The 60,948-nt window shown below is 38.5% G+C and overlaps 3 protein-coding genes across 6 annotated transcripts; 1 reads left to right on the top strand and 2 right to left on the bottom strand.

The window, feature by feature from the left end:
- Positions 1-1,230: 1,230 nt before the first annotated feature.
- Positions 1,231-2,292, bottom strand: LOC129778429 (protein PPP1R35 homolog). Its single transcript, XM_055785316.1, has 3 exons — positions 2,200-2,292; positions 1,760-2,118; positions 1,231-1,703 (listed from the first exon to the last, which is right to left on the bottom strand). Exons 2-3 carry the CDS (start codon positions 2,069-2,071, stop codon positions 1,410-1,412), a joined length of 606 nt encoding a protein of 201 aa, XP_055641291.1. The 5' UTR covers positions 2,072-2,118; positions 2,200-2,292; the 3' UTR covers positions 1,231-1,409.
- An 8,320-nt stretch (positions 2,293-10,612) lies between these two features.
- LOC129778960 (transmembrane protein 62-like) lies at positions 10,613-26,874 on the top strand. 4 transcript variants are annotated; one of them, XM_055786158.1, is made up of 5 exons: positions 10,613-10,844; positions 11,129-11,364; positions 20,498-21,722; positions 25,598-25,901; positions 25,967-26,874. In XM_055786158.1, exons 2-5 carry the CDS (start codon positions 11,140-11,142, stop codon positions 26,250-26,252), a joined length of 2,040 nt encoding a protein of 679 aa, XP_055642133.1. In that variant the 5' UTR covers positions 10,613-10,844; positions 11,129-11,139; the 3' UTR covers positions 26,253-26,874. The 4 variants fall into 4 exon arrangements, with proteins under 4 accessions (XP_055642133.1, XP_055642130.1, XP_055642132.1 ...); XM_055786155.1 differs by having other exon boundaries at positions 10,613-10,952; XM_055786157.1 differs by having other exon boundaries at positions 10,613-11,069.
- A 19,683-nt stretch (positions 26,875-46,557) lies between these two features.
- Positions 46,558-50,611, bottom strand: LOC129779661 (uncharacterized). Its single transcript, XM_055787253.1, has 4 exons — positions 50,595-50,611; positions 49,976-50,347; positions 49,152-49,454; positions 46,558-46,838 (listed from the first exon to the last, which is right to left on the bottom strand). The coding sequence occupies exons 2-4, from the start codon at positions 50,031-50,033 to the stop codon at positions 46,624-46,626; spliced, it is 576 nt and encodes a 191-aa protein (XP_055643228.1). The 5' UTR covers positions 50,034-50,347; positions 50,595-50,611; the 3' UTR covers positions 46,558-46,623.
- Positions 50,612-60,948: the final 10,337 nt, after the last annotated feature.

The following is a 60,948-nucleotide window of genomic DNA, read 5'->3' as shown; positions in this document are numbered from 1 at the left end:
ACTGCAGACTGATTTGTCGGCCGATAGTTTGGTCGGCTTCTTAATCCGTACGGAGAGGTATGCATGTGCACACATTACGCCGATTCAGTTGGATCGGTTTTTGCACCAGAAGGCCGACCCGACCAAACTGTTGGTTGACAGAAAGTCTGTAGTATGCGGGGGCTCTAAGAGTAGCCTAGTCAAGTTGTCTTTCCAGATTTGTCCTATCTCTACCCAGAGTTGCCAACCTTCCAGTTTTTCCTGAATATTACCAGTTTTTTTGGCGTGCGAAACAAACCATAGGCAAAAAAATCTCCAGTTTTTTTTTGAATTTTCTCTTCCAGTTATGAGGATCCTGCTTCGTTCTCCACTCACATCGAGGATTTTTCTGGACATTCGTTTGTTCTAGAAGGCGCATTTGACTTTTCTGCAAAGTCCTCCAAATATTCGCGAAAGGATTGATATTCAGGGTATCGATAATGAATTTATGGTGACAAATTAGGCATGGCAATAATTTCGCTTTTCCCAAATTGAGAAAAAATATTACAACAATTCTGCCGCATACCCTCACCTTTCGTTGAACGGTTGTTTTCAGAATACAAGCTAATAGCGAATTCGTTTTTAAAACTGAGTCAGTGCCACACTGACTCTGTAATAAAAAAACGTTTTCAGTTTCACGAATGCGGTGGTTTGTTGGTGTGCGTTATATAGTCTGATTTGTTTATATTTGCGACGACAAATGTACAGTGTCGACGTCTGGTGGCGATATTAGTGCTTGGGAGGTAAATTATTCTCTATCAGATCAGAAGGCCCAAGTGCAGTGTAAAAATATAAAAGTTTGAATGACAACTTTTACTTCATATTGTTTGATTACCTAACACATGTAGTCCTGACACTCACTTAACCATTTGTCGATGCATTTCCTGTTTGTTCCACAAATAATTACTATTATAATATAAAATCATCGTTAGACACAGTTTTCGTTCAATGTTTCTGCGATATCGGAAAAAAACCCTCTTATTTCCTCACATAAAATAAATATTCGATACGTTAAAGTAAATTTTCATTCACAATTTTGATTTTGAGAGCATGTTTATTCCTCCTGAATATCCATAATAGTTTTCACCTCCCAATGAAAGCACACGGAGCTTAATGCCGTCTGCACAAATATACTCTTCAAAATCAGAATCCGAATTGGATTACGATTCCAATAATACAAAAACAAAAGCAGCAGGTTTTCCATTTTCATAGTCTTTATTTTTAGATTTTCCAAAACAATACTCGGAACTTGACAGATCAGTATAGTTGATTTAAAGCTGTTTCGTTTATTTACTTTTGTAGACTCGTTTGCCTTAGCTATAGATTGAAATTTGTTTTACAATTATAATATAAGAATAATTAACATATACTATACAAAACAAACTCTCGATTTAAATCCCTGGATCAATTTTTGTTAGAACGTCCAAAATGTTATCAAGATTGTTGAAGTTAGGCCTCCGAGGTGCTGGTTCTGGGGGCAGATATGGATCGAATTCGATGTCACACGCTGAAATAGGACGTAAGAAATCTGAAAGTTCCGGCTCTGGATCTCGTTTTTCTTTCGACACATATTTGGTACGGATTGGTTTTTTGGTGGCTGGTATAAGTACCGAATCGTTTACATTCATTGGAACTAAGTTCTTGAAGACATTCTCATCGTGTTGGAAGTTCAATTTTCTGGTGATCTATACAAAGCAAATATTTTTAAAAAAATTAGTCGTAATCTATGTGTGCACCTTACCTGATCTCTAACAAATTTCTTGCTCTTGGGTGTCAGTTCACCAATGCTGGTTGGTGCTTTCGTTTGGGTGGTTTTAACTTTTTCTATTTTTTCACGAATATTCAATGCAGTGTGCAGTTCTGGTTGTTGAAACTTTGTCGAGTTGGTAGGTTTAGTTTTTACTGAGGGATTACCGGTTTTAAGACACGGTTTATCTTTTGGAATTGGGTTTGAAACATTTGAACCCGTTGGTTTTAAAACTTTAGCAGTGCTGATCGAAACAGGAATTTCAACGTCCCGTAAGTAGGATTTTTGTATTTTGCATTTCTTCATTGTTTTTGGGGTATGGTGCTACGAAGTTCACTATCAAAACTGAAAAACTAGTAAATACAAATTGTGTGGAATCAATGATATTAAAATGTGTTGTCATTAGTTTACCGGCTCAGTTTTTGAATACTCACCTGTTTCTTGAGATTCAATCAACAAACAAACGAGGGGTAGAAACATGATTGAGAAGAAGTGTAGTAAGCGATGTACACACTAATATGAAACCCTGTAATCGGTGGTATATCTTGATAAAAGCAAAATACATCATGCTTCATAGAATGGTAAAACTATTTCTGATATGCATTGTGTATGGTATTTTTTTTCTATAATTTTTAAGTGTTTATTCGAATCACAAGAGATTCTATACGTAGCATCTGTAATGCAAAATACTATTATTAATTCTATTTTTATTGACATATGGTGTATTTCCTCTTAGCTGATGTCCATCTTTGACGCGTTTTCAATCAAAACGGCAATCGCATAACTATCCGAGAGCTAATTAACAATATCATGGACGATTCTCGATAGCTTCAAATGATTTGCAAAATCGAATGCAGATGGCTCCAATATCATTTCCTGTTAGCTAGGCGTAGCGTTTTTTTTTTTGAATTTATATTTGAAATTGAACTTGACAATTCCACGTTTTATGGAATTAACCGCATCGAAAATAATTTTGTTTCAAATTGGAGCATTTTAGGCATACAAAATATTGTTTTGTTTGTTCTAATTTTCGCTTCATTATCTGAACTTGTATCTCGCTACCAAAGTTCAGTAAAGAAGAATGCCGAAATCCATTGGTTGTTTCTCCATTGGAATGCTTTCGACACATTTTTCTTAATGATTAGCTTCATTAAAAGCAACATTCAATTGTGCTAAATCATTTCAGAAGTCTCCATAAAAACTATGTTCGATAGACACTTTTTTCTCGGAGATTTTCTGCAGGCGAATGATTCTATTGCCAAATAAGTTTCTTTAGATGATATTTCATGCGTCATTTGATTATAGTTTATTGATTCAGCTGTGATTTTACGATTATAAAAAAAGTTTTTGCTAGATTGTGCAGTTCTACTGCCGTACCGTTTTAACCATTAGAAAAGCAGATATGTATTTGTCGTTGGTTTTCTCGAATGTTCTCGAAAAGCGATTTTGAAGGAGTAATATTTTGAACATAATACCAGTTATCATAGTGGAATTATTATATAAATGATTAAATGGATTCCATACGCATTAGAACAAATGAGATGGAAAAGAACGAATTTTCGTTTTAGCAACTTTAACCCACCATTTCATACAGTTGCCATTACCGCACTTTTCCTGCAGCCAACGATTTCACATATTTTCAAACTTTAAGATATATTGGTAGGAAGAGGTGCAATCAATCAAAGAATAGAAAACAACCGCAACTACTAATAAAGCCTATTTCATTTTTTTTCTTTTCAAAAAAGGATTTAGGATTATGATCCGAATAAAACGATTTCAATGTTGCAGGCTCCGGAAGTGAAGCAGTTTGCGTTGCATCGAAAGAAAGATGCGCTGTCTAAGTCAAGAGTTGTCTAGTGTAATTGTGTCTCACGAGAACTCCGAGAGAATCTGGATATTCAATGCAGAATGGTCGCTAGGAATTTGTTATTAAAACAAGTTTTCAATGCGAAAAAAAAAATTTTTTTCTTTGTTTGTTTTTTTTTGTTTTTTTTATCATTATAAAAAAGACGGGTGGGTAATGTCGGGGACATAACCGGAGTGACGTAGGACTATACAAAGGGGACAGCTTATGCTAAATATATATTTTAAATATATTATTTTATTTTCTTCTCCTACGTGAATACCTACCTATCTACCTGAAAAATTGATTAGTTTACTGTTTACTCTTTATGAACATGTTGGGGGTTCTGAAAAGAACCTTTGGTGTTGTGTTTTTGCGTTTTTTTACAAACTTTCTCAATTTTTTCTCACTGTCTTATAGTTGATTCTTGATTTTTTTCCGAAGGCTTTGTACTTATTAAATGTTCAACGCCGGGCATCTTTCGGGGTATGCACATATCGTACAATCAAAATGATAGCTGTGATAGGGGATTTTTTTATTTTTTTTTTTTTATTTCTGTATTATAGTGACTTTCAACACATTTGGCTGGTTCGTCACTTTTACCTTCCATTTCGGAAGAATGTCGGGAGTGAGAATTGAACTCGTGACCTCTAGCGTGAGAGGTATGGATGTTACCGCTACGCCAGATCGCCTCCACTATGTAATAGGGGATGCATAGGTGGTCATCAGCTCATTCACTATCATATATTTCACTATTGAGCACATTACCGTACCTTAAACTGTTTCCGTGTTTCGGAGACGAATGAATTGTAAGATTTGTAGTCTCCGCGAACAAAGTAAATAAAAATAAAAAAGAACTGAGGTTTTGGAGACGAACTCTACGATCTGTCGAGAAATAAACGAGCTATAAGCGTTCTGAAAAACCAACAGTAAATACAGGGACGGATGACCTTCGGATTAAAGTCCTTTAAAATAAGAACAGAGCAGCAGGAAATACATAGCTCATCATGTTGCTCCTTAGTTATTTTTCTATACAATGCAGATGTAAAGTTAGTCAATTTTCAACATCAGTTATCAACCAAAGAAAGCAGCTCTTGCTACCGAGAAAATTCGTTAATGCCATCCTGCATACAATATGTTGTAATTTGAAGCCACTTTTAATTCGGAAACCATGCATGGGTTTGTGAAAACTGAATGATCAATTTAAAAGACCCCAACCACCAATATCTTCAAGAACAAGCATAAACAAAATAAATCAGTTTATAATCTATGTCATATTATGTCACTTTAGAATGCATTGGTATTGTGAAAAACTTTTAATAACTCTTCTTTGAAAGGTTTAATGGCCCTGAAAAGCGCCGTGTTTTACGGTGGCTGGTTTTGCCACCAAAGCAGACTGTATAAACAAACTTTTTCCTTCTTCTACCTGCTTCTGTTTTGCGATTGCGTTTGCCACTCGCTGAAACTAGTTGTTGCCACCGAACCGAATGTGATCTGTTCTGTAGGCGGGTTTTCTTATTGTTGTGAGCAGCTTTGCAAGCCAACTCGAGCACTCCGGCGGCCGAAATTCTTTAACCGCTATTAGGTATACTGGAAACGATGCCATACAACCACCACCAACACTGATTTACGGTTTGAAAGAGAATGAGATATTTTTCAGCGGATTCGCGCATTTTGTACTTTAGCGGTACACGGTCACAGGATAGAGACAAATCGGCAGACTCAGCCAAAGGGGCGAGTCCAACGAGACGAACGAAAGAGCGTTAAAAGGCAGCGATGGCAAAAAATACATTCATTATGATTTGTTCGCTCGTTGGATTCACATGCAGACTAAAAAGGATCCTTTTCAGGATCACAAAATTATCTTCAATCTAAAGAGTTTATTGTTTTGTTATCACTCGATATCCCCATCTTGTTCGGCTAAACCTTCCTGTTTAGCGATTTGTTGCCACTCGCCACAGCTTTCACAGTTGGAAAATTTCTTCCCATCCAGCTTTGTGACATGTTGTACAGTAAATTTTATTCAATGCGACGTGCCGAAGCACCACTCAGTGTCGCATTGGAGGCGATTTTAACTTGTAATTGATCATTTGCAATGCCAGTGGTACAGTGTCGACTTTCAATGTGGGGTCATAATTTGGATCTCTATGTTTACAAAAATGTCCAACTAAATATGTCGCATTACATGTCCGTCCAATTAGATAAATGTCGAACTAATTGTAAATTACTGTACTTTCAATCTGGAAACAATTTTTTGAAACAATTGGTGAAAATTGAATAATGGGAAAGTCCCCAACTATCAATAAGCTCAGAACAACTGTCAAATTCACATACTCATCAGATCCTGGCAAACAAATTATGAAAAAATCAATTTGTGTTTTATTATTATTTTGCATATTATTTTAGAAAGCATTGAACTGTATTCGTAAACTCTTTTTAAAGGTTTAATGGCCCTGAGCGCCGTGTTTTATGGAATGGTTCCAATTTAGAAAACTTAGTACTCGTGGTTTTGAAAAAAACCATTTCGAACGCCCTCGATGCCGCCTTGTTCTGGATTTGCCACCAAAGCAGATTGTATATAGAACAAACTTTTTTCTTCTGCTACCAGCTGCCGTTTTGCGATTGCGTTTGCCACTCGCCACATGCTGCAACTGCCTGTTGTCTTGATGTCCACAGAACCGAATGTGTTCTGTTCCGAATGCGGGTTTTCTTATCATCGCGAGCAGTTTTGCCAGCTAACTCGATCACTTCGGCGGCCGAAACTATATAACGCCAGCTAGGTGGACTGGTGCACTTGTACTAACGCGCTCGGCCTAGCTACCCTTGCGGGGAACTCCAGATCAACACGGTTCGAGCGGGATTTTGCCTTTCCCTTCACTTTTCCTCCTTTGCCATGTCCAGACATGGTTGCTTGGGTTGGTTTGTTGATGTGTTGTGATGCGAACCGATGTGGTGTACGGATCGTTACGGCAGCGGAACGGGGATTTTTAAGCTGACTGGCTGGCTCGAGAATTACGCATGTGTGAGAATGTTTCGTTCATTTTTTTTTCTTTTTCTTTTCCAATCGTGCTTCATTCTATTCCGCTGCTGCTCTGGTTGCCCGTTTTGGTCGGTACGATTTGAGGAGCACAAAATGGACCAATCAAAAATGGGCACATAGTGCATTTGGACAATGCTTGATATTTCACAATTATTCAATTATTTATTTCAAGAAAAATGAAATGTTATTCATTATGATAGATGCGTAGATATATTTCCTATCAATTGATGCAAAAACCTTTGCGATCTATTGAGAAATGCTCGAGTTATAAGCGTTCCAAATCTTGTTTTTTTTCCTACTTGTTCAGTGCCTAGATTTCCATTTCAGCCCCCATATCTTCCGGTTAGACGTAGTCCTACGTCAAAACACAAAAAAATAAGGCTAATTTAAAATCGAATATGGACACAATGCAATTATTTCTTTTTTGCCAAACACGAATGTCCACGTGGACAACAGGGGAGGGGTATAGTCAATGTCCACGCTTGTCTACGGAAAGGGAGGGGGGAGTCTAAAATCGTGCTTTTTCTGTCCACGTGGTATGTGGACAGCCCCTCATAAAACTGACGCAAGTAATGCTACGTTGAGAAGGCAAAAGTTCCACTGGAACGTTAGTGCCTTCCAAGAAGAAGAAGATGATTCTGAGCTCTAAGGCTAGGCGCAAATTGAGAAGCGTATAGCGCTCGTAAGCGAACGCGAGACTACCAACACGACTCATACGTGCCACAAACGTAGCGTGTTGGAGCGCATATTGAGTCGCAGTTTGGTGTAAATAACATGCCACTCGCATACAATGACTGATTAACACAGAGTTGCGCGATATATTTTTTTACTAACACAATCACCCGGCCAGTACAGTCATACAGTGTCAAACCCACGGCGCTATATGATTGTTCACCAACACAACTACCACAACCGGCATAACCAGCATGAGAAACTGTGGTTCAGCCACAGCGTCGCGCGAGTCGTGTCTCACGAGCACTCCACCATCTCGCGTCATCTGGCCAATTTGCGCCGTTCTATCTGTTTTCATTAGCCACAAAAACAGGCGCTATATCGCGCCGAGTTACTCGCGCTATATGCGTCTCAATTTGCGCCTTGCCTAATGTAGGTGTCACACGAGCTTATGCAGTTTAGTGTAAATTCGTCAATAGGTATAGAAGAGGGAGCTCTAACATTTGTTTGATAAGTTGAGAAGTTTGTGATCTATTTGGCGGTTTTACTATTGCAATCCTTCAAATCTATGACAAAATATTTAAAAGGAACAGGGAATATAATCGTTTCGTTGTCACGGTTGGTTCTTGGGAAAAACTGCTATGATTTTGAAAGCGAATTTTTTTTTCTTGTATTGGCGGTATTGGCAATTCAAGAGATCAAGATGGTGCTGAAGAGACCGAGAAAGCTGCACGTGGTGGTGTTTAGATATTGGCTGTTAAAGAAAGTCGCATGTTTGGAAACAGGAAAAACTCTAAAGCGGACCTTACACGGTCAACTTTATTGACAATATGATGACATTTGAGAGCATAATGACAGCTGAACATGGCCGACGACGCAGAAATCCGGATTTTCTGATTTTCGAGCATCAATATCGTGACATTTCATATGGATGCATGATGTTGACGTTTTACCTCACGGACTTCCAGACTGAGTTGCCAGATATGCAAGCGCACATTTAATTTTTGTTAGTCTTTTTTGCGATTGCAATTAAAATTTATAAACTACTGAAACTGTAGGAATCATAAATGGAAGCTTTTGGTTTGGAAAACCGATACTTTGAATAGCAAAATACGGTACTTTTCACGATACAAATCAAAACTTCAAAGTAAACTGACAATGTGATGGTGAGAGAGTGGATGAAACTTAATAACGTTTTAGGATTTTTTTAACGTTGAACTCGGTCATTCTTTGCGCTAGTGAGCGGGTTGTGTGTTTCTTCACACTCCGCTTTAAAATTTGGGGAATGAGAAGATCTGGGAAAATCACAGATGAAAAAACATCATGTGTTAATTCAAGCTACAGTAGAATCCCGATTATCCGCGGAATCGTCGGGCAAACTCACCGCGATTAACGAAAATCGCGGATGACCCATTAAAGGACAAAAAAATGCAAACACGAAAAGAGATGTTTCAACATAAAAACTATGTTCTATCAATACAGAAATCAATCAACTATCCATCTATAAGGTCGTGTACACCAGTGGCTAAATAATGTAAAAGCCATGACCACAACAAAAGAGCATGGGCCTACCACTCACTAACAAATTCCGGAAAGGCCTATTGATTTACTATGGAACTCGCAGTCACGAATAATCCGCAGGGTGGATCACCCGCTTGCGGATAATCGGGGTTCTACTGTCATAGTCTCATTTATGGAATAAAAACATTTGCTTGCAGATAAAATAACTTGCATATATTTTCGCAAACTATTTACAATAATCTGGCATCTCTGAAACTGAAAGGAACAGTCTGTATTTGTGAAACGAGAATTATGATGTATTTTTGAGAAGAAAAACCGAATTCTAAAGTGTAAATTATGAATGAAAATTAACTTTTACGAATCAAATTAGTATTCTATGTGAATGCAAATCACTTTTTTTCTGCAAGTGGTGAGAAAATCTCATACAAAAATTATGTCTGAAATTGACGTTATATTATAATAATACATTTTAGTAGGAATATCTGAAAATTCAGGGGAAATAGGTTAAGTTAAGGTTAGGACTTCGCGCTTCAACTAATTAAATAATACCAAGCAGATATTTTCATTCAAATTTTACCAATTGAAAATTGCCTTTTAGCCTTCTAATCTGATAGAGAATAGTTTGGATCCCAAACTCAAATGTCGCCACTAGCCATCGCGGATATTTTCGTTGTCTCGGGTTGAGGGCGATATTGACCGTGTAAGGTGGAAAAATATTGATTGAGGTTAGATCAGATGTTGAAAGCCTAGGGGTGCTCATACACTGTTTGACCGAAGCCAAATATTTGACTCTTTTTGACAGATAAAATTTGGTCAACGTGTACTGATCAAATATATTCTACACAAAACACGACAAGCAAATATTCAATTATTGGATGCCTAAAATATTTTTTTCAGACTGTTCTTCGAACCTGTCGGTACATGGTTAGGTTACCTTGAATATTTCAGTTGATTTTTTCCATGTTCGGTGTTTGATATTGTTTACTACTGTTGAAAATTGAAGAGTGGCAAACAAAATAGTGTTTGTACAAATATCAAAACAAAACTTATCTGTCAAAAAATAACAAATATTTGACCTCCGGGCAAACAGTTTGCGGCCACCTTAGCTGTCACGATATTGAAGACACTTATTGCCAATCCGGTTGATCGTGTAAGGTGCCCATAACGTGAAACATTTTGTGTTGTTCAAGAATGAGGTAGGATTTGTAGAAGATACCATGTTAAGAGGTAATAGATTGGTTGTAAAAAAAACATTACCGAATTTAGCTACCCTTAGAAAAATCCTCGGTCGAAAACTACTAAATACATTTGGTAATGCAAAATTGGTAGAATGTACAAATTTTTTGTACATATTGTCAACAAACCCGCATCCCTACCAGAGATTAGTATATTTTACTCGATAACATTAGTAAGCTTGGATATTGTCATATCTGAAAATTGGTGAGAAAAGCGCGTATTAACCATTTTCATTGTTCCCATAAGGCAATACAGAGGTATAATAAGGATATAATTCTGATACGTGCATTTTCGGCGAGAAAATGTAGCCGATATTGGGCTTCCGAATCATGGTTCTGCTTGACATATGTGTTTATTAGTACGGTCGAAAATGACTATAGATTGGTAGTATTTACCAAAAAATTCGTTATATTTACTAATTATTTCTCTCAGTGTAGTCTATGAAGATTGAACGATAAAATCAGAAAATTTGACATCGCTGAATGCCATCTTTGTAATGCCACTCAGAGTAACAGTCACCTATTGTTGCATCCCTCGTTACTATCAAACATTTCGAACAAACATTCGATTTGTTTGCTCTTGTTTTGACTGTGGTTCGAGGTGGATGTGTTTTGCTTTCGTCTTTCGCCAATAAATTTTTGCATCGCCACTTGAAAAAGAAAACAACGGTTTGGTTTGTGGGAAATAACACACAGAAACAGTCATTGTTTTTGCTGAGGCAGGCTTATAGTTGAGGGAGAGTGAAGTTTTTGGATGAACATACTTATGTAAGGCGATGCTTTGATTGACCCATCACGATATCGGTAAATCAAATATGTGTTTCAAAAAGTTGTAGTCATTATTAGAATTGTTGTGACGACAGTGAATAATCATGAGTAAGCAAACATTTGAAGATAAACAGATTCTTGCATAGGACGTTTGCGGAATTTGTTTACGTTTGAGATATAGCCCCGAAATTCAAAACCGCGCAATTGTGTTGCGAGCAAAAATTTGTGCGAACACAAATAAAATTATGATGAAGCTTTAATTAATTTGTTCTCCCACCTTACAGATACGAGAGAGATGCGCTTCACAACTGCCGCAATCGGATTGATTGCGTTTATCGTAATATTTTCGGTGTTTGTAGCGAATGTCGCAAACCTCGTTGGAATTGATAACGTATTGAGCAAACGGCTGGATACGGCCTTCAACGTCGGGCGGCAGCGTTGGAATGTCGACTCGCAGGAACAGCTGAGTGAAGCACTGAAGCTTGACGATAGTCCCCGTCATGTGTTGTGGTTTCTACAGGTGAGTAATGAGGGTATGATAACGGTGCAATTTGTCGTGCTCTTGCAACATGCGTAACTGCATTTCTTCTCGTTTGGTTGGGTGAATAACGAAGTTGCTTTGTTGTGATGATAACAGTACCTACAGTAGAACCCCGATTATCGAAATCCGCATCGCGGATAATCGGGGTTCCATTGTACTCTTAATTCTATATAATTGTCTTGAGGCATAGCACATAGACAATTACCCTGGCTTGCTATAAAGGTATTGCTAGACCAGGTATTTTTTATTACTAGAAAAGTAGCAAAACTGTCTGTTTATATGGAATTTATAATAATTTGCAATTCAGTGGAAAATGGAAATGTGTTACTCAGTAGCGATGGGTGAATCTTTTGCACCCGGGGCGGAAAAGTTGATTTGCACCTCCACCCCCATATTTATTATATTATAGAAATCATATTTATCCAATTTATTTATATAAATTCGGTTCATTCTGCACCCTTAAAATTGTGCATCCGGGGGCGGTCCGCCCCCTTCGCACCCCCCAGTCGACGCCACTGGTGTTACTTCTTCATAAATCGAGTATGTATTCAAAACTCGTTATAAAATACGTGTAATTTTTTAATCTTTCTGTAGAGTGTTCTATAGTAGACTACTTACAAAAAGCTCTAACAGATCCCAAACCCATTAAAAACATTCTTTGAAGGACAAATACACGCGATTTATGAAATAAAGCTCGATTATCTGTATCACTTTTAACGAGCAGTTTCATCTGTCAGGAAGGGATAAAAATTAAAACATTTGGCAGCTCGCCGAATAGATTCTTCGAGTTGATTGAGAACGAAAAAGACTAAAATGTTGGTAGAGGTAAAGAATTTAGGTTTTTATTTATTACAGCAATATTTGTGGACGAATTTTAAAGTGTTGATGTGTTGGTAACATCAATAACAACAACAGTATAATTTTGTTATTCCGCAGATGGAACGGTTTTTAGAAACAACTAGCTGACCCGGTAAACGTTGTTCTGTCATACAATTTATTTCTACAGGATATTTTGGTTGGTAAAAATAACGTATATATTTCAAGAGAATTTGTATGTTATTGTTCAGATCTGTAAAATTGAGATCTGTAAAATCTTTTCACTGCAAAACATACATACGCGTACCTCTCGAATTTTCCTTTTTTATTTTACATGTCCTTGTTCTATATATCAGATACGCATTCGGGAAAAGCGGGAAATGTGGGAAAAAGTCGGGAACCAAAATCCATCGGGAAAATTGCGGGAAAAGGTCGGGATATTTTTGCTCAGTGTTTTTTTGGCGCTCTAAAATGTTACTGTATGTGTTCTGGCGCATTAAAACGTCGCAAGAGATGCAACTGCTTACTCTTTTTGATGTATCAAGATGGAGGACGTTTTCATCGAAATTTGAAGCGAAGAAACTTGAGGCTAACAAAATTGAGCTGCTGGCTGCCGCCCAGAAAGATGCAGCCTTGATGGACGATAAAATTAAAATGCTCAAGAAGTGTTGAAAGTGGATTCGAAATAACGCTTAATAAACATAATTTACAGAGACGAACCAGCCTACGGCTGAAAGTCTCTTAAATAAAGACAAAAAAAATTAACATAATACGATTAATTCCGTGACCGGAATGGATCGCCGCAGTAAACAACTGCAACAGAAAAAACCCGCTTACATAACGTGTAGTAAGGTAAATTATGATGGTTTATTCGATTTTTGGTGTTTTCGCGCAATTGGTAAATGCAAGTCGATTTTTCTTCATGACAACCACATGTAATCATAACGAGTTTGGGTTTGTTGAAAACCTGAAGACTCTAGTTGCTAATAATACCATGAGGCGCTCGAATTGCTCATTTTGTAAGGTTTATTTTAGCGATTTCATTCATAGAGAAATTAGGACCATGGTTTATCCACCTCCGCTTGGCGCGCTGCAGTGTTTTGTTTTGTTGTCCTTCGCGCGAAGTAAAAATAAAGTTTGTCTGTGTTGAGTGATGTTCACCTTTCAGATGCTCAAGCAAAGGAAATATTCTGAAGAAAGCTTGAATTATGAATGGATCAATATGATGACAGTAGACTCAAGCAATGTTAAATGCAACATCTATCTACTTGAAAATTCTATTTTTTTCATTCATGAATAGTGATTTCTAAAACCGGACAAACCATAATCAAGAATTACGAATGCACCCATACCACAAAATTTTACATTTGATTTGTACGGAGCTACTCGCTCGATTAAAAACAAAAAAACTTTGAAGTAGCCCGGCTGCGAGTAGCCCCGAGATGAAGAATAGAAGGTGGGAAGATTCACGGGTTTTGGTTGTGTTAAACTTTGATTGTATTAGTAGCCAGGAAGATACCCTTAGAAAAATCCTCGGTCGAAAACTACTAAATACGTTTGGTAATGCAAAATTAGTAGAATGTACAAATTTTTTGTACATATTGTCAACAAACTCGCATCCCTACCAGAGTTTAGTATATTTTACTCGATAACATTAGTAAGCTTGGATATTGTCATATCTGAAAATTGGTGAGGAAAGCGCGTATTAACCATTTTCATTGTTCCCATAAGGCAATACGGAGGTATAATAAGGATATAATTCTGATACGTGCATTTTCGGCGAGAAAATGTAGCCGATATTGGGCTTCCGAATCATGGTTCTGCTTGACATATGTGTTTATTAGTACGGTCGAAAATGACTAGAGATTGGTAGTATTATCCAAAAAATTCGTTATATTTACTATTTTTTTCTCTCAGTGTACGAAGTTCACATATCAGGCATAACAGTCAGTTACTCAAATGCAACAAAATTGAATGTGTCAACGTTGAACGAGGATATACATTTTTTTTTCTTTATTTTTGAGACTTTCAGCCTCCTGGGCTGGTTCGTCTCAGTAAAAACGGCCGAAACCATGCCGCAAAGTGCGCTTACTATCCATTTTACATGCACATACGGACAAGCAATTAACAATAAAACAATAAAACACAACAGATTTCGTCACGAGAATTTCTACGCATTTGAGCTTTTTTCCCCTGGTTTGACGAGGATGTCCGCTTGTCATGGCCCCAGGCCACAGATGGGGAATCCGCGCCACTCGAAGATGCCGACTGTTCTTGTTCCCCTTATCGCGAAGGGGAAGGAACAAGGATATTCGATTTAATCACAAATTTTTTGTTCAAATTTTAAAGTATAGATCGGCATCTTTCAAAAAACAGAGCAGTGCAGCAGTTGTGAAGGGTCGTCGCCAAGCACATCTCGAATGCTCCCGCTGATCCCGTGTGAGTTCCGGAGGTTCTCATACTTTGGGCAAATACAGAGGATGTGTTCGACTGAATTGCGAACCTCGCACAAGTCACAAAGGGGATGAAAGGGTCCTCTGTTGAAGTTGTGTGACATGTTGCAGTGGCCGGTTCTTAACCTGGATAAGATTCGTTGCTCTCTCATCGTTTTGACGTCTTCGAATCTGGTGATGGATCTTTTGATTCTCCGGAGGAACAACGTCGCTTCAACGGACCATTTTTCCGCCCAAAAAGTTTTGAATGTGTTGGCGATCCATAATCTGATGTCGTCTAGCGGTACTTTGCGCCTCAAAAGTTGTCCAAGGTGACCGATTCCAGCAAAACGGTCGGCCGCTTCATTGCCGGCTATGCCACTATGTCCGGGGACCCACATGAGGACTGTATCCGGCAGCAGATACCTCCTGATAGCTTGTATACATGGGTGCCTAGTTATAGCCGCGCCAACGGCATCGATGACGCTAGCCGAGTCGGTAACTATCAGGATCGATTTGCTTGACGGTATAGTGGCAGCTTCAAATATTCCGGCAGCTTCGGCCGAGAAAACCTGGCAAATGTCGACGAGCTTCTTGCTGGAAATAAGAGAGTTATTATGACCGCTTACCCCGAAACCAACTCCTTGCATCCCTTTGGAACCGTCCGTGTAGCGAATTTCATAATTGTGATATTTTCTTGAGACAAGTTCGACAAAGGTTTGCTCCAGACCCACAGAGCTTGCCCCAGCTCGAAAGTTGTTCCTGATTGTATCATCCACTTGGACCACCGGCAACCTCCAGTCGTTAGTCCCAAACCAAAGCTGTTTAGCTATCGATGGGAGGTTTGAGTGTGTCACCTGCTGCAAGATTTCGTTCGTTAAAACAGTCAGGTGTGTCTCCTTACCTCCGCTGGTTTTAGCGAGAAAGCTCGCAGTTCTGGAAACTATCGCCGCGTCCACAAAAATGTCAAACGGAGGTTCTCCTATTTCGGCGCATACCGAGGCTGCTGGTGTTGATGGTAGCAGACCAGAGATAATCCGTAGTGCATTGTTGTAAATCGGTGATAGAGTTTTTAGGAGTTTATCTTTGGCCAGGCATGTCACTTCGAGACCGTAGGTGAGGCGGCTATTGATGATGGCTTTGGCCACCCGTAAACGGATCGTTCGGTTGTTACTCCGGTGAGGTTTGGAGATGGTTTTTAAGAGGTTTAACCGGGTGGCACAGCTTTTCTTCACCTCGTCGAAATGGTGCTGGAAGTTCAGGTTGCAATCGACCACCACTCCCAGGATTCTCAACGTTCTACGGCGGGGAATGCGGTCGTTGTAGATTTTGACTCCCGAATTGCAACCTTGGTGTTTGTGACTGCATACCACCATGTAACCACTCTTTTGCGCCGAAAGTCGAAAACCTCGTTCGACAGCCCATTTACCGATAGCATTGGTAGCTGCCTGGATCTTGATGCGTGGTGCCCTGTGCGTGTTCCCCACCACTACCAAAATGATGTCCGTATACGTGAATACGCATACTCCCTTCGGTATAACCCGGAACAGGCTGTTCATCGCTATCAGGAAGAGGGACGAGGATATACAGAAAATAATTGCATATTACCTAAAATTATTTTTCGCGTTACATTTATCATTTAAAAAAACAAACAGAACATGTCACGAACTAAAATGTTTCATTTCACTTCTTTGATTTCTTCTTATATCAGGATTAGTATTGTAATGTCTACTATGTTTGGATATTAGAGCAACTTCATGGAAGTTTATCTTTTGTCACCAATTGTAATTACTTTTTTCACAATTAGGGTGCTAAACCATTCATTCGTCTAAAACTAGGACGCAAACTGAAAGCTTTTCGTCTCAATCTAGGTCATATGGAGACAATCAAATTTGTTTCTCAAGTGCATTTTACACGAAAAGAGACCTGCAATCTTTTTCCCCATGCACTGTCAAATGTTTTTCGTCAAAGGAACAAACGATCTGACTTTCATTTACGTTTTTGGTCGCCGTAACGAGAAGTAAAAATGAAATGAAATTAAGTTTAGAACACCTCAATATACTCAAATTTCTGTTTCTGCTAAAATGTCAGTTGGGCCCTTATGATTTTGAACGCTACCATTGTTTAAAGAAAAAAAAAACTAGTTCGTTCATTTCATCTAATTATTTTTACTTTCAATAACAATACTTTTCCTATGTAGTGGACTATTATAAGAAAAGTAACACACATAAACAAAATTCGTGGCGTCACAGTGGAGTAGCCCGTGGCGTTCCATCTCGGAGTAGCCCCATGCATACAAATCAAATGTCAAATTTCGTGGTATGGGTGCGTTCGTAATTCTTTGGATCGATTGACGTTTACTCGCAACCGAGTAAATCACAACGTCTAAAGGCTGATTTAGACGATGCCAGCCAGCGCTCTAGTTGAAGTATCCAGTAACTCTGTTCCAGTTAGAGGCCAATAACTTGTTCGATACTGGTACAAATAACTTGAACAGAGTGTCTGTTCTCTGTTCACTGGATACTTCAACTAGAGCGCTGACTGGCATCGTCTAAATCAGCCTTAAGTCCGGTTTAAATCCGGCTTTACTTGCACGGATTTATTCGAGTGTGAGCAGAACAGAACCAAAAACGTGAAAACAGTCCTTTGAGTAAATGAGAGAAGGATTTCGAAGTTACCGAGGAATCGACCTGCCATTTTCCTATGAATGTAGGATTCGAGGATGTCTTGAAGGATATCGTCCAAATCATCAATCAACTCGCACGCATTGGATCATCGTGATTTCCGAACTTCTTTTCTTCTTTCCTTCTTTTCTTTTTTCTTTTTTCTCACTCGAGAACAAACTCAAGTTCAAACAATAAATGGGAAATTTTCTTTTTACTCATTCTCTGACATTGATAATTTCTCAAGTGTCGAGAACTAGGTAAACTGTTGATGCACTCCATTCGATTAATGCTAATTTTCATCGCAGGTTTTAGTACTTCAATGCACATCTTGCCATACAAACGAAGCATAAATTTTTGCATAACTCAAGAACTAATCAAGCAAATGGAAAAAATTGGCATGTGGAGTATTTAGGGGACAATAATTGTTCCTATGGTGTTTTGACAATCCTTCCCCCTCTCTAAAGGGGAGGGGAACTGAATAACTCGAGAACTATTCGAGCAAATGGAATCAAACTTGGCATATAGAGGTTTTGGGGATCGATAAACGTTTCTATGGGGGTTCGACACCCTTTCCGTCTTTCTAAGGAGGGTGGCTACCATACAAATGAAACACACACTTTTGCATAACACAAGAACTAATCAAACAAATGGAGCCAAATTTGGGATTTGAGCGTTTTTGGATACGAGATAATACACATATTTCAACCAAACATTGGTTGGTTGGAATAAGCATGACAATAGATAATTTTCGGAAAACTCTGAAGCAAAATGGGAAAATTCTATAAATTCAATTCGCATGTGTTCTACAATTACATATTGACAAGTGTTGTTAGTCCACTTGGTGTTTGCGGTAACGAAATTGATCTTTGTTCGAAAGTCGAAATGGATTTTAATGTGATAAAACGGACTGCTATATCTTCGTCTATCTATACCTATATATAAATGAAAATGGATCGCCGAATGTGTTGATAAGAGCAAAACTCGAGAAAGGAGTTGTTTTAGGTATGAGGTCTGTCTTTATTCTATCATATTTTCTGTATCAAACATTTATTCCATGTCACAGAAAAACATGTTATTTATATATGATTTGAAAATCTTGAACGAAAATTGTGTCCGAAAATAATCTGATATTATCATGACAAGTTCTGGTAGAAGTACTAGGAATTTTATAGTAAAATGTCATTTTTAAGGGTAGATTAAAAGATTAATCAATGAAAAGTTCTGCGATTGGACCCATGAACGTGCGCTTAGTAAGAACACGTGAATGTGATAACGAAAAATAATTTTTGGGCGGGACGAAGTTTGCTGGGTCAGCTAGAACTGTATATTAACTGACTGTTATATATGGTCGGTGTTAAGTCAGACCGGACCATTTGACAATTTTATGATTTCGAGAAAAACGAACATAATGTTTAATGCTCTGCAATTTTCAAAACATTTAATTTTTTCGTTCAATATTATTCTCAGAAATGTTAGCTACTCTCTGGCAATACTTTGACGTATGATAGTTGTAAAAAAAAACATCAAGTATCATGCCAAAAAATGCAGATATTTGGCTGCCTATACGTACATGGTCCATTCTGACTGAACCAAATGAAGCATTTTTCAAGAGTTGGTTCACTATGACTGAACAATTTCGAAATATTTCTCAATCAATTAACAGTTGTGAGTCAAAGTGTGCCATTCTGCTATGAAAATTAGAGCGAGAAGGATTGTGAGTTTGAAAATGCATAAACATTTGTTTGCGTTCAGCATAATAGTCTCTGCCATCAGCTGTTGACACGAATATGATTGCACAGCAAACATGTTAGCAAAATCTTCCCATTTCCAATTATCTTAGGCAGTATCCGTCAATAGAATCGTCAAATTTGAATTCATTGCCATCGCTACAACCTAAATCGATCTCTGAAATAGTACATTTTAGAGATGGGCAAAACAGTTCATTTTAATGAACCGTTCAGTGACCAACCATTCACTTAAGTGAACTAGTTCTTTTGAGCAGTTCACTCACTCTTTCGTACATTAGAGGGATATGTATAAAAAAGTGTGAAATGTTATGTAGGACTGTTCTTTTCATTCATAAAATGCTGTTTGTTAGCAATAACTCTGTGTCCGAATTTTGTTTAAAATATCTTAGCAGAATAGAAAATCAAACTATGATTTTGAAATTTTGATTAATTTTGAGCCGTGATTTATTATTTTCAGCACAAACTAGCGTTGCACTGCTTTTCTACAATGTTTTGCAATAACTGCTATAGTAAAACTGTACTAAAACGCGAAAGACTTTCTCGAAATTATCAATCACAATATGATATAATATAAAAACATTTCATATCAGCGACACAAATTATTATTTACTGTTGAAAAATACTGTTTGAATCGTTTCGCTTTCGCCAGGTTTTTTCTTGTGAATGCATATCTTACTGAAATATTTACCCTCAACTTGAAAATATGAAATTAAAACTTTTTTTGATAAATTATCGAACAATCCAATTTATGAACCATCGTATCCTGAAATATTGCGTTTTATTATGAAAACGACAATATCGACATCTTATTTTTGTTATTTCATGGGGCTATCGTTATTTTTGTTATTTCATGGGGCTATCGTTGTTTGGGGCTATCCATTCGTTAATTTGAGGACTATTTACCTTGCAGCAGCATTCGTCTATCACTCGTTCGCTCGCCTTCCTCTTATACACCGATCACCATACACAGTTCGTTCTGAACTGTACGCACAGTTCAGCCAGCGGTCAGTTCGTTCTGAACTGTATACACAGTTCCGCCAGCGGTCATCGTAAACAGTTCGTTCTGAACTGCATACACAGTTCGTCGTCCACCGTTCAGTTCGTTCTGAACTGAACTGTATACACAGTTCAGCCAGCGGTCTTCGTACACAGTTCGTTCTGAACTGGGTAAGAAGTTCATGTGAACTGATGGTAAATGGTACATGGTCCGCTCTGACTGCATACTATGAGGGATTTTCGTTGATCAATCATAACAATTTCGATCCGTTATTTCTGCTGTATGCGTGATCTTCCAAATCTGATAAATGTGGTATGTAGCTTACATAATGCTTAACCAAATGTAATCAATAACTCGAAATTTTCAATTTTGCGACTTGGTCCCCTCTGACCTAACAACACCGACCATATTTTCAACTGTTTTAATAATTTAAACTTCTTACTATATTCGCAGATTTCAGACATACACATCAGCTTGTACACCGATCCGACTCGTATTCCACATTTGTTTGATTTCTGTAACCGGACGGTGGACATCATACGACCCGCGGTAGTGCTCGCCTCCGGTGACTTGACGGATGCGAAAACGTCTAATTTCCTTGGCTCCCAGCAGCATGAACAGGAATGGCGATGGTACAGGGATGTGCTGCGAGATACGAATGTACTCAACAAAACCGCCTGGTTGGATATCCGAGGCAATCACGATAACTTCAATGTACCCGCGCTGCAAACCAAACTGGACCTATTCACGTATTACTCCGCCCAGGGGAAGGATCATCCTCGATCGTACTTGCATCAGGTCACGAAGGACGGTGAACAGTACAGTTTCATCGCTGTCGATGCTTGTTTGGACCCGGGTCCGAAGAGGCCTTTCAATTTCGTCGGAATGCTTTCCAAAAACGAAACGCAGCACATAATCAATCTAGCGGAGAGATCTAGAGCCCTGGATACTAACTATACTATATGGTTTGGACATTATCCGACTTCCTGTATTTTGACGCCAGGTTTGGGAACCAGCGGTATCCGAAATTTGATAAGCAAGTACCAAGAGGGGTATGCGTATCTTTGCGGGCATTTTCACAAACTGGGAGGAGCCGTGCCGCAAATGTACACCCTGCAGAATGAAGGTTTCCTCGAGCTTGAGCTGGGAGACTGGATGAAGAACCGAATGTATCGGTTGGCAGCGTTCGATCACGGTCAGTTTTCGTTCGTTGATCTGCAACACAATCAGTGGCCTGTTGTGTTGGTGACAAATCCGAAGAATGCGCTTTTCAACATACCTGGTAAGGAAAATCCGAGGGCCCAACTGGAATCCACGCACATTAGGATGTTAGTGTTTTCCCCGGCGAAGATTACCGAATGCCAGGTCAAAATCGATCAAGATGAATGGGTGGATTGTGTCGCCGTCAGTAGGGAGCTATTCGTGGTTCCATGGAAGCCGCAGAGCTACGCACGGGGAGTTCACAAACTATCCGCTTTTGTGCGTGATGACGATGGTAGATATCGCGTGGTGGAACAGGAGTTCACCTTGGATGGTTCGAGGAAAAAGTTCAGCACACTGGCTCGCTTCGTCCTGATGTACGATACCAATAAAATCTTCCAGGTGTTCTTCAGCGTGGCGCTCATTTTGTGTCTGGTGCCGCTGTGCGTTTTTCGTATTTGGCATACGCTGGTCAGAAGTAAGTAGTTGTAATGTAAGAGGTTCGATTAAAAAGCAACAACATATTGACAAAGATTGGGTCTACTACAAGTAAAAGAATGATAAAACCACATATGGATTAATATGATTTGCTATCATGGTGAACATAGTATTGTGTTTTGTGCTATGATAGCTTATTAATATTTAGTGTGAAATACTGCCCTGTGCAGCGAAAGAAGTCTTCGTTCGCGTGCCCTTTGTGTTGAGAAATCAGGATAAGTTGGAGAACGATTGTCCACAACAACCGATTCTCGTTTAATTTTGTCTTTTTCAGCTGGCCCCGGCGTGCTGTTTTTCTTGTATAGCAGCCGTGGCGGTTCGTTTATGACGGATTTCGTGCCAACTCGACCAGATGTTGGCATAACCCGCTCAAAATTGAATGAAACTTTCCGGGCGTGTACTACCCATGTTACCCATGACGTAAACGACAAAATGAACAAAATCGACCTTTTCGCTGTTTCGCATTCTACACAATGTAATACGTTTGCTCAACATGCAAACAAACATTTTTTGTTCGAAAACATTTGAGCAATTTTGAAAAAACCTTTCCGAAAAATCACTGTTTGTCCGCATAACAGACGTTGTTTCATACAGCTTTCATACATCGTTCGAAAATCAACAATTGTCAGTATTATGTGCTATAAGCTAAATCTACATTTGAATCACATTATTTGTAGAGTCCAAACATGTCTGTCACGATAGTGTCTTATAACTTAGTGTTTCCTAATAGATGAATATAAGAAACCATTGAAACGCTGCTCATATAATTACTATTTTCTGTACACGATGAACAAAGAGAAGCAATTGTGTTTTTTAATGTTATAATTACCTAAATTTCTGCATTTGAATCTTCAAGTAGATAATGAAACAATCAGATCAGTAGTAAAATTAAAATAATATTGGTTCTTAGTATTATAACTCCTCGGATTCGACATAGAAATTATTCCACATAGTCAGTATTTACTTATACCGTTGATGTAAGTCACTCCACCATCTTTATGCGATTGATCGTGATATCGGTAAATCATGTTGCTAAAATTTCCACCATTGCAGATTGCCTTTACAAATTCAGTTAATTGAAAAAACACGAACCTGTTGTTCTTATCATATCCCAAAATATTCTTCAGGAGAAAAGTACTATCATAGACTCGCAACAAATCAAGAGCACCTTTTCCAGACATTTCACAAAATTTCTTCCAAACCATTTTGATTTTATCCGATAACGACTGAAACTACCGACGAAGACGTTTTGACTATTATCGGAATTGTAAATACTAACTCTACAAACAGAGCAACATGGTGATTACGTCTTGCCATGCGGTTCATTGAAACGATTGATTGTCCGCATAAACAATATACAACAAGCTATACAAGACGCAAGCATTTTCCAGATGGAAAAAATATGTTATAATCCGCAAAATCACCTAGGTCCTCTTTTTGTCGATAATATCCTTCAACTGGACAGATCATTTCATCGAAAATTTACATGGTTATGCTTGTAGGCTAAAAAACAACAAAAATGCGTTTTCCCAACACTAATGGTGTTGTCGATCACGTCTCCCATGCAATCATGGGCAGTGTAGACTTTATCGAATTAAGCAACTTGACATACTTAGTTTTCCGACAATTTATCTAGACTTACAAATGGAAAGGGCCAAACATTTTTGACTATTATTAAAAAAAAATTTACTCGAAAATGATAGGTTCTACAAAAAGTGATCTATGAAAGAGTTTTAGGAAAATAATTGAATTTTCAGAAAAAAAATGCTGAAAAAATATTTTTTGAAATCTTGTACTGAAAAAAAAATCGATTTCAAAAACTAAAAGTCAATTTTCTCAAAATGGTCATCTCCGATTTTGATGAAATGGTAGATGCATGGTAGATAAATATGTGCCCTATAACTCTTCCATACATAGCAACTAGTGCATATCTAAGGCAAAAGAGTTTTGCTGACAAAAACTTTTTCAATATTTTATTGAAATTAAGTTTATTGCTTGTTTCAGTGCAGAAAGCCAATTCAAAATAAAACAATAAATAATAATAATAAAAATGTTGAATGAGTATTTTAGAGGTTTTTATTTCAAATCAAATGTAATAAAACTGATGGCATTTTTTGACATTAAATTCATTTTTAAGTGCGATTCACATACAACATCCACGTCACGTTCACGTTCCGTCACGTTCACGTTCCGTCACGTCACGTTGTGTCAAATATTCTTCCATGGAATTCCTATTGAAGCATTCACATACACCAGCAACGGCAAGTCGAAGTTCCCGTTGCCGGTGTATGTGAATGTTTGCATAAGAACTGCTTGGAAGAATAATTGACGCAACGTGACGGGACGGAACGTGAACGTGACGTGGATGTTGTATGTGAATCGCACTTTATTCATCTAATCTTATAACATGTACATTAGGGTGCCAATGAAAATGGTCATCTCGAATTTCAAAAAGAGTTCCCATGAAAAATGTTCACCACTTCGAAAAAACACTATGCAAAATATCAGCTCAATCGGACCAAAGGCTTTGGCGCAAAGCGGTCAAAGTTTCTTGAAAATCAAAAAATCATCCAAGGGTGGAGTGAAGGAAATCGAGGTTCTCGAAAAAAAATTGTAATGCCAAATGTCTTAAAATTACATGAAACGTCGAGATCTAGTGTCATCTCGAATTTGTTTTTGTCCAAAATCGGCACTCTGGGATTTTTTTTTGCGGAGAACGAAACGAAAAGTATGTCAATAAAAATAGTTATCTCGATTTTTCATTCGGAACTTGCTACGAAATGTTGATTTGCACGATAACATACCCTATGCAAAATATTAGCTCATTCGGACTTCCTTTACTGGTGTCACAAACGTTAAAATTTTAGTTTTTTTTGAAAAATGGAAAATCCCCGAAAATCGAGATCATCAAAAAAAAAATTTGATGCCAAATGTATTAAAATCGCGTTACTCGTCGAGATTTACAGTTATGTCGAATTTGTCAAAAAACATTTTTTTTGTCAAAAAAATGTTTTTTTTGGCACTTGGTCGCAACCGCCTGAAAAATCGTTTTTTGACATTTTTTTTAGATAACTGTAAATCTCGACGTGTCATAAAATTTTAAGATATTTAGCATCAACGCTCAGTTGGAGCGTGGTCACCATAAACTTCCACCAAAATGCGATGACTTTCTGCAGCTCATATTCAAATAATGAAATAACACTCCCCGAAGAAACACTCTCGTTGGTACGAAATTGTATATATTCGAAGTGGCAAAAAACTATGTTGTTTACGCTTTAACATTTTGACATATACTGAAAAAGACGCGTAATGACAGTAGCTTTCCAACGAATGTCTGTTGTAAAACCGATGAAACTTACCGGTACACCTATTAGTTGTATTAGTTAAAAAAAATAAAAGTAGTCTACAAAAGTTTGAGCATCGCGCGCGTGACACAGATATAAAGGATATGAAATTAAAAGTTTTTTTAAATGCCGGTCCAGGAATTTTTCGTAAAGTGAATTTTCTCGATTTCTCTGAATTCATAGTCAATCCAAAACAAGACTGGCGGTTGGACTTGTGCTCTGGTGGACCACTTGGCTGCAAGGGCCTCGTCGGGACCGTATCGGCTCTGTGGTGGACCTGACTGAGTATTGGCTTGTCTTTTGACATTGCAATTTTTTGAATTTATATCTGTAAATAAAATCAGTGCGTTTTTTTGTGTTTGCTAAACTGATTTTAATGTTGAGAAAAAATAAATAATTTATCTCTTTGATAACTCGTCTTGCTCAAACCTCTGTAGGGGCGGGACCATCAATCATCATCATCAAGTCCGCAATAGTTATAAGAAAATACTTTTTATTTTATCATTTGCAGCTGGCACAGTTACCCGTCCTCGTATTCGTGGCCATTGTTGTCGCGGTTGGATTCGAAAGATGTGGATACTATCCACCGTTGATCGGTTGATGTTTCCAATAATTGGCTACTGTTTGTATCTCACCTGTGGTCCATGGTCCTTTGGCGAGATCATTGACGGTTATGTGGGAATTGTTTTCGTGTGGGGTATCTTCGTTAACGGAACGTTCCTACCTGGCACATTGACGTACTTCTATGGATTTTTCCAACTGATGCTCTGTCAGTTCCCGCTAATGATTATTTACGCTAATAACGCGGAAAAGAGGTAAAGTATATTTCTTTTATTCTTTCGAATGATACGATGTAAGGTTCTCTAACTGTTCCTACTAGGTTTCTCCGTGGTTCCGCGAATGCCGAAAAGAAGCTTGGCTTCCTGGCAGTCACCTGGCTAAATCTTCCCTTCGTTCTGATCATGATGGCAGAGTTGCTCCTTGCGGTGTTCTTCTGGAATGCCTACGGAACGTTGGCTTTCATCATCACACCTCTCCGGACGTGGTCTATAGTGCTTAATGTTGTGCTCTGGTATCAATCCAAGAACTTACCAGACAAGGCACTCTGTTCGGCCGCAGCTGTGTGGTCCCTGTCACCTGAATCAAAGGTAGTTTTGTCACAGTAAGCGGACAATCGATGTTTCACGTTTGACAAAATGACAAAATTATTCGGTTTCAATTTTCTAATGTTTTCAACTACACGGCTCGAATGGAATGTGTACCAAAACAATGTTATCAAATATTCCACATGCAAAATAATATGTATGTTTTTATATAGTCATAACCTGGCCATTATTATCATTCTAAGTGCTCTTAGTTTACTTGTTATAGTAGTTCTTAAATCCAAGGATCACCGACAGATGTGCTTTTCACTGTCTGATGAAGGATAGGTAGATTGTTCCTGCGATTCCATATGCTACACACTGACTGAACTTAGTAAAAATGATTTCATTCGTTCTAGGCATGCATACTGTAACTATGCAATATTGAAGAGGAACTTGTGAGCTTGTACAAGTTCGTAGAGCCTACGAAGTTAGGAATGACTTAGATTTAAATGTGTAAAGTGAACAGAAATGATTTCACTTTTTTGTTATATCGTCGCACTTACTGCATTCAAACAGTAAATAATTATAACCTCCGATAATTTCTTGATACAATGTATGTGAGCAAAATGTATATTGATGATCAGCTGTATGTTGTTAAAACGAAGAATAATAGTATTAATGAGTGTGATATTTTCAAATAAAAACGATATTTAATGATATCTGAGTTTCATATTCGTTTGCCCTTGTGATTTTGGCATTTCATAGATCGTGCACGGTAATTGCATTGAACTGAAAATTTGGACTGATGATTCCGGTTGTTGAATCCGGATTGAAGATCCTTATTTTGACATTCCGTGATCCTGTCTAAGGTGCTGCCAGTACCAGGGACATACCGGATACTAGATATCAATATTACTTACGTGGAAATGGCTTTCAGATAGTCGCATCTTGGCCAGACGCATCAGCCATCATATCAATTCATTTCATATCGCAGTCTCTGGTGATAGATACAGGTCGTTCACAATGTCGACCTTAACTAATATACGGTGACGTCCAGGAAGAATCACGACAAATGCCACAAGTGAGTTACATGTTCCAAACTATTACCTTATCATCTTGGGATTGTGGGGCTAATAAAGCAGGTGAAGAGGAGAAAAGGAAACATTGGGCCCTATTATGTGAATCGAATCGAGGAGTCGATACAATCCCTATCACTATCACACCGAGCCAAATTTCATATTTTGTAAATCGAGATAATCTTACCGACTAGAGTTCTTGCTCGAACTTCATGTGTTGCAAATTGCATATATTTAAGCGTTTCTGAAAAGTTTATCAGGAACGCAAACCAAAACAAAAAAATTATCTGAAGATGTGCAACAAACAAATCAAATATCTCGAAAAATCACGACATTTTCATCGATAGTTTTCAGAGGTATCCGCCACCGAGTCGCAAAGCAGTATAGAGGATTACAGTGACACCGAATCGTTCCTTCCCGCCGTCGGGTCAAGTGAGCGAACGCTGGTTGAGACTCCTACTCCCAGCTGTCGTACACCGCTGCCTCGTTCGACAACAGCGCCCATTGTTGACACTGCTGTCTTTCAAGCTGCCGACACAACACCGTCCACAGTTGATGCCCCAACCAACCGAAGATCCGCTCGTCTCGCCGCCAGAGCCACTCCCGCGGCCACAAACACTCCACTGGAAGTCCACGCCATGCAAGCTTCACCTATGCCAGTCGTAGCACAGTTTAAAACCGACACGTACGACGCTCGGAGACGCAGTCGAGAAGATTCCACGCAAGCTACGGCCGGGAGTTCAAACTCTCCAACGAACCTCACCACATTTCTTCGGCTGCCTCTGAGAGGCAAGGAAACTCAACCCGCTATTCTCGGTGGAGTTCCTCTGGGAAGCGTCGCAGCCAGTACCACTACACCTCGAAGCAACAGTGCCCCAGGTATACAGGGCTCCAGCAGTACGGACGATATACCCCCACCGATACCGGCGGACTACCCTCGGCACCAGAGAGAAGCAGTATCCCACGATCCAACTCTCGGGACGCACAAGGGTGGCAACACCTGTTCCCCGACGAACCACGTGGGACTTGTACCTGAAATCGGGACGCACAAGGACGGTAACGTCTGTTCCCCGAAGGACAGCGTGGGAACTGCATCAGATCTCGGGACGCACAAGGGTGGAAACACTCGTTCCCCGATTGATCTCGCTGAAGTTCCTTCTATCAACACTGTTCGACTCCCGCTGCCCTGTATCGACATCATTGAGGTTTCTGCCACCGAGCCGCAAAGCAGTATAGAGGATTATAGTGACGCCGAATCGTTCTTTCCCGCCCTCGGGTCAAGTGAGCGAACGCTGGCCGAGACTCCTACTCCCAGCTGTCGTACCCCGCTGCCTCGTTCAACAACAGCGCTCATCGTTGTCACTGCGGCCCTTGAAGCTGCCGACACAACACCGTCCACAGTTGATGCCCCAATCCGCCAAAGATCCGCTCGTCTTGCCGCTAAGGCCACTCCGGCCACCACAACCACTCCTCTGGAAGTACATACCAGGCCTGCCCCGCCTTTGCCAACTGTAGCACGGTCTAACGCTGACATCTACGATGCATGGAGACGCAGCCGAGGAGATTTCACACAAGCTATGGCCGGGAGTTCCAACTCCTCAACGAACCTTACCACATTCCCTCGGCTGCCTCCGAGTGGCAGGGCCACCCAGCCTCTTATCGTCGGTGGAGTTCCACCGGGAATCGTCGCAGCCAGTACCACTACACCTCCGATTCTCCGCCACACCACCCACCCGCAGCAGCGAGATTTGCCCACCAACACGTCCACCAACCTCGCTCTTCAATGGAATATCAATGGGCTGTACAACAACTTAGGTGAACTGGAGATCCTTGACCGAGAGCTGTGCCCGTCTATCATCGCACTCCAAGAGGTGAATCGAATTTCCCCAACAAACATCCAGAAAATCCTGGGGGGTAAATTCCACTGGCACACCAAGCGGGGCTCCGTCTTGCAACACTACGTTGCATTAGGCGTCCAAAAAAACATTCCCCATCTGTGGAAACAAATTTCCACCGACCTGCCAATAATAGCAGTCCGAATCGAGGCCCCGATTCCGATAACCATCATCTGCATATACCTGCCGTGTGGCACAATCCCGGAACTACGACGGAAGCTGCTTGAGGCGTTAGAAGGTTTGGAGGACGACTCCTAGGATGCTCATCACCGCAATTGGGGAATGCAATCATCAGACGTCAGGGGAAATATCATCGCCGACCTCTTGGAGGAGCAGGAGCTCACGATCTTAAACGACGGCACGGACACCTTTCGTAGAGGCACAAGCACCACAGCCATTGATATCTCAGCAGCCAGTCTCAACTTGGTGGGTAGACTAGGGTGGAACAAAGCCGACGATCTTCATGGCAGTGACCACCACCCAATAACCATTAGCTTCAACGGCCCGCCACCGCTAACGACTCGCAGACCCAGATGGATCTTCGAAAAAGCTGACTGGGTAGCCTTTCGAACAACCTCCGACTTCTTGCTGTCTAGGGACAACCCGACCACCATCGCCACTTTAAACAAAATCATCATGGAGGCCGCCGAAGCCTCTATCCCGAGAACGAAAGCCACTCCGGGCAAAAAAGCGCTGCATTGGTGGTCCGAGGAAATCAAAGGGGAAGTCAGGAAGCGGAGGAAGTTTCTTCGTGCGGCTAAACGATTACCACTCGGAGACCCAATGAAGGAAGCTGCCATGAACAGATATCGAGCGCAACACATCAGGGTACGGCGGTTAATCCGGAAGGCGAAACTTGAAAGTTGGACTGGTTTTCTGGAATCTATCAACGAGAACCAGTCCTCTGCGGATCTCTGGCGTAGAGTCAACGCGCTGAATGGAAAGAGGAAACCACACAGCCCCATCCTTCGAGTGAACGGTGTAACCCTTAACGATCCGGTAGATACCTCGAACACACTCGGAGAATATTTTGCGGGACTTTCCTCCATCTCCGAATATGACCCCGAGTTCATCCGCCGACAGGGAGCTTTTATGTTTCTTTATGCGATAAATAAAAGTAACACAACTTTTAGAGTGACACCTCACGTACTCAGTTCACTAATTAATACTGGCTTCTTTTATTCACTCTCATTCGATATACACTTACAGTATAGTAGTTTTCATGTCAGGGGTATTCAACATTTACTCAGTCTTTACTGGTACACGACAGTTTTCACCCCTTTAGTTATCTGCTTATAATTCAAAGTAATATTTACAGACTTACACTATGCACAATGCTTTTTATACAATTCAATTCCCTATAATATTCTGAAATAGTCATTTTCCAATATCACAAGACTTTTCTTGAGTTGTTTCGATTTCAACTATATTCTAAAATCTGATTAAATATTCGAAGGAAATAATAATTCCTCTAAAATTTCACATATTTTTTTAGTGGTTTCAATTTTATTCTCTCCGAACGCCTCAAGGCTATAGTACGATCGGTAGTCTGTGAATTTTCAACATTTGATTCAGCCACAAATTTCTCCTTGGCCGGAAATCCTCGGAAGGAATCGTTTTCTTCATCATCTTCTTTTTCATCATCAGCCGGAGACCTCGCTCGTTTTCGGTTTCTAGTTTTTTGATTGACAACAACTCGCCTAGCAATCATTTTATCCGCTCTTAGTTGCTGTCTGTGAGCTGTCACCTTTATGTCTCCAAGGATGATCTGGAAAACATTAGAAGACATCTTTTTTAGTAACTTTTTTTAGTAACTTTTTTAGGTTGTGATGTTTATACCACAGATCATCCCCAATTTTCAATTTATCCAATGGATCTTCCTGATTGAATTGGATATTTACACTTTTCGCAGAGTTACCAATTATTCCCGGTGATTGATCTAAATAATTTCTGTAGTGCCTCTTTGGGTTCACTAAGTCAAGAATCATTTTGGGTTTAAATGAGAGTATCATCTCTGACGGAAAGCGATCATCCCCTGTCAAGCAAGTATTTCTATATGTAATTAAAAATAAATTAATCTGGTCCTCCAGGTCAAGTTTCTTCACTTCAGGTTCTAATAAAAACTTTTTCAATACTTCTTTCACAATCCGGACTGATCTCTCAGCTTGCCCATTGCTAGATGGATTATAAGGTGGACTTTTCATCACCTTGATACCCTGTTTTTCTAAAAAACTCACAAAACTAAAAGAGTTAAATGGAGGGCCACCATCTTTAACTATCACGTCTGGTAAACCAAATCTTGCAAACAATTCAACAAACTTCTTCAAAACTTTCTTGGTGTCCGTGCCATGTTGCATCCACATCACCTCAATCCATTTAGAAAAACTGTCAACAATTAACAGGAAACTTCGCCTTTCAAAAAAGAAAAAAAATCTGCATGTATCCTGCTAAAAGGTCTCGTAGTAGGTATCCATGAAGAAGAGATTTTTGTTTGTGGAACTATCGCCATTTTTTTACATATATCACATGATGCAACATAGCGTTCTATGTCTGCATTAACCCCATACCAATATATGGAACGACGTGCCAATTGCTTCATTTTGACGATCCCTGCATGATTAGCATGTAGAAGTTTTAAAATGTGATTATGCATTGATAGAGGAATTATCACTCTATCTTGATATAGTAAACAGTTGTCTACTATTTCCAAATCATGCTGATTGGAGAATACATTTTTAAACTGTTTCTCTATTTTCTCAGGCCAACCCTTTTGCAAGAAGGCAATAACCTTCTGCAGAAAAACATCCTTTGATGTTTCCTTAGCTATTGTCATACAATCGATTGGGAAATCATGACCAAAATTTATGTTATTTATCAACACAGGATCAAACTTTTCTGGTACCTGTTGATCCAAAGGAAATCGCGAACAAAAATCCGCGTTCCCCATTTTTGATGATGGCCTGTATCTTATTTCAAAGTCATAAATGGATAGTTCCAAAACAAACCTTTGAAGACGTGTCACTAGTACAGATTTTTTTCCTAGTTTACCAAAAATACCTACTAAAGGTTTATGATCTGTATATACTAAAAATGTTTGACCAAATAGATACTTATGAAATTTTTTTATTGTGCACACTAAGGCTAACGCCTCCAAGTGTAGTATTGGGTATGATCTTTGAGCTATATTCAGAGAAAATGAAGTGAATGCTATTGGTCTCTCTATTCCATCTATATCATGGGATATAACGCCTCCCAATCCGTAACTGGACGCATCCGACACAATCACAATCGGTTTCTTTGGATCATAGTACTCTAACAAATTTGCCTTCAGAAGCTCCGATTTACTTTCGCTAAAAGCCTTATCACAATTTTCATTCCATAAAAATAATACATTTTTCTTCAATAAATTGTACAAGTGATATAGTTTAGATGATAAATTTGGAATGAAGCGACTGTAATAATTGAAAATGATTTCAATTCTGTAGTATTCTTCGGTACCTTGGCCCCCTGAATTGTAGATAACTTGTCAGGACATGGAAGTAGACCTTTTTCAGTGAGAACATGACCTAAGTATGGTAAGGTGGACACAAAAAATTGACACTTGTTCCAGTTTATCTTGATATTAGCTTTCACTAACTTATCCAGAACTGTATATAACCGTCTTCGACATTCGTCAAAATCCTTACCAGCAATGAGTACATCATCCAGATAGCAGAAGACTCCATCTATCTGCCCCAAAACTTGCTCCATTACCTGCTGGAAAATAGCCGCACTTGATGACGCCCCTTGAGGTAACCGGTTATACGTGAATAATCCTTTAATTGTATTGATTACAACAATTTCCCTCGACTTTTCGGATAAGGAAAGTTGAGTATATGCACCCTCAAGGTCTAAAGAACAAAATAGCTTGCAACCTGCAAGATTAGCAAATAAATCCTGCGCCACAGGTAAGGGATAGCTATTTGAAAGGGTCAATTTATTTATTGACACCTTGCAATCAATAACTAATCTAATTTCATTATTTTTTTTTATTACTACAACAACCGGAGACGCCCACTCACTGGTTTTAATAGGAGTAATGACATTTTCTTTTTCGAGTTTATCTAAATGAGCAATTACTCTGTCTCTCAAACGGTAAGGTACACCATAAGCACGTTTGAAAATGGGCGTGTTTTCTCGCAATATTAATTCCGCTTCATAACCAATAATTGGCGTGGTAAAATCTTTAGTGAATAAATTAGAAAATTTTTGTTTTATATCAGAAATAACTGTCTCCACACTGGTCTGTAAACTCACGTTATTAACGTTTTCTGGTTCAGAAAAATAACTTCTCCAGTCCGAGTAAAACACATGTAACCATTTTCTGCCTATAAGAGGAATGAAATCATTTTCACAATCTATCACAATCAATTTTAAAAACTTTTCAACCCATCTAAATTTTACATGTACCTTGACCATACCCTCAATGGCCAATTTTGAACCATTAATAACTACCAACTTTTGGCTACAATGAATAAGCGGCTTGTTCAATAGCCTAACATAAAAGCTTTTGCTCATTACTGTGACCGATGAACCGCAATCGACTTCCATCTTCACAGAATTACCCTCGATCGATATCATTATGTAACATGGCTCGCTAATTTTATTTAAGGACGAAACTAACATACAATAATAATCACCTGAATCACTGTTACTGTCGTCGCTATCTTTGTTAGCCCTCATGCGATTGAGTAATTCAGATAATTTCTTGTCAGAATCTGGCCCGTCGTTAACACCGACATTATCCACAAAATTAATAGCATCCCGGTTCAAATTTTTCAATTTAAAACATCTCTTTTTTATGTGACCATATTTGCCACAAAAATCGCAGACCATACCGCTTCCTTTGTCATTCTTATATTTTCGCCATTCATCCGACACAAAACTATCGTTTCCACGATCGTATCCGTTCCTACTTCTTCTATTATAAGATGTTTTATTCCTTCTGTTCATAATGTGCTGTTCGTCCGAGATTTTATGAAGCCCAAACGGTTTTTTATCGGACCACGAATAGTAGCCACTTGACCCAGATGATTGGTTTCACTAATTAATTTTGATCTACTAGCTGCTAATTCCCATGTGTACATAATCTTTTCCGCTGAAGTAGCCGTGATATTTTCCTCTTCTAGCAATCGTCTCTGAAGATTTTTATCGAACACTCCCATAGTATACCGATCACATAAGGCCATTTCTTTGAATTCACCAAACCGACATTCCTGGGCCAACAATTTCACAGCCAGAATAAAGTCCTCTAAACTTTCATTTGGCTGCTGTACTATGCTGTGGAATCTGAAATGCTGCATAGAACTTGACTCAGCTTTATCATATCTCGATTTCAGCTTCGTCACTATTTCTTCATATGTAAGTCGGTTCAAATCCACACCAGGGTACAGTAGTTTAAGCTCATCGAAGACTTGTTGACCACTATGGTAAATGAGTTGAGCTTTTTTGTCTTCCACTGGAGTCTTACTGACTTGAAAATAAAATTCTAACCGCTCAACCCAGTTACAGAATGAGGTACCATAAACATATGGGTCAATGGTCGATATCGTATTTGATGCCATTGCTTATGATAGCCTATACACAAAATGCAGGATATTAAGAAAAAGGAAAATAAAAAACAATATATGTATATCCACGACTGCCGATACGAAGGAAAAAAAATAAACAAAATTCGCTTACCAGATTTTTGTCTGTCTCACCAAATTGAGCTTTCTCATCAATTTAAGCTTTTTCGCCAAATTCGGTTTTCTCAAGGCTTTCTAACGGCGGTTGAATATGAGAACGATCAGTACTTTCACTGCTTTCACCGCCAGTGAGTGAACTTTTCCGCTGTCCTTTTGTGTACACTGATGAAGGGCTAAAAGAACATAACAAAAGACACAATTAACATAATAACCGAACAAAAGAAGGATCAAACACAATAAATGAAGCAGATTAAAACAAAAAAAAAAATATCTTTTATATGTGTTTTCACAATATTTGCTCCTCTCCTTTAATGATTTTTTTTTACATATAACATTCAGCTTTACACACTGAAAACGCTTAAAGAGAACACTACTTTTAGTGTTCTGTTCAACAGTTACCCACAATTAAGTTTTTCACTTAAAAAAAAACTTTCGTCAATAGGATTGATCAAAACTTTTCCCTCGTCGCCACTTTTATGTTTCTTTATGCGATAAATAAAAGTAACACAACTTTTAGAGTGACACCTCACGTACTCAGTTCACTAATTAATACTGGCTTCTTTTATTCACTCTCATTCGATATACACTTACAATATAGTAGTTTTCATGTCAGGGGTATTCAACATTTACTCAGTCTTTACTGGTACACGACAGGAGCGAATACCGCTTCGGTCACCAACTTCGTGGTCCCGGTGAGCCGTCCCAATAATCTTCTTAGCCGGAACTTCACCTACGAGGAACTTTTCGTCGCTCTACGTTCTGCGAAAGGTGAATCAACCGGCCCTGACGGTATCGGTTATAAGATGCTGAAACAACTGTCCCTGCTTGGACAGTCTGTCCTTCTCGGCATCTTCAACGACTTGTGGAGTACACACGAATTTCCCGAGGGTTGGAGACACAGCCTTGTAATACCCATACCTAAGGTCGGCCAAAGCAGCAACAATGTCAAAGGCTACCGTCCAATTTCCTTAACCTCCTGTTCATCCAAAATCCTGGAAAGAATGGCGAACAGACGCCTGGTCACCTTTCTGTCCGAAAACAGGAAATTGAACTATCGGCAGTTCGCCTTCCGGCCGGATATGGGCACCAACATCTATTTCGCGACCCTCGGAGACGTGATAGCCGAAGCCAACAGGAACCGTCAATATGTGGAGATGGTGGTACTGGACCTGGAAAAGGCGTATAACAGAACATGGATCCCATTAGTATTGAAAACTCTGGCAGAATGGGGAATTGACGGCAAACTACTTCACTTCATCAAAAACTTCGCCACACGCCGAACCTTTGAAGTCAAAATCGGTAACATCAGCTCCCGAGTTTTCCACGAGGAGACTGGAGTACCTCAAGGTTCTGTTCTTGCCGTCACTCTCTTTCTCGTCGCCATGAATAGTCTTTTCCTGCCTAGGGGAGTCTTCGTGTTCGTCTACGAGGACGACATTCTTCTGATGGCCGTGGGTGACACCCACAGGATCCCACGCATCAGGATACAGGCAGCTACCAACGCCATTGGCCGGTGGGCGGCCGAGAGAGGATTCAAACTTTCAGCGCAGAAGAGCGGCCATATGGTGATATGCGGCCACAGGCACCAAGGTCCCACCTCCAGGATCCAACTATACAAAGAACACATTTCTCGTCGAAAAAAATTACAGATCCTCGGGGTGTTGGTCGACCACAAACTTAGCTTCCTTCGCCATTTCGAGGAAGTTAAAAAGAGCTGTGCCACCCGGTTGAACCTTCTGAAAACCATTTCCAAACCACAACGGAGCAACAACAGGAAGATCAGGTTACGGGTGGCCAAAGCTATCATCAGCAGCCGCCTCACCTATGGTCTCGAGCTGGCGTGTTTGGCCGGAGATAAGCTCCCAAAAACTCTGGCACCGATTTATAATAAGGCACTACGGACTGTCTCCGGCCTCCTACCATCAACACCAACTGCCTCCGTCTGCGCTGAAATTGGGGAACCCCCCTTCAACCTAATCATCGACTCGACCATTGTAACTAGGACTGCCAGTTTTTTGTCGAAAACCAGCGGTAGGGGAGAGACCCACCTGATCGTCCTCAGTAACACGATGCTGCAGCGGGTGGCGCATTCCAACCTTCCCCCGATGGCAAAACAATCCTGGTTTGGGGCGAACGACTGGAGGTTCCCAACTGTTCTCGTGGAGAACGGCATCAGGAACAACTTCCGAGCCGGGGTGAGCTCTGCCGGTCTGCCAGAGCACTTCAAAGCCATCATTGCAGAAAAATACCGTCTCCACGAAATCAGGTATATGGACGGCTCAAAAGGACCATCAGGAGTAGGATTTGTAAGTAAGCGATTGCTGTAACAGATTAATTTCCAGCAAAAAAGTCGCAGACATCTGCCAGGTCTTCTCGGCAGAGGTGGCCGGCATTTTCGAGGTAACCACCATCCCATCTCCCAAGCCGCTGCTAGTCGTCTCCGATTCTGCAAGTGCTATTGATGCCATCGGTGCGACTAGGTCCAGACACCCATGGGTACAGGCCGTCAGGAAGAACCTATTGCCCGACACTGTGCTCATGTGGGTTCCAGGACACAGTGGCATTGCAGGGAACGAAGCGGCCGACCGATTTGCCGGAATAGGTCACATCGGACCGTTTTTCACTCGGGAGGTGCCGCTTGATGACATGAAGTTGTAGATCACCAACTCTTTCCGCACCTTCTGGTCCGAACAGTGGTTCGCAGAGAGAGGGTAGTTTCTCAGAAAGGTTAAGGGCTCGATTGCAGGATTCGAGGACGTTAAAATGATGCGAGAACAACGAATCCTATCTAGATTGCGAACCGGCCACTGCTCGGCCTCGCACGGATTCAGCGGAAGACCTTTCCGTCTACTCTGCGACCACTGCCAAATCCACAACTCCGTCGAACATTTCCTGTGTGGCTGCCCCAAATTTGATGATCTGCGAAATCGCTATGGAATCAGCGGGAGTGTACGGGACATATTAAGCGACGATTCAGCGAGGGTAGCAGCGCTTTTCTGCTATTTAAAAGATGCCGAATTGTTCTTCAGGATCTAACACGTGAACAATGGATCAGCCACGAAGATCCTTGTTCCTTCCCCTCCACGATGAAGGGGAATAAGAACACTTCGGCATCTTCAACGGCAAGGCTTCCTCTCCACTGGCCTGGAGCCATGGTCCGAGGACATCCTAGCCATCTGATCCAGCAAGTGGAGAAACACCAATAATTTTTATTTAATTAGTTAAAAATGTTTTAAAATGTTCTTAATGTTATTATTCTAGTTCAAATTGTTGTTCGTTCCATTTCAAATTTATGTTAATTTTTATGTATATTTTATGTCATTTGTTTAACCATGCGGCAATGTCTACTGCCTTCGCTACAGAGGCGAACCAGCCCAGGAGGCTGAAAGCCTCTAAAATAAAGAATAAAAAAAAAGTCACAGGAGGGTTGTATCCAAGACACGACCGCATAGTTGACGTAGGATTCCGTTAGGCTATCTGCTGCATGCTGATTTTGGATAAATTGTAAAACACTTCGATAATGATTTGGGTCCGTTTTGTCTGGTTGTTAGGAAATGTTTGTTCACTCCACCGGTGTCCATAACCGAGTGATAATGATAGAAGGATGGTGATTAGTCATTAGATAGTGCGTATTACGTACCAAAGCCGCCCTCTGTATTCCTGGACGAGATGGCTCCTGTGTAATGTATGGATGAAACAAAGAAAAAAAAGCTCATCAATCATCATCGAACACAAATTTTATCACCAGAAAAAAAGTGTTACTTTAGTATAGAGAAAATATATTTGAAATGGAAAAGGTAATTTCATTTATAATTTTTTTTCTGAGTGTTTATTCAACCCATTTCCTTTTCGCTTTAAACCCAACGGAACACGATGCTACATGCCTCAAGGCGAATTTCAATTGAGCTAACAGCACCCAATACGACATATAGAGCATATGTGGAATCACTTTTTCGAATACTCCTTCATTTTTCCAATTTTGCTTGTCGCATGAACTTTCGTTGGGAGAAAAAAAAATTGTTTCATATTTCAAGTCATTTTAACACAATAGCTACCATATACAATTTTACGCTTACAGTTCTGCTAAAAGTTTCAAAACATGACATGATCGGTCATTGATATGAAATTTCACGAAGCAACCAACATAAAAGTTCCAAATTTTAATTTTATTTATATTCCATCTAGCATAAGTTCTAAGTTCAGCTCATTGAAACATCATTCTTCAATCTACCTATCGATAGATTCTTATTGGAACGAAAATAACAAAAAAAAATCATTCATCACTCCCAACTTATCCGCCAGCACGTATGCAATCAGCAATGCCCACGCTAGTTACAACGAGCACTATCCATTTGTGCGCGTCGTTAGTTAAACCTTGGATTTGAAATCTCTGTTAGGGAATACATGTCGGTGAGAATAAAAGCTCCCCCTACTTTCATGCATCTGCGATGCCGATTTCCCCCAGGCAACTTGGTTTTGATGTCTCTGTTAGGGACCCGCCACATGTGTCGTCAATTTCGACCTATCAGAAGTGGGTATTTCCGTTAGGATAGGGGTTGAGATTTTTCAATTGTTCGATAGTTAGTTTCATGACATATATTATTTTAGTCAATGTAAAAAATTGTTATGGAGTGACGAAATTGAATGACGCAAAAATCTCATCAATCCATCATAAAATGACTGAGCAATAAGCATTTGAAATTGGACAATTTTCACGGTGCGCTCGATTTTCGATTTTCAATTTGTACCCCAATATGTTCCCGAAAGACGTAATCCTACGTCAAAAATCGATAGTTTTCACTCGGTCGACGCTATCGACTTTTCTCGGTATCTATGTGTCCTATAATATAAATCGAATCGAGAAGTCGATACAGTCACTATCACTATCATACCGAGCAAAATTCCGTATTTTGTGAATCGAGATAATCTCTTACCGAGCTCGAATTTCATGTGTTGCGATCAGTGTTTGCCAATTGATCCATTCATTGAAAAAATCGCTTTCGTTCGTTCAAATATGATCATACAGGAATCATTTCCCCCAGCGGCATTCTTTTGTTGTTACGTGCTACAAATCACGACGAGAACGAGACAACTCTGCATCGGTTCGCACTTCATGATACACCAGCACACAAGTAAACCGTCCTATACGCTTTCGGTGAAAAAAGTTTATTTTCTTCTTTGCCTCTAACATATACATATCGAACCTCTCCATGCATCATTAAACAGCAGGATCAGACGGACTACGCAACGTGAATGATTCATATTCAGCTAATGTAGCAGATCCTGATTTTTAAGTCTCAGAGAGTGCAAACTATATGATTATTTAACTCGATAGAGGCTATTGGCGATCTAACGTACAAATCTACACCTAGGCGGCGCTGCGGTGAAAGTGATTATGGTTTTAAATTTTGCCATGTGAGCTTATGGAAGGTTTGTAGTTCTTTCCATAAATTACAATGTTATAATCATAAAAGATTATTTGATTACGATGAGTTTGTAAGAAATTTAATTCTGCGCAATTTTAAATATAACATGTTATTTATTTACCTCTTTCAGTAGTGAAAACTATAAAAATGTTGACAATGGTTGAATTAAAGAAGGAAATTCGAGATCACAAACAAACACAAGTAGAAAAATGCACGATTCCTGCATGTGAGAACTACCTTGGAAAGCCCGGAAGTAAAATATACGTGTTTTGTTTTTGAGTTTTAGGTTACATTAGCATCATTTTCTTAGTTCAAAAACAAAATCCAGATGTCTCACCGATCGTTTACGTTTTGCGTTAGATCGCCAATAGGAAGAGATTATATTTTCCATTTTTAACGCTGCTATCCCATGAAAAATATATAAATTCATATAGACCGCATAGTTTTACTAGCAACACCGCTCCAGAGAGAAACAAAAACTCTCTCGTTTTATCTCTTTTCTCATTCGTTACTCTCCGCAAATGGTGACCGAATGATGACGAAATTTTTCTTGTATCATTTATTGCTTTGCACCTGTCTGTGCAGTGGGTTCCGTCATAGTAGAACGGGACAATATATGTGGTTCAAACTTGTATGCAGGTTTCGAAAATGGTGTGCGATGTTTGGTACAGCTCGGATATGCAAACAACAGTCTTCGTTCCTCACGTTCCTTCGTTTAATCATTTAGTGATTACTGTCATTCATACAAGTATCTGAATGATACATTCATATTTTTGGTTATATGTTCGTGAGAGGTTACTTCCATGACACATTGTGTATCATTCGATATTGATCGAAATCCAAATACCGGTTGCGATTGCACATATTTAAGCGTTTCTGAAATGTTTCTCAAAGGAAACTATAAGGGACGCAAACCAAAACGCAATAATTCTCTGAAAGTATGCGACCAGCGTTGCCAATGTTCCAGTTTAAACTAGAGTTTTTGACGTAGGATTACGTCTTTCGGGAACATATTGGGGTACAAATTGAAAATCGAAAATTGAGCACATCGCGAAAATTGTCCAATTTCAAACGCTTATTGCTCAGTCATTTCATGAAGGATTGAAGAAATTTTTACGTCAATCGATTTCGGCACTCCATAACAATTTTTTATAATAATATATGTCATGAAACTAACTATCGAACAATTGAAAAAAATTTACCCCCTATTCTAACGGAAACACCCGCTTCTGTTTGGTCGAAATTGACGACACATGTGGAGGGTCCCTAACAGAGACAACAAAACCAAGCTGCCTGAGGTAAATCGACATTGCAAATACATGAAAGTAGGGGGAGCTTTTGTTCCTACCGAAATGTGTTCCCTAACAGAGACATCAAAACCAAGCTGCCTGGGGAAAATCGGCATTGCAAATACATGAAAGTAGGGGTGCTTTTGTTCCTACCGAAATATATTCCCTAACAGAGACATCAAAACCATGGTACCCAGAGGAAATATATGCAAGTCGGGGGCATTTTTATATTGCATATAAGGTGAGTGATACGATTATTTCTAGCAAATAAAATTTAAATTTCGAACTTCAATGTTGGTTGCTTTGTGAAATTTCATATCAATGACCGATCGCTTATTGTGAAAAATTTAGCACAAGTGTAAGTGTAAAATTGTATATGGCTGCAGTTGTGTTAAGAATGACTTGATACATGAAACGATTTGAAAGAAAATTACCTTTTCCATTTCAAATATGTTTTCTCTATATTAAAGTAACATGTTTGTACTGATGAAAAAAATTTATAATTGTGTTCGGTATTGGTGATTATCTTATGTTACATTGGTGAGTTTTTTTCTTTATTTCATCCATGCATAACATAGGAGACATCTTGTCTAGGATCACAGAGGGCGGTTTTCATCATATCTCGTTCCACTTCGGTTTATCTGATACGCACGACTGTTTACCATCCTTCTGTCATCATCACTCGGTAAACACTGGTGGAGTGAACAAACAATATCCAACAACCAAACACAACGGCCCTTTTAAGGGCCACCAAATCGTTATCAAAGAGTTCAACGATGTAATTCTTCAAACATATCCAAAATCAACAGATAACCTTGGACACAACCCTTTTGTGATTTTTTTCTCTCGATCCAGTCATGCGGAGTCAATCAAATATATTTTTTTATATATATTTTTTGTTTGAGAAAAAAAAATTATTTCTCCGATCAAAAGAACAACAAACGTTTTCGTGACTCGGCCTTTGTTAATTTACTTTTTTGGCCGAACCAGAATGTCACCCAAGAAAGATAACTTTTCCGTAGAAATCTTTATGACGTTAGATTACTGCTATACGCAGCTGAAAGGCGAAGGTATCGAACATTCAGGAAACGTTTATTCGAAATATTAAAATTGTTTGTCGGTTCCAATAGTTATACCTAACAGCCACTATTTGAAGCGTTTTTTCATCAAATCGTTGATACAGCACGTATTGAACATAGAAAAACTTAGCAAAATGAGAAAAACAAAGCACGACAGCCGTAGTATTTTGCATTGATGCTGATTTTCTATCTTTTAAATAAACTCGAATGAAATAAATGTTGTAATTTGTGTAAAACGTATTTTTTTAGTTGTTTTAATGAAAAAAAAAGTTCAAATAATATAATTCTAGCGCTCACAATAATAAACACTCAATATTTGGCGAAAGGCAAAGTTGAATTATAATTAAGTTTAGGGAAGTTTTGAAGTCAATAATACTGAAATTTCAGTTCCTGGCAAAATTGCAAAATGATTAGAAAAAATTAGAAAATGATTTTTATAAAAGTCCCCTATTGATCCGCAGGGACCAACGTGAGTCAGACGAAAAGTTCATCTTTGGTTCCCCAGCTCGGTTAGAGCTTAACGTGTTGAATAAGCCGGAATAACTAGTGTATACGGGACAGGAAGAGACAGGGTTGTTTGATGAAGTATCGTAAATGAAACGCTTGGCGGCCTTACGGAAGTTGGCTGGAACCTCGGCCGATGAGAAGATGTATGTCAGCGTGTTCTTTTACCTATTCGTGGCTTTGGTGGTCGGCTGTTTCTCCATTTTGGCCATTCGTCCAAAAGTTTTCTATCGGTCGCAGCTGGGGGATGTTGGGAAGGTTGGCGTTTTATCTCCAGCCGATCCATCCTCCAGTGATCTTTTGGCATAATGGGCTGATCCCAGGTTCGACCACATCACCTTCGCAACTTCCGGCAAGCACTTCGTACTGTATATCTCCCAGTTTACCATATGACTCGAAAGAAGAGCGGCTTGGACATTCCCTTCTCGTTTGTCAGAGAATGACCTTCTTGGAGAACTTGATGTGGGTGATATATTCGTCGCCATCCTTTATCTGGGGAACGTAAAGTATCCGGTCCCTTGCACTCGTTGTATTCTAGTATTAAACACGTGTCGTCTTCCATTATGAGCACGAAAAGAAGTTTTTCACTTCTTCGCCGGAAAGAAGTTTTTCACCACCACCTGAAACTACTCCTTCTGGGTGATTGACTGCTGCTCAAATACGGTCAGTCTCGTCTGACGCTTCCGCATAAAAATGTCCATTTTGACCAGATTCTTCTCCACCGTTTGACCGGTTGCTTGGATCTCCCGGCTTAAGGAGTGACAAAGAGATGATATTGTAAATACCAGATCGGCTATATCTGGCGGACACAAAGTGCCTCAGGATGTCCAACTCCTTCGCTGTGGGGTGGAGCTTGCAGTATGGAAAAATCATCAAGTTGCTTGACAGTGCTGCTGCTGCAAATCAACATCCTTGAATCATTTTTGTTGTAGACTTAATAAACGTGAGATTTGAAGAAAATTTGTTCCTATAAATTATCTTTTGTAGTTTATTTTCATCGCCATCCGAAATTAGTACATTTTTTTAATGCATTTAGTGTTAACGCAATGTCCTTGAAAAAAGGTAATGAAGATGGTCGAGTTTCGAGCGACATAGCATGCGCTGCCATAACTATTTCGCAAATAGTGACGTCAGTCGTTGTGTTTACCTTTGATTGCCCACCGCATCCATGTAAAAATGCCATTTTCAGGAAGTAATTTATCAATTTTTAGTACATTTTTTTAGAGTTACCGTTACGACTGCTCTTTGGACCTTTTTACCACATGAATAATTGAAATAAGCCACGATAAAATTGTCATCTGTTAAGAACAACCAGTTGAATGATTTCATGAGAATTTTGGCTCAAATTGTCATGCAACCGTAAGTACTTTCAACATTGTTTTGTTTCTTCCATATACATTCCATATTGAATACGAATAATTACGACACGATATTTGGCTTGCCAATACAGATACACTTCGCCTACTGCTCCTCCTCTATATGTACCTCATTGGTGTTAACGTATAATGAAAAATGAATTGGAATTTCCAAGCATCCCATTCGATAATTGGAAGAAAATTGTAAAATTTGAATCGTGCTTGCCAGACCTAAATGCTCTGACCGAGTGAGAGATTTTCAGGCGTAAACAAAATCTAAATCACCGAAAAATAACAACTGAGTGATTACAGGTCAGGTTTAATTGCTAGGACACATGTTAAGAGTTTCACGAATAAATGAGACTCTCTAAACTATGGTTTATGTTCACATAACGTATATACATAACGTTTTGTTTTTGTGTCCTGCGTTAGACCTCTGACCATCTGGTCACTTTAGGCTAAATGGAAATACACATGTTTGAAATGAAGTGTCAAAGCACAATTGTCGTGACGTGGTCCCACCTAGTGATCCCCGATTTTTGAAATTAATCGTTCATCCACTAATCGAATACTTTTCAGCCGTTTGTTATTCGATACGATTAATCGCCCCAAATAATCGATTAATCGATTAATCGTAACACTAAGAGCAATAATTAGTTAGTATTCTATTTTTTATTTGCCAGAAATTGTTTGCCGTTTTGAATGCTTGTAATTGTAATTTCGAACCGTTATAATTACTTGTATTTGTCGTTTAAGCTGCTAGGGTGCTGCGGTAAATGGTAATGGGGCGTATGAAATATAAGCTAAGCATTGTGCATCAATCAAATTTATCCGAATTCCTATTGAAACATATGAATTAAAGTTTACCTTTCCACCAAAAATGCATTTTATATAATACGATAACACGATCTTTTAAAGTTGATGAAAAATTATTCAATTTTACATTTATTTACATTCTCGTATATACATTCCTAACTAAATTCTAAATTTCTTATTACATATTTAACATGTTTTAATACATACGTATTATATACATTTTCTTATACAAATTATATACATTTTCTTATACATATTATATACATTTTCTTATACATATTATATACATTTCTTAATACGTACTATACAGGTAAACCTGTTTTTGTGCGGTACTTTTTTTTTTTTAAAAAGTTGTTCAATAGGCTATGTCGTTCGATAAGATTAGGTTCAACGGTATGTTCTTCTTGAACAAATTTGAGTAACGAAGTGAGTGATTGTTCAGAAATACACCAAAAATCGTGAGAATCAGTAAAACTTATATTAAAAACCTCCGACTTCTGGCAGTTCTCAAATCTCACTTCAGGCATGGAGTCCATAAACTAGAAGATTGTTTGGGCAAGTGTATTGAAGTTCAGAGAAATAACCATAAATTGAATTAATTAGGTTTCTAACTATATATTCGTTAAATTCCCGTTGGCAGTTAAATAGAAAAACATAATAGAGTAGAACCCCGATTGTCCGCGGAATAGTCTGGCAACGTAACCTCGGATAACAAAAATCGCGGATAACGTAATAGAGGGACAAAAATGGAATACTAACGCGAAAAAAAGATATTATGAAACGACAAAACATATTAAATACTCTGATGCTTATTATACAAAAAACACTTACGATTTTTAGCAACCGAACCAACGGGATAATTTTACTGATCGTCACGTACTTTTCAGCTGACATTTCGGTAGTTACTGTTTCCAATGGGTGGAGAACTTTGCAGATTCCCTTCAAAATTGACAACTCATCTGCTGTTAACATAGTTGGTTTTTTAGGAACAACGAGCAGTACCGTTGAAATATAGTGTGCCATTACAAGGAATCTTTCTATCATTGCCATAATCGAATTCCATCGTGTTCGGACATCCAACACTAGTCCTAGACATTGTTCTTCCTTTTTATTATCGGCCAACTGCAGTTTTCTCAGTTCTCTGGTGGCTGTTTCACTTGCTTTGAAGAACTTGATTATTGTTTTCATCTTCTTGATTATATATATCCTATTTTTCTCTGGTGTAATGGAAACCTCTATCGTACAATGATCCTCAACACCATCCAGTTCATCGTCGCTATCCTCTTCTATGACCGGCTCCATCCGAGCTGCGTATGCTTCTTTGTACAAGGGGACTGCTTTGCTTGTATGTTTGCACCGAGTTCGGTCGTTACACAAGAAATTGTTTCGTTTTTAATACCCCAATCGTCGCAGCAAACCCGCAACAGATTCGCAATGTATTCTGATGTTTTCGATTGTTTGCATTCAACAACTCCTAGCAAAACGGAGTGTAGTTGAGAATCTAAACGAAAAATGGTTCATCAAAAAGTTTGAAGGAAGCCATGCTTGTAAAAAATACTCTGAAAATAATAAAATATTTTACGACCGTAAAGGGATTTTCAGTTTAATTCTCAATCGGAATTAATCCTAACCGAAAAAAGCAATCTTACGCAACCTTTTTTTATATAAGCAAGCATAGCTGAAATTCGAAATCATTTTTTGTTTGTTTTCTTCTCAATCTCTCTGTATGATTTGGTGGTACACCTTTAATTTTTTCTTAAACAACCGTAATCGAACGCGGTGTCGGTGAGCAGATTCGCAACTCACAGACAAATTGACTCAAATGTTCATAACATGATAGCGATATGTTCAGTGTTTGGGTTTCTGTTTGCATTTTACCCTAACCAATCAAGGGTATAAATGTATGTAACTTAAAAAAAATAGAGATAAGTATTATTCAAAATGAACCGCCCTTTGCATCTCAGGTAACAGTAAAATTTTATTGTTTCTGAGCATCGAGAGGTGAAGGTTTTCAAAACAGCTAGATAATTAATTAATTAGTCTTAATATTTGGAATATTTTAAACATATTTAGCAGTGGAAGAGTTTTCCTCAGGTATGAACAAGATTTATCGTGGTACAACTTCTTTGCATTTATACAGTAAGTTACAGCTAATTCGACATTTAGAGGCACCACTCAGCGTCATACTGGAAGCGGTTCTGATCTTAGACAAGACGTGACAACTGGCTTTTTACTTTTCTTTCTGCATTTCGTCGACCAAGTTCTAGATAATAGGGAAGTGAGATTTGAAAGTTGCCAAATTTCATAAAATTTCGGAAGATTATTTTCCCATGAAAAACATGAGTTCTTCGTATCATGTATTTTCTGAGCTGCACCATTTTTTTGTATAAATTTTTTAACCGAATGTCACATATTTCAAACAATAAGTATTTCTCGTTATTTTGGTATGCAAAAAAAAATGTGAAGAGATAAAGAAAACTAGAAAACGTAGATTTGATAGTCGGAGTATGATATGTTGAAATACATTAATTAAATTCATAGTTCGTTTTACCGTTTATACTTCACGATGAAAATGAAAAGAACGGCACGCCATTAAATTTCGTTTTGCGAGTTAAAGAAAATTATGGGTTTTCGTGTAGAATTAATATTTTTCAAATAGAAATTATGAATGAAAATGAATTCTCCGCATCAAATTAGTGTTCAGTGTGAATGGAAAACTTTGCTTTCTTCATATGGTATAAAAATCTCGTACAAAAATTGTATCCGAAGATAATTTTATATTATAATGAGAATATCGGAAAGTGTATAGAAAATAGGTTAAGTTAGAGTAAAAAAGGGGTGCTTCGAGTAAATAAATAACGCCAAGTAAATATTTTCGTTCAGGAACTGAACAGCTGACGTAATAGAAACGAAAATATACAAAGCATCCATAATAGATATTATCGCTAAAGTGATATGTGAATGCAACTATTATTCAATTTTGAATATATTTGGCAATACTGTGAAAATGTTGGAAATCCCATGTTTGTGTATTTATCTTTGTCAATTATTTTCCTCATCAACCAATTAGAAGCCGAGTTGCAAGTTGTCCGAGTTTGACAGAAAAAGTGGTCCGGAATCGGCCCCCTATTATCATGTCTCGTCTCAGGTTCTGACCTGTAATTCACATTCGTGATGACAGTGGTACAGTGTCGACTTTCAATGTGGGGCCATAATTTGGGCCCCGAACTCGGGGTTTACAAAAATGTCCAATTGAACGTATCGCGTTACAAATCTGTCCAATTAGACTTACTGTAGAACAAAGTTATTCAGTTTCACTTGTAACAAATTTAGACAATTCTAAGATGTAAGTTATCCCTTGGAATTAGAATTAGCCTGTACTACAAGATGGTTCTAGCCAGAGACGCTATACTATATAATATTTGATACTTTTTTTTGAGTTTGGTTTGAGATTTGGACAAACATACGAACACTATTTTATGTTTATGTTTTTTTAATTTTATGTTTTATATCAATTATCAACAAATAACTGAATATTTGCTTGTCGTGTTTCGAATATATTTGATCAGTACAAGTTGATCAAATTTTATCTGTCAAAAAGAATTAAATATTTGGCTTCGGCCAAACAGTATATGAGTACCCTAAGTAATGAGCGAAATTAAAAATCTCATTGCACTCGCTCCATCCTAGTCCTAAATCCTAATAATGTCCAATTAATCTAATGTTAGATTTAGTGATATTGTCGAATTTTGATCTTGGATAGTTAAATTTTATTTACTGAGCTAATACTTTAATAAAAAATGATCAAGCTTACCATGAATAAAATGCCCAGTGATCCCCAAGTAGCTTCTGACGTTTAACATTTCGGTCCAAACATCTGTCGTTAGACAGATGCTTGTGATCGATCGGAGGCGGTTTCTGACAATTTCTTTGCTTTTTATAAATTTATTTTTCAGGATCTCGCGAAACTGTGTCTCGTGCGGCACATTATATAGTGGGCATACAGTTTTCATTAGTTGACGAAATCCTTTCTTGTCTACTGTACAAAGAGGCATGTTATCCGTACACACCATGTACATGACACAAGTTGTTATTTCTTTTCCTTTGGTACCGCCAGCTAAAATGAAAACAAAACGAAAATAAAAAGAATACTCGAATATCATTTGACATCATGTCTTTTTATGATGGCGGCAGTCGAAAAATTTTAGTTTTCATTACCAAGTGACCAATTTGAACTATGATTATTTTTAGATAACTTTAAATTCTCTCTCATTCAACATTTTAAATCTCAAATTGAAAACCGCTTGTCCATATTTTTACAAAAAAAATCAAAACATGCTATTGGAAGAACGAAAATTAATATTATTTTAATATAAGGAACAACTCTAAATGCTATACAAAAATTAATTCTAGGCACGATGAATTTCATCATTTGCTAACCCTTCTCTGCATGATTTTGCTTATTGGTGAAATAAATCAGGGTGGTATAGTTCAACTTGAAGTGAACTTGTTCTTTTATATAATTCTTGGGCATTCAATGTTATGATGAAAATTTCCACCATTATGCAAAGAAGAGTTAACAAAAATTTATTTTCGTGGCCGCCATCATGTATATAAAATTGAATCAGGTGGGATTACCTCCGTATGAAAAAGGACGATCGAAAGCCGATGTAATAGTTTGTTGCCGTGGACCCATTTTGGGAGTAGTATCAATTCTTGTGATGCTGTTCTTTTTCGTCCTTGATTTAGAACTAGGGCCGGTCTTTCATTAACAGTGGAGATGGCCAAATTTTTATGCTTGAATGTCAAATGATTGAGCATGTTGCTCGTGTTGCGGCAAAAACTTAGAATATGCAAACATAATTTACATTGTACATTGTTCCCGTCAATTTTTTTAAAGAACTCCCAAGCCGGACTGATTTTGGATTTTTCTTGATTTTTTGCCGAAGGTGTTTCTGACATCGCGAATTTTTCCCAATTAGGCTTCTTCGGTTCCAATCGATATTCAATCTGAAAAGAATAAACCAATTTTAATCACAGAGTGTCGGCTATCTAGAAAAATCTTGAAAATCAGGGAATATAAATGAATTTAAGCCCTGTCAAAAAAAATCGCGGAGTTTCGTCACCAATCAGAATTACTATACAAGCCTATTGAATTTTAAATAATGGCAGTAATTGGAAAGTTTGTTATACAAAAATGTTTATTTATCTTGGAATATTATATATATTTTTTATTTTTTATATTTTTTCTGTGTACATTTACTTTGGTGCATGTTGCCTGCCTTTGTCTGTGCGCGAAGGTAAAGGACAAACAACGCGAAAGCAAAGCATACTGTTTGGTATGTGCATATGAATTTTTTCCAGCCTGAGGGCATCCGTATACTAACACATAGGATTTGACAGCGTCAAACATGTCCGGGTCGCAAATGCAATTTGCGACCACTGTCACTCGCGAGAACTGCCAAACTCTCAAGCTGGTGTAAAACAAGGCACTTAACATACTACCAGGTGGGTCAAAACGTGAAGTGGTTTTCTGCAGCCATTTAAAAAATACACAAAAGTAAATTAAGACGATTGAGCACAATTTGTGGAATATACTGATACTTTATGAAATACTCATTGCTATATTCATTATATTCATTACGTTTTACGCTGCAAGCGTTTCATTTATTGTCTTTGCGTTGAAGGCACCATAATGATTTGCGCCATTTGGAAAACGAAATTAAGGACGAAATTAACACACTTCTAGAACAAAAAATAATGAATGAAAATTTACTTTTCTGTATTCAATATGTATTCTATGTAATAGAGTAATACGTTTCCTCGAAAATTGTGAAATAATATGAAACTGAAATTGTGTTTGATGCTGATTTTATATTATAATGGTGAGTTTTTGTGATTATTGTGTTGTAAAATATTTGGAAATATACAACCAAATGGCTAAGTAAGCGTCAGGACTACGTGTTTTAAGTAATCGAATAACTTAAAAATCTACATACTATTTATAAGATTTCAAAACTACCTTCTTTAAATTTTCACGAATTTAACGATTGTTTCGAGTTAAATATGACGTTTACGTTTACGTGCGTTTTAAGCCAGATGTAAAGAAGGTATTTTAGTGCGGTGATAGCTGTGTTCTTCGGCTGAAAAGTAAAGCTAAAAATTTGTTTCGTTTCGAGTGATGTCGTCACACAACTGATCCGGTTCGAATTTTCGATTGTCATTCTGTGAATGGTGCTGCATAGTATAAATTGTGGATTAGATTTTTACGGAAATGATGTTTGATGATGAGCGTTGGAGATGTTATTTTGCAAAAATATACTAAAAAAACTAATCAAATATTCAATAATTCGTTTAATATGAGAAAATTAGTTTCAAAAAATTATTTCTTTTTATTTTTGATTTGCGTATACCTGAAGGAAAATGATCGGCCACCCCTGACACGAGGAATAGTGTTGGTGTAGTTCATTTAGCGCTACCCAGACTGCACCGCGCGGAGGCGAACTACCTTACAGTCCAAAAAATTAAGTTCATAAAATGATTAGAATCTAATCAAACAGGCAATGAAATTGAACATCTCATCGAAGGAGAAAGGCTCTGAGACTTGCTCAGTTGCCTTCGAAGAGAATTAGTTTTGTCAGCTTCTGTCTAATAGACGGTTTGAAGTCAATCACGTTTTGTGCATATACTTCCATCCTGTTATTTATATACGTACTGCATATAATTTGCAGCAGATGAAGTTGGTGATTAATGTCACATGGAAGAAGTATGTCAAGACGAGTGCTCCTGGCCAGTGATTTTCTCAAAACGACTTGAGCATCAATATTGCGTTTCTTTGTCCTCCAGCTATCGCCTGAAAAAGTGTATTGTTGTTATTAGTTCTTTCTTTAAGCTACCAATGAATATTGTACCATAAATTCAAATTCTGCTGCCTTTTGGATCATAATCATTGCTTCTGAATCCAACAGAAAACTTTTACAATCACAGCATGCAATTTTGGAATGGACTTGTTTTGTAAGCCTTTCAATATTGGTTTCAAATGCATATGAGGTGATATCATCGTGACAAAATACCTCCCACTCCTTGCCAGTTCCGTAGTCCTCTGAACTATCACTTAAAACCTCTGGTAGGTTGAGGTGATTCGTTGCAGGCTCAGAACAACTCAAAAGTGGTATGATACTAAGATCCGTGCAGTTGGCGTACACAGAACCCATTATTTAGATGTGCCGAAGTAGCCTTTTATAGCTTGCCTTGAACTGCACAGCATTCGGATTGTTGTTTGAGCCAGATTTTGATCGGATATATCCAAAAAATTGTTCGAGATGGTCCTGACTAAACCTGAAAAATAGCCTAAGCTATGACTGAGCCAATTAAAAAGATGTGAGAGCTAACCTGTATGTATATATTGCATTCAAGATGGTATTTTCTTCGCAGTATTCTCGACATAAATTTCGGAACGACTCAATTGCAACCAGGAAACCTAGAAAGCCGGTTCGATTTCTAGATTTGAGTATTGAGGTACCATCATTTAGTTTCAAGCCTGGAAATAAAATGTTCTAATAGTTTTTAGTTCCAAATTTACAATAAGTTATACCTTTTATGTACAGCTCCACAAATCGAAAAGCAGGTGTGAGAAGGTCAATATTTTCAATCGAAATAGCTTTCTTGAAATCCTTTGCGTCCTGGTTCATGCTGTTGAATATATCGAATATATCGTTGAAGACACTTAAAAATTCGATGGTGGCAGTGCATTCCTTAAAGTCTGGTTCGGAAATTAAACGCTCCAGTGCTGATGCGACACCATTACTCAGCGTTTGGATGGCCAATATGGCTTTCATTTTATTATTCTCGAAAAAGACGTGATTGTCTGAAAGTTTTTTTGCCATCTTAAAGCCTCTTCTATTCTGGTATGCATTCAATTTTTCTATGTACTCCCATTTTACCTCGCCGTTCTTTGAGTACAGAACTTTTTTAGCGTGAAGTGTATTACGTACTAGTTTAAGCATATGTACTACATCAAGCAATATATACACTTCATATGAACTGCAAACGTGAGTAAAACTGGTTTTTAGCGGATGGCCAGAATCAATCCGGAGGTTGCACCCCAGAGCGTTGGCAGTTGCTATATTCGTCTTTGTACCATCGAATGTTACTGCTACCACTTTGACCCCCGCTTCGTGCAGATTTTGAAGAACTATTATCATTAAGTTCTTCTTGTCCTTCGCCTTCACACCATCGGTAAGGAAGTATCCTACAGGAATCTTCCAACATTCTTCTATCCCCGAGACCATGAATACGAGGGCCTCTTTAGCTGGTGTAATGCTTTCATCCAACGTGTTTGAGGTGACGATTCCTTCGAAGATGCTTTTATATCGATTCCATTGAACCTGCTGACGAATCGCCATTTCGTCCATCAGTAGGCATCCCAGCAACTCTTTGCCTTCTGCCGCTTTCTGTGCCGCTTTTTGTTTGAGCACCGCCAGAGCTTGGCCAGTGATCCCCGGCTCTCCGTCCGCGTTTACATACCATCGTCTGATAGTCCTTGGGTGAGGCAACGTATTCCCAAAAAATTGTCGAACGTATCCATATCCTCGAGGGGAATGAAAATGGAGCGTTGTTGCAAATTTTCGTAATGCCTCACTGAAAGGCTGACCTCTCCTCATGGCACACAACTCCTTCAAAACTCCGTTATTCTTGGCAAATCTCTGGTAATATAGAAACAAAAATCATATAATTATATCCATAGAACATCAGTTTCAATATTCAGAGAATAGCGTAAATACAGTTAAAATAAGTGAAACACTTACCAGAATTTCCTCCGATTCGGGAAGCAATTTTCTATTTTGAGGCTTCAGCATGAACTCCTCCATAGCTTTTATTCTATCCTTCAAACGTTTGTTGTGGTCTCGCAGACGTTTGATCGTTTTCCGGTATCGAACAAACTGTGTCTGCATTTTCGGAAGAGCTTTAGAAATTTGCTCATTCTCCCAACGTCCGGTAGCAACATCTCCAGCATATCGGATAGTCCTGAATTTATTTAATGACAATTGATGACAATTCATATAAAATTATTAATTAACAACCATAACGACGATATCTATACCTCAATGGTCTTTTCTTAGTGACACTTTTTCCGGAAATATGATCCACAACCTCGGACGACACTGAAGGTATCACGGGAGATGCTTGTCCGTCGGTTGTGGTAGCGCTAAAAAGTAATAAATGATATAAAATCCATAGTTCACTGTAACTAACGTAACTCAATTATACCAACCCCAACACTCCGCAGTGATTCCCAAAGATCGTGGGTACCGCAGTGTTAACCAACGTATGCTTCAGTTTGGTTTTTTCAAGCAATCTTGGGAGAAGTGCATGGAGCAAATTGCTGCCGTTCCGAAATTAATGGCCATGTCAATTATGCGTTTGTCATTAGCTGCAATAGCTCGCACCCATTGCAGTCGTCTGTTCGTATCTTTCGGAAACCGATGCCGCGAATAGGAACGATGATCCGTCATACACCGAAAACTATTTGGGCACGACGGCACTAGACACTTCATGATTAAATCGCAAAATTCAACTCAAAATTCAAAAATTTAACACGTCCGTTGTTTTTTTAGCTTGTTTTCACTTTTCATCCAAGGCGTATACTTCTAAGCATCTCAATATGGTGGTGGGTCAACATTTCACAACCATACTGTAGCCATTTTTAAAATATACGAATTACCTGTAAACAAAACATAATACACTTGTGCACGGTTTGTGAACTCTATTCAATAGAACGTTTTATTCGGCAAACGCTTCATTTTTTCCGCACGCAAAACGCAAATTTTCGAATAAAGCATGAGCAGCAGCTAAATACAACTGAAATTATTGAAATAATGCAGAATTCATTCAAACCCTTTTATTTCACATAAATTCTTTCAATTTGTTAAGTTGGTTTACATTATAATATAATACTACATTTCAAGTGATCAACCTAGGGTTCTACGTTTTATATTATCATTCAGACCCTTGTGATCATCATGATCATTACATTTCACATAAATTTTTTTTTCAAAAAACAATTCTTTTTTTAGTTAGCGAATGGGCGCACCTTGTTCCATAGATTTGCCTTGAGTTCGCCGAGTAATTTGATAGGTTTGGCAATGACAGCTAAATTTGTAGCACATCTTGACTCGCGGATCATATCCCCTTGCCCGGGGCTTGATTTTTTCCTACAACATATGCAAACAGGTTCATATGAATCATATGAAATCAAAAAAGCATACACAATAAATCAAGCCAGTTTCTTTCAAACATCTAACATGTCATTTACCCAAAAGCTCATACCAGCCATCTCCTGGGATGTTGCAATCAGCGGTGCCTGGAAACAGTCGTGTGTCACAAATCATTTCGAACTGTTCAGAAGGACATGATCGTATTGGAAAGATTCACGAGGATCGTTGAGAAGGTTCAACTCGGCCGTGTTGGAATAAGCTACATGATGACGTTGGGCACTGTCCCGTATTATAAATCTGCTCAAAGAACTGTTGAGATTCTTTGCAAGTTTGCTGGTAATAATCAGAAAAAAAATTTAACCAACATCAGATTCCTTCGTCGACGTAGTTCAATGCTTGGCGTTTCATTTTATCAAATGATTAATCCATTAGCAACTTCTAGTTATTTCTATTAAATTTTCTGTTTTTATCCATGAATGATGGTAATGGAACAAAGAACCATTTATCAGAGAATGACATTTGACAATGAAAAAAACTTCGAAAAACTCGCTAATATTTGATGACAAATAAATTGTGATTTCGTTTGGAATGAAAAGGAATGTTGAATACACTAGCTTTAACCTTTCTATACTCGCGCATAGGTTTGACAGGCTGAATTAAATAATTATTAAAACTGAATGAAATTAAAGAAAAAAAATCTGGAGTTTTGGAGTGAGTATACCAGTTACGATTTTGCGCGGGAATATAGGAGAGTTAAAAATTATGAAATTATCGCCGTTAACATATCATTTGACGAAGTTCGCATTCTCCCTTAGGTATTCCGTCGTTGATTTCTGTTGAAAAGCAGGATTCGAAAAGGTTTCGACTATATTAAGCTCCAGCAGAATACTCATGTTTCGAATTAGTTTCGTTGTGTTGAAATATTGAATCACAATGAACAGGTAATGATAAAATTGAATATAAATCGATTTAGATCGGTAAACATAAATGATTCAATCAACTCTAACGTGCTTATTCTTAATATGTTCAGTGCTTATTACTGGAGATGAAACGGATATTCAAAACTATCCGGCCGGATACCGGATATTAGGAAAAAAAATCATAAAAATAAGATAAATTATAACACAATTAGCATATAAACATCATTCATACATAATTAAAAATAAGATTTGATTACTTATTTATTAGAAATGTTATTAAAATTAAATTATTATCAACTCATAACAGTATTAATTTATAAACAATACTCAAAATTAACCACTGGATAATTATGATGCATGAATAACAAATTTTCAGCAATTGCTAACAACCATTTACGCTTTGCTTTGCACACCAGAGTAGCTACAGAGAATAATCAGTTTTTTTCCTAAATCCCGGTTAAAAAGAAAAATATAATGCAGTAGAAACCCGATTATCCGCGGAATAGGCTCTATAGAATTACGGGCTCACTTCAACGGATAATCGGGGTTCTATTGTACTACTAACCAGCGACTAACGGTACTTCCCCGGGAAGGCATTGATGCTTCAACTCCATCGCCTTTGTCGAAGTGACCTTAGACCGTGGTTCCGAATGGTCGAAACACTTTTACCAGCAAAATTATCGTCAGAGAACCTTTTTATAACCTATTCTAAATTACCTGTAAAAACGCGCTCAAAATGGCCGTGAAGAAAAGGCAACGCTGTCTTTTTTTCTCTGGAACAGGATTTCAATCTCCCTGGATATCTGAACCTGCGAATAAAATAAAATTCAACACTTTTTCAAATAAAATATAAGATATTTACAATACCTGCAGTATTTGTTAAATTTTCTCCGCAAAAATATTTCTTTCACTTTCGCTTCCAATTCACTTTTTGCGCCATAAGTCGCGATTACAGTCTAAACCCTAGCACTGTTGAAACAAAATGACTAATGACAAAGCCCACTGACAGGGGGGGGTCTCCGTAGCCACATTGGTTGCGCGTTCGCTTAGTAAGCGATCGATCGTGAGTTCAAAACTCAGGGCCCTCATTGACCATTTTTGTGATGTTACAGAATAACTACGTCCACGCAACAATCATCAGCGATGGAGATCGATCCACGGTCGAAATAAGATCGATTCATCCATACAACTGCTCTGCTCTGCAAGAAACATCGGGCTGCTATTCTATTAATAACTCAACAATGATCATATCAACTGTTTCCGCTGTCCGGTATAACTGGACAATGGAAGAACAGAACGAATACTCTTACGCCTAAATGGCTACTGTGAAATGTAATGTACCATGTGCAATGGTATAGAAGGAATACTATAACGCCAAAAAAATGGCAACTGTGCACTATTAAAATTCGGCTCTGTTACAGCTGAAATGCTAATGAGCCTGAAATAAACGAATGGGATAAACAAAAGCCCACTGACAAGACATGCAGATCAAGGTGTTTACGAAGTGGGGTGAGGCACTACATGGTAAATCCAATATAATAAAATAAGTTATAAAAAAAATAAAACAGCTGCGGTCGTATTTTTTTTTCTTCTGGGTTTGGATCGATTAATCGACGCAAATTATTCGTTCGCTTCGATTATTGGTTGCGCAGTATTCGTTCGATTAATAATCGATTTCTACAGGAAGTATTCGATTAATCGATTAATCGAACGATTATCGGGGATCACTAGTCCCACCTTTTGGCTTGGCAGCGAATGGGTTAAGCTTGAAATTGAAACGGAGTGCAATAATTTCTGCGGAAAATCGAATAAGGAACGATTCGAACGAACTGATGTTTACAACCTCTTCCCACATCTCGACCAATTTCTTGATGCCGTTCCGCCAAAAATCGCTTAGTCTGGTGTCAAAGAAGTTGTTGAGCCAGTTTTTAAGGATCTCTTTGTTATCGAAGGTAACGCCCTTTATATGGTTTGACAGGGAGTGGAAAAGATGATAATCTGTCGGTGCAAGGTCCGGAGAGTACGACATATGTTGGAGGACCTCCCATTCGTGCGCTTGGAGTGCGACTTTGACGACTTATGTAACATGAGGCCAGGCGTTGTCGTGAAGAAGTATGGTTTGACCATGTCGATCAGGTCTTTTTAGTCTTTTCAAACGTTTTATGATTGCAGTTCATTTTTTCCGCCAATTCTAGGCTGGTTTGGCGACCGTTCTCATTGAAAAGTGATTTGAGACGTTTTTCTTTGAATTCAGAAGAGCTTCCGCAGCGGGGCGTGTCGTCATTGTCAAAGTCGTCATTTTTGAACTTTGCAAACTATTGCCTCCTCTTTTTTTAGACATCAACAGGTTTTGTAATCCTTTTAACACATCCTAAACTTACATCTAACATCAATGTATCTTCTATTATTTAATGTTAACCTAGACTAAACTACCAGAACACAATATACTAAGCTAGACAACCATAAACACAATAACATCGGTTAAACACACGGTACATACTGCTAATTGGTTCATTGTGGCCGTAGTTTGTGCGGAATGTCGAAATTCGAAGGAAATCGTACGAACTAAGGGTGCGGTACCACCAGTAAGGTACCGATTTGAGGACATCATCTACGCATCCAGCTGTCAACAGTATAATAATTATTATTCGTGCACTCAAAAAATGGAAAATACTACTTCAAATATACCTTAAACAATAACTAAAATACCTGAACACTTCACATTATTTCTAACATCCGAAAATTCATTTTTTTTCGACCTTCCAGACAGGGGTTCCCCCTTAACAAAGTTGAGCACTCGATGTGAGATTGTAGGACATTAGACACTAAGCAAGCCTCGTGATCCTCATATCTTGGGAGATTGAAAGGATCGTTCCAAGGTAATCGTGTTAGCGGATAAACTTGCGTTGAATTGCCTCTACTTGTTGTATATCGTTTCGGTAGTGTGGTGCCCGTACAATTGCTGCATACTCCAGTGAGGATTGCAGCAACAAGCAATAAATAACTTTTAGGCAGTGGACATCAGTGAATTGTTTTGCAGCACGAAAGATGAAGCCAAGACATCTAGTGGTTATATAACCTGTGTTATCTTTGAAGTTTAGGCTTCAATCTAGGAGAATTTCCAAATCCTTAACGGTGGTTTCATGTTTGAGAGACGTGTTGGGGATGGTATAGTAGAAGTAATGTAGAGAGCGTTTCGGAGCAAATGGAATGACATAGAATTTGTCGGTAGTTCTTGTTGAAGAAAATTTGCGTCTTCTGGACAGATTATTACGTGTTATCGTTTAAAGTCGTCGGCATAAACATTCTTGTATAATGAAACATTCAAGTATAATTTTCACATCATTCATGTACAGTAAAAAATAAGAAGAACCGATGTGGCTGCTCTGTGGAACACCCGAGGTGACTGAGAATGGTTCCGATATAGTATCACCAATCTTGACAGACGTAGTGCGACCAACCAGACAGGAATACAGCCAGCCGAGTAGAGTACTAGAACAATCGAGACGTTCGAGTTTTGCTGTCAAGATTTCGTGATTGAGTTTATCGAAGGCAGCTGAAAAATCGGTGTAGATAGCATCGACCTGTTTGCGATCGTCGATGGTTTGGAATATGATGGATGTGGAGGTGAGCAGATTGGTGCAAATAGATCGTTGGGGAATCAATCCATGTTGCGTTTCAGTCACATAGCTTCGATAGTTATGCATCATGCATTATGAAAGCCCAAAACAGTGAGCTCAAATAGCTTTGACGTGGCACACAAAGCAGCGATTTTCTCTTTAGTTGGAAATCCCACGTTTATCACCATTTTTATACACTGGGAAAACGAAAGATTTCTTCCACATACTCGGGAATGTTACTGACCGCAGAGAGCGGTTGAAAATAGTTGCCAAAGGTTGGGAAATTGTTGAGACACACATTTTTGAATCAATGGATGGTATACCATCTGGAACCGGATTTGATGAACATTTTAAACGAGCGCAACTGGATTCAATACTGTTAAGTGAGATCTGTGGATGTGGGCCGATGGCTGGGTGATGTAGACTCACCTATGACACCTTGTGCATACACGTCGCAAATGGCCCTTTATTGTTCCGGCAGCTTTTCGACCTCGATGAAAAGTGATGAAGAGCAGGTGTCGAAAATGTTGATTATTGCCTCCAGGGTATTCCATTTCTAAGCCTCAAAACCAATAAAAGTTTAAATAACCCAAAAACACAATTAAAATAGTTTTGTAGAGCAGAAAGAGTTCTATCGAATAAATATAGAAACGCAATAAACGTATTCCCCAACCCAATATTTTAAAGGGATATCTTGCTAAACTCTTTCATAATTTTATTTGGTTTTATTGTTAGGTATTGTTTGTTCACTCCATCAATGGTATAATCGAGTGATTGTAAAAAAAATTAAAAAAAAACATTGAAAAAGGTATTGAAAAAATAATTCCGTTACAGTTTTGATGGATTTTAGTACT

This window comes from Toxorhynchites rutilus, chromosome 3, assembly GCF_029784135.1.
Source record: "Toxorhynchites rutilus septentrionalis strain SRP chromosome 3, ASM2978413v1, whole genome shotgun sequence".
Lineage (NCBI taxonomy): Eukaryota > Metazoa > Arthropoda > Insecta > Diptera > Culicidae > Toxorhynchites > Toxorhynchites rutilus.
The sequence above is the reverse complement of the archived record's forward strand: the minus strand, read 5'-3'. Positions and strand labels throughout refer to the sequence as shown.

Excerpts from the sequence above, each read along its gene's own strand:
- LOC129778960 (XM_055786155.1), top strand. Across the intron at positions 21,723-25,597 it reads TTGGCATACGCTGGTCAGAA|CTGGCACAGTTACCCGTCCT; the intron begins GTAAGTAGTTGT and ends TATCATTTGCAG. Across the intron at positions 25,902-25,966 it reads GCTAATAACGCGGAAAAGAG|GTTTCTCCGTGGTTCCGCGA; the intron begins GTAAAGTATATT and ends TGTTCCTACTAG.
- LOC129779661 (XM_055787253.1), bottom strand. The coding sequence starts at position 50,033 with ATGGGTCCACGGCAACAAACTATTACATCGGCTTTCGATCGTCCTTTT. Across the intron at positions 49,455-49,975 it reads TCGTCCTTTTTCATACGGAG|CTGGCGGTACCAAAGGAAAA; the intron begins GTAATCCCACCT and ends TTTTCATTTTAG. Across the intron at positions 46,839-49,151 it reads CACTGGGCATTTTATTCATG|ATTCTCAACTACACTCCGTT; the intron begins GTAAGCTTGATC and ends TTTTTCGTTTAG.
- LOC129778429 (XM_055785316.1), bottom strand. The coding sequence starts at position 2,071 with ATGAAGAAATGCAAAATACAAAAATCCTACTTACGGGACGTTGAAATT. Across the intron at positions 1,704-1,759 it reads AGAAATTTGTTAGAGATCAG|ATCACCAGAAAATTGAACTT; the intron begins GTAAGGTGCACA and ends TGCTTTGTATAG.